Here is a 72089-nt window from a genome sequence, read left to right as displayed (position 1 = left end):
TTCCTATCCCTCGGATTCTTCAGGTGGTCTGGACCCACTCATCAGGGGCCTGGTGGGTCGTCCGGCCAAGCTGAACACACAGGATCACATGATGTCTGATGAGCTGAGAGACAGGCTTTTTAAATTCACCAGTGAGTTGGCTCTGGATCTGGCTGCCCTCAACATGCAGAGAGGAAGAGACCATGGACTTCCTGGTATAACTCTCATTAAGTCTTTCTACTTATTTTCTTGTACATCTAAGATTTTATATGCAACTTTGCAGGCATTACTGAACATACTTTATCATAAACATGGCTACATTTTCACTCTTTGTGTCTCATTTAGGCTACAACAAGTGGCGTAAGTTCTGTGGGCTGTCGCAGCCGAAAAACCAGAAACAGCTGGCGAGAGTGCTGAAGAGTAACAAACTGGCCAAGAAACTGCTGAATCTCTACAGAACACCTGACAACATTGATGTGTGGCTGGGAGGAGTGGCTGAGCCGTTTGTCCGTGGAGCAAGAGTGGGACCTTTGTTCGCCTGCCTGATTGCCACTCAGTTCCAGCGGATCCGCCAGGGAGACAGGTAAGCACTAACAAATGCATTGTTGACTGACATCTACTAAAGATGTGGAGATAGTTGTGTTAGCTGCACTTTTTAACATGAACTACCAATTTCAGACTTTGGTGGGAGAACAATGGAGTTTTCACTGAGGTCCAGAGGGACTCCCTGAAGGACACATCGCTCGCCCGTATCATCTGCGACAACACTGGTATCACTAAAGTACCAGCCCAGCCCTTCCAGTATCGATCCAGTACGTCCAGTTACACTGAATGCAGTGACATCCCTGCCTTTGACCTCAGTCCATGGAGGGAGAGTATTGACTAGAAGTCCCCCCTGCAGCGGTCTGACTAAAGACAGCTACACCTCAGGGTATCTGATTTTAATGTTTAAGATGAGAACGTTCTTCAGACTGCTGCTGATATACTATGGCCTACACAAGATTATAATACTTAAAACCTTGTGCATTGTTTGATTTAAAATCTTTTCCTGATTTGTCTTGTGGAATGAACTCCTTTTTCTTTACCTGCATTTTTAATTTAAATGTAAGGGCAATTCATACATCACATTATTGCTTGATATTTTTTTCTCTCTTTAAGATTTTTATTCTTGACAAATGAATGTTACCTGTCTGCTAATTTCTAAATAATGTACTTTACCATCTGTGTATTTCCCCAAAATAAATAAATGCAATTTAGTTTTGTTTGTCTGAAGAGTTAACAATTTACATCACCTTTAGTCTAACATGATGAATACGTTTTATTTAACCTATGACTATTTAGAAAATAATACTTTCAAGATCTCTGGTGCTTGTGCAATATTGGAACAGGAGACAATATATCTACTGCACAGCATAGGGGTCACGCTGGTATGGTATATACCATGTTTAAATAAATAACATATGATCAAGATAATATATAATATTCACATGTACAAGTCAAATCAAACTAAATTAATCCAGTGATCCCCATATTTGATCATGCTGCGTGCCACACCTTAAGTTCCTACATATATAATCTGTGGGACCTTAAAACTATAAATTAGTGTATGTTTAAGGTGTGTTTAGAAAGCATGATTTATTCTTAATATATACATAAAATAACATTTTGTTATTAACTCCAAATGTGTTAACAGTATTGGTTTCACCATGTATGAATGAAAATTAAAGTTAGTTGATAGAAACTTCAACCAACAAATATACATACCAACCCAAAGTATTGCATTTAAACAACATTTTATATATAAAAAGCAGCTTTCCCTTCATAGTTCCTTATGTGAGCTCTTATTTTCCTCTGGGAAACTAATGACACTAACGAAACAGTGGTCTGCACCTTTTAAAGCTCTTCGGAAACAACCAGCATCCAACAATGTGATCAAAATCAAGCATGTTTTTTATGAAATCTCTCTTCATGGTATTTTTCTTTCAAGAAAATATTCAGGATACTTTATGTTTTGCCAGACAGCAGTGCACTTAGTTTAGATGAGTATACCAACTGCTACAAGGACTTTTTTATTTTAATGCTTTGACAACATTGCTCTCAACGCTTTCATGCATGTAAAGTCCATTTTAATTGAATTGTCTGAGTTGTTATGTGGGAGTGATTCATTCTCCAGCAAATTATTGATCTTTGAAATCACACACACCCTTCCACACAACAATATATGATCTCTTCCTTTAAGTATGATAATTGCTATGAATTGTTGCCCAACCACACCATAATCACAGACAACATACTGAAGATGCTTTTCATTCTTTACTTTGTTTAACTAAATCTCTGTTGATTTTGTTATGGTGATACGGTTTGTTTTTTCGTACAATTTATAGGAGGTTCCTGACTTCATCGAACTTACTTGTGGAGAATAATTTAAAAGGCAACCCAGTAGCCCATATCCTGCATACTGCTTGGAAATGTTGGTCTTGTTGTGTTGCTGTGGGCAACCGAACATCACAGGAAAAAAAGGTACAAAAATATCTACACAACGACGAGACTAAAGTCTAAAATAGTTCTAGAGCATTTAGAATGGAACCAAAAAGGTTGCATGCCAAAGAGGCATGGACGTTTTGGAAAGGCCTAATAGGAAAAACAAGCCCGGACATCCCCGATGCTGTCACATTACATAATGACTATCAATCCTTTTTAAATGGTATCTCTTTCAGGGAAGCATTATGACTTACCGTCTACCACACCTTGGTCAAGGTATGTCTAGCTCACTAATACATCACGCAAATTGTCAATGCAAGATGTCGTACGCACTCCAAAAAAGTTCACTTTCAATGTGCTAAATTCCACACAGGTGGATGGATCGGCTGTGGCTGTCTTTAAGATAATAAAAAAATGACTTTTTCCCAGGAGATATTTTCATTTGTCATAGGAAAAGCACTGATGTCACTAATAACACTAAGTAACGATGGCCATAAAATATACCGCGCACTAAACTCGCACCTAATTGTAGCAAAAGGGGATCATTCTTATCTTTAAAATGTACACTGTTTTTGTAAATGCACATTTGGCATTAAACTTAAATCCCTATGGCTTTTGTTAAAAGGTAATTGTGTGTGTGTGTGTGTGTGTGTGTGTGTGTGTGTGTGTGTGTGTGTGTGTGTGTGTGTGTGTGTGTGTGTGTGTGTGTGTGTGTGTGTGAGTCATAATGTCGGGTTGGCATCACATTGAAAAGCATGCTCCAACAACACTTTGCCTAAATATTCAAAGAACACATGATGAACCGAAACCCAAGAAACTCGCGTGGAATATGCACATCAATGCTACAAATGTAATAACATTATTAACTTCTTGGCGCAGAAAAGAACAGGTTGTTTGGTAATTGCGGAACAAAAAACATAATCTGGCTACATATAAAACGTAAATAAATTTAGACAAATAAAAAAAAGTGCTTTTATGTTTCACTCTAGGTGTGAGGGATTTTTATATTCCATATTTGTTTGGAATCTGGAAAAAAAAGGACACTTTAGATTTCCTTATTTAAAAAGATGGAATCCTCTTAACTTTATCAGATTATCCATCGGCCCAGCGGAATTTTAAATTAGCCGATTACCTAAAGATCTTTATCGCGATTACCTAATGATCTTTATCGCGATTACCTAAAGATCTTTATCGCGATTACCTTATGATCTTTATCGCGATTACCTTATGATCTTTATCGCGATTACCTAAAGATCTTTATCGCCAAATACTCTACACTTTTTTTAGCAATGGTGTTGAAAGTTGTTTTTGTTTTGTCCTGAACGCACAATTAAGTTTCATGCTTGCTTGCCAAAAAAACCTTTGTTGTTTCCACTCCAGGAAGTTGTTTGAACTTTACATATCTGACATAACTGAGCTTACTGGAAAACGCTACCGTGGAGATCAGCCAATGATGGCTTTCATAATTATTCATAGTTTTTAGAAATACACACATTTTTACATAGTACTTTTCAAAAATGTGAAGAAAAATAATTCAAAATGAAGTTAAAGTACTCAGAAACAAGAACAGTTAACGAAAATCAAGTAACAATAAAGAAAACTGCAATTAAAGCTAAAATGAAATAAAAAGAAACAACAGTTTATTTGTATGTAACTTTATGTTATGCAAAAGCTATAAATGCATTTGAGAGAACAGGATAGCACTGCAGCAGTTTAGTCCTAAATAATTATATTTTGTTTTGTACAGATTTCAAGAATTTACAAAGAAAGACAAAAATGAATGACAAAAAGGATACGAAAATAAAAAAATAAATGCTTTATAAATTATAAAGCAAAATGTGTCACTATGTGAGAGATTATTTTCACACCCCCTTTAACCAATAATAACGTTGTAAGTGATTCCTGACGATGTCTTCCTCTGCCGGGCCTTAACTTTATCTTTACGAATAAACTAGATAAAACAAGATAAGCATATCGTCATATTAAACTTTGGCATTGTACAGCCATTGATCTTCACTAAGATGATCTTTTATTTATTTACCGTCAATGGCACACTTGAAGTTGCTCAACAGGTATTCTGCTGCGAATGCGGAACTGGGAGGGAAAAAAACTATTCTTTGTCTGAGAAACATTCCTGACAAATATGGGCGGTAAATGACGTATCCTTCTAAAGTATAAAAAGGAGTTTCGGCTACAGATCATCAGATACTTGATTTTCAAAGGTAGCTTTACTATCATTTTCAACTATCCTTATCCTATTTACTTTGACTTAATATTTATACAGTTAAGATATTCTCTGACCAATAACTAACCATTATTACTAAATAAATAATGTATACGATTGGATTATATTCATTCTCTACTTTCATGTATTTGGTTAAAAGAAACTTCGTAAATCTATTAGTTTAAGTGATTTGACCAGTGCTTTACTGACTGGAGAATATTTGGATTTTTTTCACAGATGATTCGCTTTCTGGGGCTACTGGCTGCAGTTCTTTGCCTGAGCTTGCAATGCCAGGTGAACGCTGGTGAGTAAGACCTCTATCATATAACTTAGAATAGCTACACATACCCTTTAAATGCATTCATTATTTGGTACATTTTGCTCTCTTATTTTTGTAATAAACTTATCAGATCTCAGTCAAAATGTTTAAGTTTATGGCTTGTTCGTTGTGAGACAATATATATTTTGTAAAATGTTGTAAATGTGATGGATGAAAAATGATTTATCTCAGAAATGCACTGGCCAAAAACAGCAGAATTAAATATGAACAAGAAAGTAAATGAAACAAAATGTATTTTATGCTTTCAGAATCCCATTTGAGCAGGAGTGACATTGAAAGGGCCGTGATTGAGGCCAAGGTCACCGTAGACTCAGCCTATGAGTACTCCAGGAGAGTGTGAGTGTGTGGCCTGCTGAACTGCTGTATACATTCCTCCCTACTTTGACTGAAAAAGTTGTTCATCAAATGTGCGTGAAATTGCTATTGAAGACATTCTCACTGAATTCATAAATCTGACCTCTCCATACAATACAGGAGTGTTGAACGCGTGAGGAGGAATGCAGTGAGTCCCTCAGACATCCTGCGGTTGGTGAAGCAGCCTGTTGGGTCAACCCGTAATGCCGTGCGTGCTGCTGACTATATGGATAATGCCGTTAAACTGATCAAGAGGTCGATTGAAAGACGTCAAAAACGCTCCATCAATGCCACTGGTGTGGATCCTTAACAGCTTCACAGAAATTTCTTACAAATATTTGTAGAACGGTTGCAGCTGAGTTACTCATTTCTTGTCTCCGGTAATTAGATCTGATCTCTGAGGAGGATCTGCAGGTCATTGCTGAACTGTCAGGCTGCTCTCCCCAACATCGTGAGCCTTCTTGCATAACCATGAGCAATTTAGACAAATTTCGCACTGCAAGCAGCTCCTGCAACAACAGGTGAGGCATCAATTCAATGGCAACCTTTTATTTTGCTTATTATTTAAAAAATTATAAAACTGAAAATGTGCAAATAACAGTAATGTTTATGATGTCCCTTATTTTGGGTTTGCCTTGGGACTTTTGTTGCATGTTGTCCTTTAACCTTTACTTTATTTTCCTTTTACTCAGTGAAATAAAAAAAATGCAAAGAGCCATGAAAGTAATCTTCAAAGAAAAGAGAAAATTAACACGGTATAATAATTGATTTATTTTTACTTGTGTAGGAAAAACACCCGCTGGGGATCCTCCAACACACCTTTCACCCGCTGGCTCCCTGCCGAGTATCAGGATTCAATCTCTCTGCCCAAAGGCTGGTCCCCTGGGATGACAGTCAACGGACATCTTCTTCCCTTGGTAACATATTTCAGAATATCATCTTCACTGACCATGGAAAAGAAAAACACTTGTTGTACGAGTCCTTTTTCACCAAGGTGCTCATTGTCCACATCCTGTTCTCAGGTCAGAGCAGTGTCCAACAATATTCTGCGGACAGCAAACTCTGATGTGGTGAGCGACCCATACTTCAGTAACCTTGTAACAATCTTCGGCCAGTGGACGGATCATGACCTGACCTTCACTCCTCACTCTCCTACTATCCGCTCATTCAGTAAAGGGATTGACTGTGACAAGAGCTGTGAACGCACAGAGCCCTGCTTCCCCATTGAGGTCAGTGTTTGCTGCATTACACAAAAAAAGACAGAAATACATCTAAAACACACACACACACACACACACACACACACACACACACACACACACACACACACACACACACACACACACACACACACACACACACACACACACACACACACACACACACACACACACACACACACACACACACACACACAAACACACAGACACACACATACAGGATGTTAACTGATTCTTGTCATCCAAACAGGTTCCAAGGCAAGACCCCCGCTTTGGGATAAACTCTTCGGAGTGCATCCCCTTCTTCCGCTCAGCAGCAGCTTGTGGTTCTGGCAACACCGGACACATTTTTGGTGGAAGCACCGTCCGTCAGCAGATGAACTCTCTCACAGCTTTCCTTGATGTAGGTCAGGTGTACGGTTCAGAGGACACCAAAGCTCGTTTCCTACGAGACCTCACCTCAGATAAGGGCCTGCTGAGAGTCAACACACAGTACACTGACAACGGCCGTGAGCTCCTGCCCTTCGCCACCATGGTTACCAACATGTGTGCCACCCGAGCCCGCATTACCAATGACAGCAATGCAGAGGAGGTGCCCTGCTTTATGGCTGGTGAGTGGGAGCAAAAACTATGATGTACAAATGTTAAAAGTGTTCAATCAATCACAAGCATCACACAGGGCTGACAGCACTTTTGTCCTCATTTCATCTGACTTTAAAGGTGACGAACGGTCCAATGAGAACATTGGGCTGACGACTTTACACACACTGTTCTTCCGTGAGCACAACCGTGTAGCCCGTGCTCTGGCGGATCTCAATCCTCACTGGGACGGAGAGAGAATCTATCAAGAAGCACGTAAAATCCTGGGAGGATATTCACAGGTTAGAGACAGGTTTAGCTGCATGGATTACAGAAATATTGGCATGTCTTCACATGGTTCAATCAACTCAGTGTATTGTCTGTCTTTTAGGTTCTAACTTTCAGAGACTACTTATTTCACATCGTTGGTCCAGACTTCATTGCCAGTCAGCTGTCCACCTACCCTGGTTATGATGAAGACGTGGACCCCTCGATCTCCAATGTGTTCGCCACAGCTGCCTACCGATTTGCTCACCTGATGGTTCAGCCATTCATGTTTCGACTAAATGAGCAGTACCAGGAGGACCCTGATAACCCCAGCCCATTGCTGCACAAAGCCTTCTTCACACCGTGGAGGATTGTCTTTGAAGGTAATGTCGAGGTCTTTAACTTGTTAGTCTTTCCCTAAACAGAGAATGAATATTCATTTATTCATTCATTAATTTTCCGTAACCTGCTTATTCAGTTATGGGTCGCAGGAGAGAATAAATATAATTGATCAAAATGAAAATATCTCTTGTGTTTCTCAGGTGGTCTGGACCCACTCATCAGGGGCCTGGTGGGTCGTCCGGCCAAGCTGAACACACAGGATCACATGATGTCTGATGAGCTGAGAGACAGGCTTTATAAATTCAGCAGTGAGTTGGCTCTGGATCTGGCTGCCCTCAACATGCAGAGAGGAAGAGACCATGGACTTCCTGGTAGTTATCTAGTTTTCATACCTATGTATTCTTTATATCTAGAGTCAATTTTACTTACATATTTAGGATTTTGCAGGCATTACAGATCACACTCTTAATACATGGCAACATATTTACCCTGTGAATCCTTTTTAGGCTACAACAAATGGCGCAGGTTCTGTGGGCTATCACAACCACAAAATCTGGCAGAGTTGGGTCAAGTGCTGAACAACACCGACCTGGCCGCCAAACTGCTGAATTTGTACGGAACACCTGACAACATTGATGTGTGGCTTGGAGGAGTGGCTGAACCGTTTGTCCCTGGAGGAAGAGTGGGACCTTTGTTTGCCTGCCTGATTGCCGCTCAGTTCAAGCGGATCCGCCAGGGAGACATGTAAGTTACATAACTGACATTGCTAAAGATGTTGATATATTTCTGTTACCTGCACCTTTACAATAATGAGAGATTTAGTATTCGAGACTTTAAATTATACCAAACTGTCCAATTTCAGAATTTGGTGGGAGAATAACGGAGTATTTACTGCGGCCCAGAGGAACTCCCTGAAGGACATCTCGCTATCTCGCATTATCTGTGACAACACTGGTATCACTGAAGTACCGGAAAAACCCTTTCTCTACCGGCCTCGAGGCACCGGGTACACCCAGTGCGCTAACATCAGTGCCTTTGACCTCAGTCCGTGGAGGGAGAATTGTGAGTTAAATCCCATCTGACACAGTTGACCAAAGTCAATCATTTCCGACATTCGAATATTTTGAAAATAATGATTTTTCCTTTTTTTTATTTTAACCAGCACAAGATCCACGTGGACCCCCGGGACCACCAGGTAAATCTACAAGTTATCCATAAAAACTTAAGTTGAATAGTATTTCTAGAAATTACTGTAATGGGAAGTTTCTGTTGGTGTAACTGTACTTGTCTCTTTTTCGTACAGGAGAAAGTGGTCCTCCTGGACCCCTGGACCCCTGGACCCCCTGGCCCTCCTGGCAACGTGGAGAATGTTGCTTTCTCTATGCGACTTGGCAACAACTTCCCCAAAGCCGGCGTGCCCATCATCTTCAATGAAGTCATCTACAATGGACAGAACAGCTATGACACAAAGACAGGGATGTTTACATGTCAGAATCAAGGTGTGTATGAATTCCAGTTCCACTGCACCATCCACCAAAGCGATGGTAGTGTGGATCTGATGCGTAACAACTATCTGGTTCTGCACTCATTCACCACACGGCAGAGCGGTTTCATCACAGCCAGTGGCAGCACGTACATTAAGCTTAACAGGGGAGACTATGTCTATCTGGTTGCCAACCACGGTGGCAACGGTTTGACCAGGGACTGTTTCTTCTCAGGGCATTTGCTGTTCACTGAGTAGGAGACTGCTCATGATACAGCTTTTGACCCACAGCATCTTTAAAACGCTGCAAAAGGAAATCTGTTTTCACCAGTTACCTCTTAATTGCTGCCAATAGGGAGAGATAATCCCACGTTCCAGTGCAGGTTACTGCATTGCACTAGAATTTGAGGCAACACAGATGCTAAAAATTATTCTGGTTTGACCTTTTCTTAGGAGCAGAGCTATGCCTATTTTTATCCCTATTTTTTACAGACAAAATTACATCTTAACATAGTAATTTGTTGTAGTGAACCTTGCTGAGAGAAAAGCAATATTTCTTGTTTAAAAGATTTTGTATTTGCTGAAGGAATATTTAAAACGCAGTGATATCTGCACTAGTATTGTCACATGAACAGCAAAGCTTATACAACTCTTTTTTTTGTAAAATGAACTACTGTCAAACTGAATGTTAGAATTACCTGACTTAACATATTTCCCCTAACTTTTCTTATGAATTATTCAGTTTATTGTCTTTCCCTCTTTTCTGAATATTGCTGAGTATTGTACAATGTACAACCATGTTATTCTCAAATAAGCTACGAATGTAAAAGGTGTCATTTGTAACAAATTTCTTTGGGAACATACTGTTGTTTTTCCAGACTCTATGTGTAAGTCACTTTAAGTTTGACTGTTTGATTAATAAAAGATTGTTATAAAAATCAACCACTGCCTCCAAATTAATTTTGATGATACACAAACAACTTCAGAGGATCACTACACCTTAGTTTGCAAACCCGGAAAACCAAAGTTGATGATGTTCTTAACCAGACCAGTAGATGGCACTGACATACAATATTTTAAGTCATGAAAGCGCTACCAACCTGTGGTTTTGGATAAACCAAAGTCCTGCTCTGTTCGTCTTGAGGACTTAATTGTTCTTAAAATTCACGGTCAATTTGTAGATGTAGTTTATCCTGGCATCATTCAAAAAATCTTGATAAATCATAAAGTTAAATCTGTGCTTTAAACACATGCACTTTAAACTTTGTAAAAGTTCAAGCAAAGAATCCAAATAAATTGATCGCTTGGGACTAAATTAAAAGAGAAATTGTTCAGAAGGGATATTTATTTATGTTGTAGCTACGATCTCTAAATGTAATAACTAACAACAAGTGTTTCCCCTTAACCTCTTCACACATTTTTTGGAAAAAACCCACTTGACATCAGTTCAGTGGTTGGTGGGTTGACAGGTATGCCAGGCAACGCCTCTCTCTAAAGCAAAGTTTCTATTAGAGTGGTAACACATCATGGAGATTATGAAAAACATGCTATCATTCAGTGATGTTCAGTAACAAAGGCTTATGTCGTATCTTTCATGCGACAGTGCTGTTGAAGTGATGAGGAAGGATGCTCTGCGGACACTGTTCTTGCTGGTACAATGAAGTTTATTACAAACAAGCAACACATGTCATGACGGACATCTAGAGCGCCCGGAGGTCTCGAGTCGAATGTGAGAGTCCTACTTTTCCGTGCTCTCACCCCACCTTATATAGAGTACATGTTATTCACATTTGGGCTGAAGTCCAGATCATGTATGGGGCCCCTCATTCTACACATTTTGCCCGTTGGACCCTGATGTCCTGCACATCTACTTCTTATCTAAAACAAAGAGACGCGGGGCCTTCGCTGTATTGTGCAAGACCTGAAAATATACCACACTTATCTACAAAATATTTACAAGTCTAGACATGAAGCACAATATAGTATGAGCTACTTGTTCCTCTGGAAGTTGAGCACATGTTGCTAAAATAAGATAAGATAATCCTTCATTAGTCCCGCAGCGGGGAAATTTGCAGGATTACAGCAGCATAGGGTAAAGTGCACACAAGATACATAGTAAAAGAAAAACAAGATAAAAGAAAAAATGTATATGTATATACTGTATGTATTTATATGTTTTAATGTAGGAAGGGAGGAAAGCAAATGGGGAGTATGGGAAATAGAAAAGGCACTCCTACACTTACGGTAGCCAACGGGGGTCCTCAGAGTGGTATAAGGGAAGAAAACCAAAACATGAACCTATGCCACAGCTGGGATGGCCGTGTAAACAAGGCTGGTTTCTCTGTACAACACCAGCCAAATGTTGCCATTCCATTGAGGATAGGTAAGAGCTAAAGAATTGCACCGGAGATTTCAAAACCGACCCACTTAAAAATGTGATCTGTAGTCCAAAAATAAAAATAGGTTGTAAAAGAGTCATTAATAGTAGCCAGTGACACTTTTGAGTTGAGGCGGCCCAGAGCTTTTCTGTACAACACTGGAGCCTCAAGCCAAACACTAAAAAGTGATCAAGTCAAAAGGAATTTCAAGATTCAATAGCCAGGTATGTTTAAAGCTGCCTTCTGAAACATCGGCTTCTCTGTATTCACGCCGAGTTTCAGAGAACAAATAAATAGTGTTGAGGTTTTGACTTCAAGCCAATAAGACTGGCAAAGAACACACTCCATTAAGGATAAAGACGGAGACCAGGTTTCTCTGTAGCTACACCTGCCATCAATATACTTAAGGAGTATAAGGGCTGTTAGTTACTTCAAACCATAAAAAGCTAGTGAAACTACATTTAAAAAACGGGACTCATTTAAAATTGAATTTCAATGCATAACAATCCAATTTTGCCATTATTTTCAAGTACAACAACAACTACTGCAGACCAGAGCAGTGACATAGCAGCTTCTGACTTTTCTGTATTACGTCAGAGGGGCATCTGAGGATTTATACTCATTTTATTTTTGAAAACAGCAACATCTGTTACATTTTAATTGTGCCATTCTAGCATCCTCCACAAAGACGAAGGAATAAAGCTAACAAATGGGATAAACAACACTGACTGGGTCTGGGAAATATTTTACCAGATTGACAAAAGGAGGAATGTTTAGAAATACACTAAATACACTTTTTTTTTAGCAATGGTGTGGAAAGTTGTTTTTGTTTCGTCCTGAACGCACAATTAAGTTTCATGCTTGCTTGCCATAATATCCCTTGTTTCCACTCCAGGAAGTTGTTTGAACTTTACATATCTGACATAACTGAGCTTACTGGAAAACGCTACCGTGGAGATCAGCAGATAATGGCTTTCATAATTATTCATATTTTTTAGAAATGCATACATTTTTACATAGTACTTTTCAAAAATGTGAAGAAAAAAAAAATCTAAATTATGTTAAAATACTGTTAAAAAAAACATGAGCAGTTAACTAAAATCAAGTAACAATAAAGAAAACTGCAATTAAAGCTCCTGACTTCATCGAATTTACTTGTGGAGAATAATTTAAAAGGCAACCCAGTAGCCCATATCCTGTATACTGCTTGGAAATGTTGGTCTTGTTGTGTTGCAGTGGGCGACCGAACATCACAGAAAAAAAAAAGGTACAAAAATATCTACACAACGACGAGACTAAAGTCTAAAATAGTTCTAGAGCATTTAGAATGGAACCAAAAAGGTTGCATGCCAAAGAGGCATGGACGTTTTGGAAAGGCCTAATAGGAAAAACAAGCCCGGACATCCCCGATGCTGTCACATTACATCATGACTATCAATTCTTTTTAAATGGTATCTCTTTCAGGGAAGCATTATGACTTACCGTCTACCACACCTTGGTCAAGGTATGTCTAGCTCACTAATACATCACGCAAATTGTCAATGCAAGATGTCGTACGCACTCCAAAAAAGTTCACTTTCAATGTGCTAAATTCCTATTGAAACTTGGAAAAGGAGACTAGTGCACACAGGTGGATGGATCGGCTGTGGCTGTCTTTAAGATAATAAAAAAATGACTTTTTCCCAGGAGATATTTTCATTTGTCATAGGAAAAGCACTGATGTCACTAATAACACTAAGTAACGATGGCCATAAAATATACCGCGCCCTAAACTCGCACCTAATTGTAGCAAAAGGGGATCATTCTTATCTTTAAAATGTACACTGTTTTTGTAAATGCACATTTGGCATTACACTTAAATCCCTATGGCTTTTGTTAAAAGGTAATGCACATCAATGCTACAAATGTAATAACAGTATTAACTTCTTGGCGCAGAAAAGAACAGGTTGTTTGGTAATTGCGGAACATAAAACATAATCTGGCTACATATAAAACGTGAATAAATTTAGACAAATAAAAAAAAGTGCTTTTATGTTTCACTCTAGGTGTAAGGGATTTTTATATTCCATATTTGTTTGGAATCTGGAAAAAAAAAGGACACTTTAGATTTCCTTATTTAAAAAGATGGAATCCTCTTAACTTTATCAGATTATCCATCGGCCCAGCGGAATTTTAAATTAGCCGATTACCTTATGATCTTTATCGCGATTACCTAATGATCTTTATCGCGATTACCTAATGATCTTTATCGCGATTACCTTATGATCTTTATCGCGATTACCTAAAGATCTTTATCGCCAAATACTCTACACTTTTTTTTAGCAATGGTGTTGAAAGTTGTTTTTGTTTCGTCCTGAACGCACAATTAAGTTTCATGCTTGCTTGCCATAATATCCCTTGTTTCCACTCCAGGAAGTTGTTTGAACTTTACATATCTGACATAACTGAGCTTACTGGAAAACGCTACCGTGGAGATCAGCAGATAATGGCTTTCATAATTATTCATATTTTTTAGAAATGCATACATTTTTACATAGTACTTTTCAAAAATGTGAAGAAAAAAAAATCTAAATTAAGTTAAAATACTGTTTAAAAAAAACATGAGCAGTTAACTAAAATCAAGTAACAATAAAGAAAACTGCAATTAAAGCTCCTGACTTCATCGAATTTACTTGTGGAGAATAATTTAAAAGGCAACCCAGTAGCCCATATCCTGCATACTGCTTGGAAATGTTGGTCTTGTTGTGTTGCTGTGGGCGACCGAACATCACAGAAAAAAAAAAGGTACAAAAATATCTACACAACGACGAGACTAAAGTCTAAAATAGTTCTAGAGCATTTAGAATGGAACCAAAAAGGTTGCATGCCAAAGAGGCATGGACGTTTTGGAAAGGCCTAATAGGAAAAACAAGCCCGGACATCCCCGATGCTGTCACATTACATAATGACTATCAATTCTTTTTAAATGGTATCTCTTTCAGGGAAGCATTATGACTTACCGTCTACCACACCTTGGTCAAGTATGTCTAGCTCACTAATACATCACGCAAATTGTCAATGCAAGATGTCGTACGCACTCCAAAAAAGTTGACTTTCAATGTGCTAAATTCCTATTGAAACTTGGAAAAGGAGACTAGTGCACACAGGTGGATGGATCGGCTGTGGCTGTCTTTAAGATAATAAAAAAATGACTTTTTACCAGGAGATATTTTCATTTGTCATAGGAAAAGCACTGATGTCACTAATAACACTAAGTAACGATGGCCATAAAATATACCGCGCCCTAAACTCGCACCTAATTGTAGCAAAAGGGGATCATTCTTATCTTTAAAATGTACACTGTTTTTGTAAATGCACATTTGGCATTAAACTTAAATCCCTATGGCTTTTGTTAAAAGGTAATGCACATCAATGCTACAAATGTAATAACAGTATTAACTTCTTGGCGCAGAAAAGAACAGGTTGTTTGGTAATTGCGGAACATAAAACATAATCTGGCTACATATAAAACGTGAATAAATTTAGACAAATAAAAAAAAGTGCTTTTATGTTTCACTCTAGGTGTGAGGGATTTTTATATTCCATATTTGTTTGGAATCTGGAAAAAAAAGGACACTTTAGATTTCCTTATTTAAAAAGATGGAATCCTCTTAACTTTATCAGATTATCCATCGGCCCAGCGGAATTTTAAATTAGCCGATTACCTAAAGATCTTTATCCTTATGATCTTTATCGCGATTACCTAATGATCTTTATCGCGATTTTATCACGATTACCTAATGATCTTTATGATCTTTATCGCCAAATACTCTACACTTTTTTTAGCAATGGTGTTGAAAGTTGTTTTTGTTTCGTCCTGAACGCACAAATAAGTTTCATGCTTGCTTGCCAAAAAACCCCTTGTTGTTTCCACTCAAGGAAGTTGTTTGAACTTTACATATCCGACATAACTGAGTTTACTGGAAAACTATACCGTGGAGATCAGCCGATGATGGCTTTCATAATTATTCATATTTTTGAGAAATACACACATTTTTACATAGTACTTTTCAAAAATGTGAAGAAAAATAATTCAAAATGAAGTTAAAGTACTCAGAAACAAGAACAGTTAAGGAAAATCAAGTAACAATAAAGAAAACTGCAATTAAAGCTAAAATGAAATAAAAAGAAACAACAGTTTATTTGTATGTAACTTTATGTTATGCAAAAGCTATAAATGCATTTGAGAGAACAGGATAGCACTGCAGCAGTTTAGTCCTAAATAATTATATTTTATTTTGTACAGATTTCAAGAATTTACAAAGAAAGACAAAAATGTGTCACTATGTGAGAGATTATTTTCACACTCCCTTTAACCAATAATAACGTTGTAAGTGATTCCTGACGATGTCTTCCTCTGCCGGGCCTTAACTTTATCTTTACGAATAAACTAGATAAAACAAGATAAGCATATCGTCATATCAAACTTTGGCATTGTACAGCCATTGATCTTCACTAAGATGATCTTTTATTTATTTACCGTCAATGGCACACTTGAAGTTGCTCAACAGGTATTCTGCTGCGAATGCGGAACTGGGAGGGAAAAAAACTATTCTTTGTCTGAGAAACATTCCTGACAAATATGGGCGGTAAATGACGTATCCTTCTAAAGTATAAAAAGGAGTTTCGGCTACAGATCATCAGATACTTGATTTTCAAAGGTAGCTTTACTATCATTTTCAACTATCCTTATCCTATTTACTTTGACTTAATATTTATCCAGTTAAGATATTCTCTGACCAATAACTAACCATTATTACTAAATAAATAATGTATACGATTGGATTATATTCATTCTCTACTTTCATGTATTTGGTTAAAAGAAACTTCGTAAATCTATTAGTTTAAGTGATTTGACCAGTGCTTTACTGACTGGAGAATATTTGGATTTTTTCACAGATGATTCGCTTTCTGGGGCTACTGGCTGCAGTTCTTTGCCTGAGCTTGCAATGCCAGGTGAACGCTGGTGAGTAAGACCTCTATCATATAACTTAGAATAGCTACACATACCCTTTAAATGCATTCATTATTTGGTACATTTTGCTCTCTTATTTTTGTAATAAACTTATCAGATCTCAGTCAAAATGTTTAAGTTTATGGCTTGTTCGTTGTGAGACAATATATATTTTGTAAAATGTTGAAATGTGGCATGGATGATTTATCTCAGAAATGCACTGGCCAAAAACAGCAGAATTAAATATGAACAAGAAAGTAAATGAAACAAAATGTATTTTATGCTTTCAGAATCCCATTTGAGCAGGAGTGACATTGAAAGGGCCGTGATTGAGGCCAAGGTCACCGTAGACTCAGCCTATGAGTACTCCAGGAGAGTGTGAGTGTGTGGCCTGCTGAACTGCTGTATACATTCCTCCCTACTTTGACTGAAAAAGTTGTTCATCAAATGTGCGTGAAATTGCTATTGAAGACATTCTCACTGAATTCATAAATCTGACCTCTCCATACAATACAGGAGTGTTGAACGCGTGAGGAGGAATGCAGTGAGTCCCTCAGACATCCTGCGGTTGGTGAAGCAGCCTGTTGGGTCAACCCGTAATGCCGTGCGTGCTGCTGACTATATGGATAATGCCGTTAAACTGATCAAGAGGTCTATTGAAAGACGTCAAAAACGCTCCATCAATGCCACTGGTGTGGATCCTTAACAGCTTCACAGAAATTTCTTACAAATATTTGTAGAACGGTTGCAGCTGAGTTACTCATTTCTTGTCTCCGGTAATTAGATCTGATCTCTGAGGAGGATCTGCAGGTCATTGCTGAACTGTCAGGCTGCTCTCCCCAACATCGTGAGCCTTCTTGCATAACCATGAGCAATTTAGACAAATTTCGCACTGCAAGCAGCTCCTGCAACAACAGGTGAGGCATCAATTCAATGGCAACCTTTTATTTTGCTTATTATTTAAAAAATTATAAAACTGAAAATGTGCAAATAACAGTAATGTTTATGATGTCCCTTATTTTGGGTTTGCCTTGGGACTTTTGTTGCATGTTGTCCTTTAACCTTTACTTTATTTTCCTTTTACTCAGTGAAATAAAAAAAATGCAAAGAGCCATGAAAGTAATCTTCAAAGAAAAGAGAAAATTAACACGGTATAATAATTGATTTATTTTTACTTGTGTAGGAAAAACACCCGCTGGGGATCCTCCAGCACACCTTTCACCCGCTGGCTCCCTGCCGAGTATCAGGATTCAATCTCTCTGCCCAAAGGCTGGTCCCCTGGGATGACAGTCAACGGACATCTTCTTCCCTTGGTAACATATTTCAGAATATCATCTTCACTGACCATGGAAAAGAAAAACACTTGTTGTACGAGTCCTTTTTCACCAAGGTGCTCATTGTCCACATCCTGTTCTCAGGTCAGAGCAGTGTCCAACAATATTCTGCGGACAGCAAACTCTGATGTGGTGAGCGACCCATACTTCAGTAACCTTGTAACAATCTTCGGCCAGTGGACGGATCATGACCTGACCTTCACTCCTCACTCTCCTACTATCCGCTCATTCAGTAAAGGGATTGACTGTGACAAGAGCTGTGAACGCACAGAGCCCTGCTTCCCCATTGAGGTCAGTGTTTGCTGCATTACACAAGAAAAGACATGAATACATCAAAAACACACACACAAACACACTCACACACACACACACACACACACACACACACACACACACACACACACACACACACACACACACACACACACACACACACACACACACACAAACACACAAACACACAGACACACACATACAGGATGTTAACTGATTCTTGTCATCCAAACAGGTTCCAAGGCAAGACCCCCGCTTTGGGATAAACTCTTCGGAGTGCATCCCCTTCTTCCGCTCAGCAGCAGCTTGTGGTTCTGGCAACACCGGACACATTTTTGGTGGAAGCACCGTCCGTCAGCAGATGAACTCTCTCACAGCTTTCCTTGATGTAGGTCAGGTGTACGGTTCAGAGGACACCAAAGCTCGTTTCCTACGAGACCTCACCTCAGATAAGGGCCTGCTGAGAGTCAACACACAGTACACTGACAACGGCCGTGAGCTCCTGCCCTTCGCCACCATGGTTACCAACATGTGTGCCACCCGAGCCCGCATTACCAATGACAGCAATGCAGAGGAGGTGCCCTGCTTTTTGGCTGGTGAGTGGCAGCAAAAACTATGATGTACAAATGTTAAAAGTGTTCAATCAATCACAAGCATCACACAGGGCTGACAGCACTTTTGTCCTCATTTCATCTGACTTTAAAGGTGACGAACGGTCCAATGAGCACAATGGGCTGACGGCTTTACACACACTGTTCTTCCGTGAGCACAACCGTGTAGCCCGTGCTCTGGCGGATCTCAATCCTCACTGGGACGGAGAGAGAATCTATCAAGAAGCACGTAAAATCCTGGGAGGATATTCACAGGTTAGAGACAGGTTTAGCTGCATGGATTACAGAAATATTGGCATGTCTTCACATGGTTCAATCAACTCAGTGTATTGTCTGTCTTTTAGGTTCTAACTTTCAGAGACTACTTATTTCACATTGTTGGTCCAGACTTCATTGCCAGTCAGCTGTCCACCTACCCTGGTTATGATGAAGACGTGGACCCCTCGATCTCCAATGTGTTCGCCACAGCTGCCTACCGATTTGCTCACCTGATGGTTCAGCCATTCATGTTTCGACTAAATGAGCAGTACCAGGAGGACCCTGATAACCCCAGCCCATTGCTGCACAAAGCCTTCTTCGCGCCGTGGAGGATTGTCTTTGAAGGTAATGTCGAGGTCTTTAACTTGTTAGTCTTTCCCTAAACAGAGAATGAATATTCATTCATTCATTTTCCGTAACCTGCATATCCAGTTAAGGGTTGCAGGAGAGAATAAATAGAATTGATCAAAATGAAAATATCTCTTGTGTTTCTCAGGTGGTCTGGACCCAGTCATCAGGGGCCTGGTGGGTCGTCCGGCCAAGCTGAACACACAGGATCACATGATGTCTGATGAGCTGAGAGACAGGCTTTTAAATTCACCAATGAGTTGGCTCTGGATCTGGCTGCCCTCAACATGCAGAGAGGAAGAGACCATGGACTTCCTGGTAGTTATCTAGTCTTCATACCTATGTATTTTTTATATCTAGAGTCAATTTTACTTACATATTTAGGATTTTGCAGGCATTACAGATCACACTCTTAATACATGGCAACATATTTACCCTGTGAATCCTTTTTAGGCTACAACAAATGGCGCAGGTTCTGTGGGCTATCACAACCACAAAATCTGGCAGAGTTGGGTCAAGTGCTGAACAACACCGACCTGGCCGCCAAACTGCTGAATTTGTACGGAACACCTGACAACATTGATGTGTGGCTTGGAGGAGTGGCTGAACCGTTTGTCCCTGGAGGAAGAGTGGGACCTTTGTTTGCCTGCCTGATTGCCGCTCAGTTCAAGCGGATCCGCCAGGGAGACAGGTAAGTTACATAACTGACATTGCTAAAGATGTTGATATATTTCTGTTACCTGCACCTTTACAATAATGAGAGATTTAGAATATTCGAGACTTTAAATTATACCAAACTGTCCAATTTCAGAATTTGGTGGGAGAATAACGGAGTATTTACTGCGGCCCAGAGGAACTCCCTGAAGGACATCTCGCTATCTCGCATTATCTGTGACAACACTGGTATCACTGAAGTACCGGAAAAACCCTTTCTCTACCGGCCTCGAGGCACCGGGTACACCCAGTGCGCTAACATCAGTGCCTTTGACCTCAGTCCGTGGAGGGAGAATTGTGAGTTAAATCCCATCTGACACAGTTGACCAAAGTCAATCATTTCCGACATTCGAATATTTTGAAAATAATGATTTTTCCTTTTTTTATTTTAACCAGCACAAGATCCACGTGGACCCCGGGACCACCAGGTAAATCTACAAGTTATCCATAAAAACTTAAGTTGAATAGTATTTCTAGAAATTACTGTAATGGGAAGTTTCTGTTGGTGTAACTGTACTTGTCTCTTTTTCGTACAGGAGAAAGTGGTCCTCCTGGACCCCCTGGACCCCCTGGACCCCCTGGCCCTCCTGGCAACGTGGAGAATGTTGCTTTCTCTATGCGACTTGGCAACAACTTCCCCAAAGCCGGCGTGCCCATCATCTTCAATGAAGTCATCTACAATGGACAGAACAGCTATGACACAAAGACAGGGATGTTTACATGTCAGAATCAAGGTGTGTATGAATTCCAGTTCCACTGCACCATCCACCAAAGCGATGGTAGTGTGGATCTGATGCGTAACAACTATCTGGTTCTGCACTCATTCACCACACGGCAGAGCGGTTTCATCACAGCCAGTGGCAGCACGTACATTAAGCTTAACAGGGGAGACTATGTCTATCTGGTTGCCAACCACGGTGGCAACGGTTTGACCAGGGACTGTTTCTTCTCAGGGCATTTGCTGTTCACTGAGTAGGAGACTGCTCATGATACAGCTTTTGACCCACAGCATCTTTAAAACGCTGCAAAAGGAAATCTGTTTTCACCAGTTACCTCTTAATTGCTGCCAATAGGGAGAGATAATCCCACGTTCCAGTGCAGGTTACTGCATTGGTTTGAGGCAACACAGATGCTAAAAATTATTCTGGTTTGACCTTTTCTTAGCAGAGCTATGCCTATTTTTATCCCTATTTTTTACAGACAAAATTACATCTTAACAAAGTAATTTGTTGTAGTGAACCTTGCTGAGAGAAAAGCAATATTTCTTGTTTAAAAGATTTTGTATTTGCTGAAGGAATATTTAAAACGCAGTGATATCTGCACTAGTATTGTTACATGAACGGCAAAGCTTATACAACTCTTTTTTTGTAAAATGAACTACTGTCAAACTGAATGTTAGAATTACCTGACTTAACATATTTCCCCTAACTTTTCTTATGAATTATTCAGTTTATTGTCTTTCCCTCTTTTCTGAATATTGCTAAGTATTGTACAATGTACAACCATGTTATTCTCAAATAAGCTACGAATGCAAAAGGTGTAATTTGTAACAAATTTCTTTGGGAACATACTGTTGTTTTTCCAGACTCTATGTGTAAGTCACTTTAAGTTTGACTGTTTGATTAATAAATGATTGTTATAAAAATCAACCACTGCCTCCAAATTAATTTTGATGATACACAAACAACTTCAGAGGATCACAACACCTTAGTTTGCAAACCCGGAAAACCAAAGTTGATGATGTTCTTAACCAGACCAGTAGATGGCACTGACATACAATATTTTAAGTCATGAAAGCGCTACCAACCTGTGGTTTTGGATAAACCAAAGTCCTGCTCTGTTCGTCTTGAGGACTTAATTGTTCTTAGAATTCACGGTCAATTTGTAGATGTAGTTTATCCTGGCATCATTCAAAAAATCTTGATAAATCATAAAGTTACATCTGTGCTTTAAACACATGCACTTTAAACTTTGTAAAAGTTCAAGCAAAGAATCCAAATAAATTGATCGCTTGGGACTAAATTAAAAGAGAAATTGTTCAGAAGGGATATTTATTTATGTTGTAGCTACGATCTCTAAATTTAATAACTAACAACAAGTGTTTCCCCTTAACCTCTAAACACATTTTTTGGAAAAAACCCACTTGACATCAGTTCAGTGGTTGGTGGTTTGGCAGGTATGCCAGGCAACGCCTCTCTCTAAAGCAAAGTTTCTATTAGAGTGGTAACACATCATGGAGATTATGAAAAACATGCTATCATTCCGTGATGTTCAGTAACAAAGGCTTATCTACAAAATATTTACAAGTCTAGACATGAAGCACAATACAGTATGAGCTACTTGTTCCTCTGGAAGTTGAGCACATGTTGGTAAGATAAGATTACATTACATTACATTACAGTCATTTAGCAGATCCAAAGCGACTTACAGGAAGTGTATTCAACATAGGTATTCAAGAGAACTACTAGTCACCAGAAGTCATAAGTGCATCTCCTTTCTTAAACAAGCATCTAAAAGCATAAACCAGAGCAAAAGTATAGTGCAGAAGCAAATTACTACGAAAACAATAATTGCAACAGACTAATACAAATACAATAAGTGCTACAAACTAATACGAATAGGATAAATGCAGCGAACTGATACGAATACAATAAGTGCAACAACTAATACGAATGCAATAAGTGCTACGAGGAAGGCTCAGGGTAGTACTTCTTGAAGAGGTGAGTTTTCAGCCTGCGCCGAAAGATGGGCAGTGACTCTGCTGTCCTGACGTCAGTGGGGAGTTCATTCCACCACTGAGGGGCCAGGACAGAGAAAAGCTGTGACCGGGTGGAACGGCCGCAGGGACCTCTGAGCGACGGGGCAACCAATCGCCCCGAGGCAGCAGAGCGAAGTGGTCGGGCGGGGGTGTAGGGCTTGACCAAGGCCTGGAGATAGGAAGGAGCTGTTCCTTTCACTGCCCTGTAGGCTAGCACCAGAGTCTTAAACTGGATGCGAGCTCTTACAGGGAGCCAGTGTAGAGAACGGAGAAGGGAAGTTGTGTGGGAGAACTTGGGGCGATTGAACACCAGACGTGCTGCAGCTTTCTGGACAAGCTCCAGAGGTCTGATGGCCGACGCCGGGTCTCCGGCAAGTAGTGAGTTGCAGTAGTCCAGGCGGGAGATGACCAGAGCTGGATGAGCACCTGCGCCTCCTCCTGATGTTGTAGAGGAGGAATCTGCAGGAGCCAGTGACCGATGCAATGTTTACTGAGAGCGACAGTTGGTCGTCCAGGGTCACACCCAGATTCCTCACAGTCCGAGTTGGCGTCACCACGGCATCATCAATGGTGATGGACAGGTCTCCGTGCGTGCAACCCTTCCCCGGGAGGAACAGTAGCTCGGTTTTGTCCAGGTTGAGCTTCAGGTGGTGTGTCTCCATCCACTTCGAGCTGTCAGCCAAGCACGCAGCAATGCGTGCCTCCACTTGGGTGTCACCGGGAGGAAATGACAAGACCAGCTGGGTGTCATCGGCATAACAATGGTTAGGGAAGCCATGCGAGCGAATAACAGAACCCAGAGATGTTGTGTAGGATAAGATAAGATAAGATAAAATAAGATAATCCTTTATTAGTCCCGCAGCAGGGAAATTTACAGGATTACAGCAGCATAGGGTAAAGTGCACACAAGATACATAGTAAAAGAAAAACAAGATAAAATAAAAAATGTATATGTATATATATGTTTTTATATATGTATTTATATGTTTTAATGTAGGAAGGGAGGAAAGCAAATGGGGATGTTTTAATGTAGGAAGGGAGGAAAGCAAATGGGGAGTATGTGAAATAGAAAAGGCACTCCTACACTTACGGTAGCCAACGGTAACCTCAGTGTTAGTAACCCTGCTGTTTGAGTTCTTGTTTTTCCAGCAACATGTGCTTTTTGTTTACATTTTGATCATGTGGTGTTGTCATGTGTTTTCTGTTTTTGTTTTGAAAAGCCATGTGGCTCTGACTCCACCGTGTCTTTGTTTGTTTTCCAGCTATTTTGTGTGCACACCTGATTTCTGTTTGTGGTGATTGGTTTGTGGGTATTTAAGCCCGGTGTGCCTTGTAGTCTCTGCCAGATCGTGCCAGTTAATACCTGGGCCTTTCCAGCATTTCGTAAATCTTGGCCGTTTCTCAATATGTGAACTTCTCTGTACTTGTGTCCTCGTGAACTTGTGAAACGTCATCTAGCGCGGCCCAAGTACTGTTCCAATACACAAGTTCGCATCCAGCCAAGTATGGTCCAGATACCCGGATGTGTCCTCGCTCCGCCCATTATATCGAGGATGCATCGGAGTAGACTTGTGTGGACTTTGGACAGCCAAGTATCCCAGAATGCATTTCACCAGCAAACAAGAGCCGACAGTAGCGGAGACGGCTCACATCTGTCAGTTATAACTGTCTAAATACTGCTGCTGTTGTGTAACGGAATTTAGTTTTAACATTTTCTTAAGCGAGAATGTAGTTGTTAAGACTTAAAATATGCGGTCAATTTATCAAGATAGAGCCTGTTTGAAAAAAGCGCCGACGTTTGTCGGAGATGAGAGGACCAGAGAGGAGACCGGGCGGTGGTGCTCATGTAGCCCGCTGACAGCAGCCTGATCTCGGCTAGGCCTCTCCAGATGAGCCGCTGGCTCCGGTGTCTCTGTGGTTGTGGTTGCAGATGTAACACAAAACATATACATATTAATATTTTAATATTTTCTAAATGAAAATGAAAAAAGGCAGGGTTGTGTTTTATATCATATTTCGTTTTATTGTCAATATATATGACTGAAGATAACCGGAGTAGGCGGGACCGACGAGCTGAGTTGGTGACATCGTGACGTTGGTGACGTCATCAAGTTCGCTGCTGTTCCAATTGCAAAATGACCGTACTGCGTCCTCCCATCCTCGGGAGTTTGTACTCCCGAGTCGAACTATCCAAGTATGAACTTGCAAGTTTGCAAGTCCATACTTGACCATACTTGGTATTGAGAAACGGCCCTTGTTTCTCTGTCTGCCTGTGATTTTTGACCTTTGCCTGATTTTTGACCTGCCCTGTTTGGATTCTGACTTTTGGATTTTTGACCTCTGCCTGCCTATTTGACTACGAGACTGTTTTTGCCCTTTGGATTGTTGCTTGAGAACTTTATTAAATCTACTCTGAACCAAGAGCTGTGTGGCTGCTAGTGGGTCCTTTTCTACTGAATCCCTAACACTCAGAGTGGTATAAGGGAACAAAACCAAAACATGAACCTATGCCACAGCTGGGATGGCCGTGTAAACAAGGCTGGTTTCTCTGTACAACACCAGCCAAATGTTGCCATTCCATTGAGGATAGGTAAGAGCTAAAGAATTGCACCAGAGATTTCAAAACCGACCCACTTAAAAATGTGATCTGTAGTCCAAAAATAAAAAAAGTTTGTAAAAGAGTCATTAATAGTAGCCAGTGACACTTATGAGTTGAGGCGGCCCAGAGCTTTTCTGTACAACACTCTGGAGCCTCAAGCCAAACACTAAAAAGTGATCAAGTCAAAAGGAATTTCAAGATACAATAGCCAGGTATGTTTAAAGCTGCCTTCTGAAACATCGGCTTCTCTGTATCCACGCAGAGTTTCAGAGAACAAATAAATAGTGTTGAGGTTTTGACTTCAAGCCAATAAGACTGGCAAAGAACACACTCCATTAAGGATAAAGACGGAGACCAGGTTTCTCTGTAGCTACACCTGCCATCAATATACTTAAGGAGTACAAGGGCTGTTAGTTACTTCAAACCATAAAAAGCTAGTGAAACTACATTTAAAAAACGGGACTCATTTAAAATTGAATTTCAATGCATAACAATCCAATTTTGCCATTATTTTCAAGTACAACAACAACTACTGCAGACCAGAGCAGTGACATAGCAGCTTCTGACTTTTCTGTATTACGTCAGAGGGGCATCTGAGGATTTATACTCATTTTAGAGCTTGAATAATTAGGATTTGGTTCTCCCATTAGCCTGCAATGCATAGCATTTTTTTTTTTTTGAAAACAGCAACAACTGTTACATTTTAATTGTGCCATTCTAGCATCCTCCACAAAGAAGCAGGAATAAAGCTAACAAATGGGATAAACAACACTGACTGGGTCTGGGAAATATTTTACCAGATTGACAAAAGGAGGAATGTTTAGAAATACACTAAATACACTTTTTTTTAGCAATGGTGTGGAAAGTTGTTTTTGTTTCGTCCTGAATGCACAATTGAGTCTCATGCTTGCTTTCCAAAAACTCCCTTGTTTCCACTCCAGGAAGTACATAACAAAGCTTTCTGGAAAACTCTACCGTGGAGATCAGCAGATAATGGCTTTCATAATTTTTACATAGTACTTTTCAAAAATGTGAAGAAAAAAAAATCAAAATTAAGTTAAAATACTGTTAAAAAAACATGAACAGTTAACTAAAATCAAGTAACAATAAAGAAAACTGCAATTAAAGCTAAAATGCAATAAAAAGAAACAACAGTTTATTTGTATGTAACTTTATGTTATGCAAAAGCTATAAATGCATTTGAGAGAACAGGATAGCACTGCAGCAGTTTAGTCCTAAATAATTATATTTTATTTTGTACAGATTTCAAGAATTTACAAAGAAAGACAAAAATGAATGACAAAAAGGATACAATAAATTATAAAGCAAAATGTGAGAGATTATTTTCACACTCCCTTTTACCAATAATAATGTCGTAAATGATTCCTGACGATGTCTTCCTCTGCCGGGCCTTAACTTTATCTTTACGAATAAACTAGATAAAACAAAATAAGCATATCGTCATATTAAACTTTGGCATTGTACAGCCAATGATCTTCACTAAGATGAACTTTTATTTATTTACCGTCAATGGCACACTTGAAGTTGCTCAACAGGTATTCTGCTGCGAATGCGGAACTGGTATGAAAAAAGATTATTCTTTGTCTGAGAAACATTCCTGACAAATATGGGCGGTAAATGACGTATCCTTCTAAAGTATAAAAAGGAGTTTCGGCTACAGATCATCAGATACTTTGTGATTTTCAAAGGTAGCTTTACTATTATTTTCAACTATCCTTATCCTATTTACTTTGACTTAATATTCATCCAGTTAAGATATTCTCTGACCAATAACTAACCATTATTACTAAATAAATAATGTATACGATTGGATTATATTCATTCTCTACTTTCATGTATTTGGTTAAAAGAAACTTCGTAAATCTATTAGTTTAACTGATTTGACCAGTGCTTTACTGACTGGAGAATATTTGGATTTTTTTCACAGATGATTCGCTTTCTGGGGCTACTGGCTGCAGTTCTTTGCCTGAGCTTGCAATGCCAGGTGAACGCTGGTGAGTAAGACCTCTATCATATTACTTAGAATAGCTACACATACCCTTTAAATGCATTCATTATTTGGTACATTTTGCTCTCTTATTTTTGTAATAAACTTATCAGATCTCAGTCAAAATGTTTAAGTTTATGGCTTGTTCATTGTGAGACAATATATATTTTGTAAAATGTTGTAACCATGTGGCATGGATGAAAAATGATTTATCTCAGAAATGCACTGGCCAAAAACAGCAGAATTAAATATGAACAAGAAAGTAAATGAAACAAAATGTATTTTATGCTTTCAGAATCCCATTTGAGCAGGAGTGACATTGAAAGGGCCGTGATTGAGGCCAAGGTCACCGTAGACTCAGCCTATGAGTACTCCAGGAGAGTGTGAGTGTGTGGCCTGCTGAACTGCTGTATACATTCCTCCCTACTTTGACTGAAAAAGTTGTTCATCAAATGTGCGTGAAATTGCTATTGAAGACATTCTCACTGAATTCATAAATCTGACCTCTCCATACAATACAGGAGTGTTGAACGCGTGAGGAGGAATGCAGTGAGTCCCTCAGACATCCTGCGGTTGGTGAAGCAGCCTGTTGGGTCAACCCGTAATGCCGTGCGTGCTGCTGACTATATGGATAATGCCGTTAAACTGATCAAGAGGTCTATTGAAAGACGTCAAAAACGCTCCATCAATGCCACTGGTGTGGATCCTTAACAGCTTCACAGAAATTTCTTACAAATATTTGTAAGAAATTTCTGAGTTACTCATTTCTTGTCTCCGGTAATTAGATCTGATCTCTGAGGAGGATCTGCAGGTCATTGCTGAACTGTCAGGCTGCTCTCCCCAACATCGTGAGCCTTCTTGCATAACCATGAGCAATTTAGACAAATTTCGCACTGCAAGCAGCTCCTGCAACAACAGGTGAGGCATCAATTCAATGGCAATATTTTATTTTGCTTATTATTTAAAGAATAATAAAACTGAAAATGTGCAAACAACAAATTTTATTTTCAGTAATGTTTATGATGTCCCTTATTTTGGATTTGACTTGGGACTTTTGTTGCATGTTGTCCTTTAACCTTTACTTTATTTTAGTAAAATAAAAAAAATGCAAAGAGCCATGAAAGTAATCTTCAAAGAAAAGAGAAAATTAACACGGTATAATAATTGATTTATTTTTACTTGTGTAGGAAAAACACCCGCTGGGGATCCTCCAACACACCTTTCACCCGCTGGCTCCCTGCCGAGTATCAGGATTCAATCTCTCTGCCCAAAGGCTGGTCCCCTGGGATGACAGTCAACGGACATCTTCTTCCCTTGGTAACATATTTCAGAATATCATCTTCACTGACCATGGAAAAGAAAAACACTTGTTGTACGAGTCCTTTTTCACCAAGGTGCTCATTGTCCACATCCTGTTCTCAGGTCAGAGCAGTGTCCAACAATATTCTGCGGACAGCAAACTCTGATGTGGAGAGCGACCCATACTACAGTAACCTTGTAACAATCTTCGGCCAGTGGACGGATCATGACCTGTCCTTCACTCCTCACTCTCCTACTATCCGCTCGTTCAGTAAAGGGATTGACTGTGACAAGAGCTGTGAACGCACAGAGCCCTGCTTCCCCATTGAGGTCAGTGTTTGCTGCATTACACAAGAAAAGACATGAATACATCAAAAAAAACACACACACACACACACACACACACACACACACACACACACACACACACACACACACACACACACACACACAACACACACACACACACACACACACACACACACACACACACACACAAACACACACACACACACACACACACACATACAGGATGTTAACTGATTCTTGTCATCCAAACAGGTTCCAAGGCAAGACCCCCGCTTTGGCATAAACTCTTCGGAGTGCATCCCCTTCTTCCGCTCAGCAGCAGCTTGTGGTTCTGGCAACATCGGCCACATTTTTGGTGGAAGCACCGTCCGTCAGCAGATGAACTCTCTCACAGCTTTCCTTGATGTAGGTCAGGTGTACGGTTCAGAGGACACCAAAGCTCGTTTCCTACGAGACCTCACCTCAGATAAGGGCCTGCTGAGAGTCAACACACAGTACACTGACAACGGCCGTGAGCTCCTGCCCTTCGCCACCATGGTTACCAACATGTGTGCCACCCGAGCCCGCATTACCAATGACAGCAATGCAGAGGAGGTGCCCTGCTTTTTGGCTGGTGAGTGGCAGCAAAAACTATGATGTACAAATGTTAAAAGTGTTCAATCAATCACAAGCATCACACAGGGCTGACAGCACTTTTGTCCTCATTTCATCTGACTTTAAAGGTGACGAACGGTCCAATGAGCACATTGGGCTGACGACTTTACACACACTGTTCCTCCGTGAGCACAACCGTGTAGCCCGTGCTCTGGCGGATCTCAATCCTCACTGGGACGGAGAGAGAATCTATCAAGAAGCACGTAAAATCCTGGGAGGATATTCACAGGTTAGAGACAGGTTTAGCTGCATGGATTACAGAAATATTGGCATGTCTTCACATGGTTCAATCAACTCAGTGTATTGTCTGTCTTTTAGGTTCTAACTTTCAGAGACTACTTATTTCACATTGTTGGTCCAGACTTCATTGCCAGTCAGCTGTCCACCTACCCTGGTTATGATGAAGACGTGGACCCCTCGATCTCCAATGTGTTCGCCACAGCTGCCTACCGATTTGCTCACCTGATGGTTCAGCCATTCATGTTTCGACTAAATGAGCAGTACCAGGAGGACCCTGATAACCCCAGCCCATTGCTGCACAAAGCCTTCTTCACACCGTGGAGGATTGTCTTTGAAGGTAATGTCGAGGTCTTTAACTTGTTAGTCTTTCCCTAAACAGAGAATGAATATTCATTTATTCATTCATTCATTTTCCGTAACCTGCGTATCCAGTTAAGGGTTGCAGGAGAGAATAAATATAATTGATCAAAATGAAAATATCTCTTGTGTTTCTCAGGTGGTCTGGACCCAGTCATCAGGGGCCTGGTGGGTCGTCCGGCCAAGCTGAACACACAGGATCACATGATGTCTGATGAGCTGAGAGACAGGCTTTTTAAATTCACCAATGAGTTGGCTCTGGATCTGGCTGCCCTCAACATGCAGAGAGGAAGAGACCATGGACTTCCTGGTAGTTATCTAGTCTTCATACCTATGTATTTTTTATATCTAGAGTCAATTTTACTTACATATTTAGGATTTTGCAGGCATTACAGATCACACTCTTAATACATGGCAACATATTTACCCTGTGAATCCTTTTTAGGCTACAACAAATGGCGCAGGTTCTGTGGGCTATCACAACCACAAAATCTGGCAGAGTTGGGTCAAGTGCTGAACAACACCGACCTGGCCGCCAAACTGCTGAATTTGTACGGAACACCTGACAACATTGATGTGTGGCTTGGAGGAGTGGCTGAACCGTTTGTCCCTGGAGGAAGAGTGGGACCTTTGTTTGCCTGCCTGATTGCCGCTCAGTTCAAGCGGATCCGCCAGGGAGACATGTAAGTTACATAACTGACATTGCTAAAGATGTTGATATATTTCTGTTACCTGCACCTTTACAATAATGAGAGATTTAGAATATTCGAGACTTTAAATTATACCAAACTGTCCAATTTCAGAATTTGGTGGGAGAATAACGGAGTATTTACTGCGGCCCAGAGGAACTCCCTGAAGGACATCTCGCTATCTCGCATTATCTGTGACAACACTGGTATCACTGAAGTACCGGAAAAACCCTTTCTCTACCGGCCTCGAGGCACCGGGTACACCCAGTGCGCTAACATCAGTGCCTTTGACCTCAGTCCGTGGAGGGAGAATTGTGAGTTAAATCCCATCTGACACAGTTGACCAAAGTCAATCATTTCCGACATTCGAATATTTTGAAAATAATGATTTTTCCTTTTTTTTATTTTAACCAGCACAAGATCCACGTGGACCCCCGGGACCACCAGGTAAATCTACAACTTATCCATAAAAACTTAAGTTGAATAGTATTTCTAGAAATTACTGTAATGGGAAGTTTCTGTTGGTGTAACTGTACTTGTCTCTTTTTCGTACAGGAGAAAGTGGTCCTCCTGGACCCCCTGGACCCCTGGACCCCCTGGCCCTCCTGGCAACGTGGAGAATGTTGCTTTCTCTATGCGACTTGGCAACAACTTCCCCAAAGCCGGCGTGCCCATCATCTTCAATGAAGTCATCTACAATGGACAGAACAGCTATGACACAAAGACAGGGATGTTTACATGTCAGAATCAAGGTGTGTATGAATTCCAGTTCCACTGCACCATCCACCAAAGCGATGGTAGTGTGGATCTGATGCGTAACAACTATCTGGTTCTGCACTCATTCACCACACGGCAGAGCGGTTTCATCACAGCCAGTGGCAGCACGTACATTAAGCTTAACAGGGGAGACTATGTCTATCTGGTTGCCAACCACGGTGGCAACGGTTTGACCAGGGACTGTTTCTTCTCAGGGCATTTGCTGTTCACTGAGTAGGAGACTGCTCATGATACAGCTTTTGACCCACAGCATCTTTAAAACGCTGCAAAAGGAAATCTGTTTTCACCAGTTACCTCTTAATTGCTGCCAATAGGGAGAGATAATCCCACGTTCCAGTGCAGGTTTCTTAGGAGCAGAGCTATGCCTATTTTTATCCCTATTTTTTACAGACAAAATTACATCTTAACAAAGTAATTTGTTGTAGTGAACCTTGCTGAGAGAAAAGCAATATTTCTTGTTTAATAGATTTTGTATTTGCTGAAGGAATATTTAAAACGCAGTGATATCTGCACTAGTATTGTTACATGAACGGCAAAGCTTATACAACTCTTTTTTTTGTAAAATGAACTACTGTCAAACTGAATGTTAGAATTACCTGACTTAACATATTTCCCCTAACTTTTCTTATGAATTATTCAGTTTATTATCTTTTCCTCTTTTCTGAATATTGTTAAGTATTGTACAATGTACAACCATGTTATTCTCAAATAAGTTATGAATGCAAAAGGTGTAATTTGTAACAAATTTCTTTGGGAACATACTGTTGTTTTTCCAGACTCTATGTGTAAGTCACTTTAAGTTTGACTGTTTGATTAATAAATGATTGTTATAAAAATCAACCACTGCCTCCAAATTAATTTTGATGATACACAAACAACTTCAGAGGATCACAACACCTTAGTTTGCAAACCCGGAAAACCAAAGTTGATGATGTTCTTAACCAGACCAGTAGATGGCACTGACATACAATATTTTAAGTCATGAAAGCGCTACCAACCTGTGGTTTTGGATAAACCAAAGTCCTGCTCTGTTCGTCTTGAGGACTTAATTGTTCTTAGAATTCACGGTCAATTTGTAGATGTAGTTTATCCTGGCATCATTCAAAAAATCTTGATAAATCATAAAATTAAATCTGTGCTTTAAACACATGCACTTTAAACTTTGTAAAAGTTCAAGCAAAGAATCCAAATAAATTGATCGCTTGGGACTAAATTAAAAGAGAAATTGTTCAGAAGGGATATTTATTCATGTTGTAGCTACGATCTCTAAATTTAACAACTAACAACAAGTGTTTCCCCTTAACCTCTTCACACATTTTTTGGAAAAAACCCACTTGACATCAGTTCAGTGGTTGGTGGTTTGGCAGGTATGCCAGGCAACGCCTCTCTCTAAAGCAAAGTTTCTATTAGAGTGGTAACACATCATGGAGATTATGAAAAACATGCTATCATTCAGTGATGTTCAGTAACAAAGGCTTATCTACAAAATATTTACAGTGACATCATTCTTAAAACAGATAAAGAGTTCAGAAAACAGATGATGAAGTGAGTTAAGGTGTGTTTCACATACAGTGCATCTCTGCTGCTGCAAGCCAGTGTGAAATATAAGTTATTGAGTGGAGTGAATTCATGCTCAGCTCTTCATCAATGAGGTGAGACATCCTCTTTGAAGAACCAATGACTTGTTTTGTTCACCCTACCAGTTAATTATACATTTCATTGTGGAATGCAAACTATTGATTGGAAAATCTTTCTGAGAATTATTTTAGCCCAGCTTCTGATGTGCACTGGCATTGGTGTATCGATAATTGTTTATTGTTTAAAGGAACACTTCGAATTCTCACTTGGATTTGGGCCAGTTTCAATACCTTGGTAAAGTGCAAGCTGGCTCACTGGCATGACCTTTACTGAGAGAGAAGACAAAGTTCTTTGTTTGTAATGTAAGAAGCTCGGTTTAGTCAGAATCCTGCTTAATCACTTCCTAAAGTGTTGGCATCTTGTCAATGTGGGCTAGGCACAATGAAAAATATAAATAACTGTTAAATTAAAGAGTTGAAATGACTGTGGGGAAGGTGAACGGTTGAGTGTTATTCAAAAGGTAAATTGTATTGCTAATGTACATCCAATTCCCCAGAAAAAAACTAAAATATGTAATTTGAACAAACAGATAATAGTGATGTTCAGGCTACAGAAATATTGTGATATTCAGATCAACCTCTGAACTTTCCATATTTTTTTTCACCATGATATACCAATCCTCTTTTGTTGCATTGACTACTTCTACAATAAATCACATTTGATTTTCTTTGATTAAAAGCTAAATCACAAAAAGCCTAATATAGGGATGCAAATGTTTGATGGGGTTTGATATTAAGAAATGAGGCTAAAGGTGGTCACTCAACCTTAATTGCGGAATGCCGACAGATCCCTGGGGGGGGGGGGGGGGGGGTCTGCATCCAATCCTAAATAAGTAAACAAACAAACAAAAAACGTGTGCAATATATGGCGATCGATGGGAGACCTGGTGGGTCGCATTAGCTGGCGTTGTTTTCTGCACAGTGGAGAAGAGGGACGAGAACCAGCTGCTGCGTCTCCACACACACACACACACACACACACACACACACACACACACACACACACACACACACACACACACACACACACACACACCACGCCCCCCCTCCTGACCTCCGTGGACACAGTGCCGTCCACACAGAGGGGCTCTGGGTGTCCCATGGGAGAGGGGGAATGCTGTGGAGGACGAGCGGCACACGATACCCCATTGTTTAGTTTAGCAGTCACTGATTCCCCCTCCACCTCCTCCTCCTCCACCCTCTCCCTAAAACACACCGTCTCAGCGGGTTAAATTGATTAGAAAGACGTTTGTGGTTTGACTAATCCCCCATTTTCGGCCCGACTCTCTGCTTCACCAATTGAGAAAAGCCACATTTAGACAGTGGTCCTGCTGGTTGTGATGATAATCCTGTCGCACCTGTGGGGCTGAAGAGGAGAGACGACTCGGTCTGCTTATAATTTAATAGATATCATGATGATGATGATGATGAGGAGGAGGATGTGCCATTGACTTAATCTGCTCCTCTGATAAATGTACAGTTTCTCAGCAAATAAATACATAAATGATAGATTTATGTGTGAGATGTATTAACTTTAAGGAAATGTTAACGATGCACTCTCCATTCAAGGCGTGATTATTATGTATTTTCTTCTGAAATAAATGAACACAGTAAATTAATACATAGCCTATTCTATGTGAGTGAATAATGGTTATGTTAGGTGAAAACATGACCTGATTAAACAAAACATTCCCATGCGATGCCATCAGAAACCTGTTTGATATTGACTTATGAGAAATAAAAATGTGTTGGATGTTTTCTGATGACAACATTATGGTCTAACTAGCCTAAAGCTCAGATTAAATGCTTGAGTGTTTACCATCACACACCACTGAGCAATTAAGGTGCAGTAAGTCTAAAACTCCATAAACTCCCAGAGGATTTAAGACTTGCCCCAACTCTGAGCACCTTTAAAACAAGACTGAAGACTTTTATGTTTGCTATAGCTTTCTGCTAAATCTTAAATACATTGCACTTTCTAAAAAGCTTTTTTAACTTTGCCTTTATTTTCTATTTTAATACTAAAATGCCTTTTTCTATTTTACCTATTTCTTTGCATATGTTTTTCTTTTACTTATCTATTATTTTATTTTATTGTATGACAATGTTTATATGTGAAGCACTTTGAGTCTGCCTTGTGTATGAAAAGTGCTATATAAATAAAGTTGCCTTGCCTTGCCTTGCCTTGCCTTGCCTAAGTCAAGTCAAACGTTGTTAAATGAAGAATTCTCTTTGGAGTAGGCCTATGCTTTAAGTTTGCACATGAACCACCAAAAGCTTTGATTTCCTGCACATATCCAAATCATTCTGAGTCGATTACCTGAGCTTTTGATCATGGCCCTAAAACAAAATCCTGTGCATTTTAGTATAGGAATTTTATTAAAGTGTGTCAGCATATACTGATTTTTCATGCTTAAGTAGAGCTGTCAATCATGTCAGAGGGAAGTGTGTGAGGGACACGGTGACATGCAGGGTGGAGACTCTGCAGCAGGATTCCCCAAGACTGCTCTCCTCATAATTGGGGGAACATCTGACTTTGTCCCGCGGTGGCAGATGGTGGGCTGAGTTGGGATCCAAGGGGGGAGATTTACTTCCATTGTCCAGGAGCACCAAATCCACACAGAGACAATATCGGTAAGGGGCAGTGAAGCAGGGCTTGGAAAAAAAACAACCTTTTCTTTTCAATGCCAATTGATGAGGAACGGATTTAGGCCTATTTTATATTTTTGTGCAAAAAAAAAAAAAAAAAAAAAAAAAAAGGTCCAGAATATGATATATTCGTTTTGTTGGGTCTAAACTAAAAACCCATTTTGGAACTGATAATTATTTAAACAATAATATGATTCATGTAAAATGCAGCACTTTTGAATACAAATGTGCTTGAGCATTACACTTTATTAGTATATTACATCTTATTGGGCCTTCTTAAACTTAAAATCATACAAATAAGCAGCCTAAGAAACTTTGTCACATCCAAAATGTACCACTCTTATATCCATTTATTCTCTACATAACTTGCCAAATCACGATTGGAGCAACTTCTTTTTTTTTTTATATCAGTGTTAATTCTAAACTGACTTCATGACCACTTTGACAAAACATTCTGTTGTATTGATTAAGAACTCATTTCGGTCCAAACGCCAATCAGAGCTCAGCCCTGTCTGCTGCTGGAGGAGATTGATGGAGCAACCAGACGGCCATTGTTGCTGCTGACACTGATGCGATGCCTCCTCCTCAGCATCACTGCGTTCAAAGGAGCAGACGGTCGAGCTGCTGAATGCACAGGTCGAGAGCTCACTTGTGTTAGATTTTGACTTGAATGAATAGAACAAACAGGATTTGCTGTACAGACTATACATATATAGTCCTCAATATTGTATGTTACTGTGTCTGTATGCAAGCTGCTCAAACAAATTGCCCCTAGTGGGATAAATAAAGTTGTATTGTATTGTATTGTATTCAGGGCAGCATGTGATGGAGAATAGAAACCCACATGTCAATACATATAAAACAGTGGGAGATAAACGAATATAAAACATGTGAGCTTTTATTTACAATATTGAATGTAAAGCCCCCCCATGCACACACAAAGAGGAGCATTAATCTCAATCACACCACAATTCAAATCCTACATAAACTATTAACCGAGTAGCTTCTGCTATAAAAAAAAATGTGTAAAAGTGTGTGTTTTTTCCATCTTCATCATCCTGCTCGGACTTGATGTGTCAAAAGTTTGCTGCACGACTCACTGGTTGGATGCTGAGTCTGGCAGAAGTCCAAACAACGGATGCACTTTACACCAATGAGAGCATCCATTTCAACAATCGGTCCCCCATATGGCACCAAGGCCCCTCCTCCACGGTCTGTCCCGGCAGAGGGTCTCATTCATGCTTCCAGACAGTTCACTGCGAGCTTCCTGGCCCTCGGATCAACTCTTTTGATCCAAAGGAAGACTTTCTGCACACACATCTTTGACAGAATATTTGGAAACGGACTGTGTGTGTGGAGTTAAGCACAACGAGCAGGTGATCATTTGCCTCTCGGACTGTGTGTGGAGATTTGCGTTTGGACAATGCTTGCAATTAGTGTGGGGATATATCTGTTATCATCGTTTCAGCCTTGAAAGAAAAGTGTGCGTGGATTTTTTTCACCGCAGGCTTCATCACACATCATCCGGAGGAGCAGAGACTCAGGTGGATCTGCTGCTGTTGTTAAAGTGTTTTTAGCTCTCCAGCTCAGTTTATATTTTTTTTTTTCTTAAGTTTAAAAAAAAGTGCACCGAAACGCGCAGGACGTGGCTTAAATGTTCGGGATCCAGGAGCATCTGATGCGAGAAGTGAGCGGATTAAAAGAGAGAAGTCTTGGAGAGGAGATGGATCCGATCCGGTCGTGGGTGCGTAATGTCGGGGTTGTGGATGCGAACGTAGCGGCGCAAAGGTAAAGTACAAAGACACCAAATCTACTGACATCAACCTCTCACCTGTCCGTATTTATTTTCAGAATCAGCATCAGCAGAACATAGTTTATAATGAGTGGATATCTATCATACGAGCATCCTTACAAACTACTTGTTGCAAAAGATGACATGTGCCCTCAACTCATAAAAGGTCTTTAGATATGATGTTAAAGCTACACTTTATATTGTACATGTGTTTTTTTTTTTAAGTTATAAGATGTTATGTGCACACAAGGGAGAAGGCCCCATATTGCCAAAACGTAAAACTAATAATGCATAATGCCACACACAAGGAGCAACTGATCAGATAATGTACTTTTGTGTAAAAAGTTAATTTACATACTTAGTTCACACAATTCAATTTGAGATAAATTCTGAGTAAAGCAGAATATGTTGTTCCCAAACCAGCTATTTTAGTTGATGCAGCTGGAACACACTCGGCCAAACACTTTATATATATATTTTTTTCTTTTAGTAGAAGTAAACATTTATTTTTTTATTGTTGGATGATTTTTGTTTTCTAAATTCCCAAAGATGTATAATCATCATCTTCATATTTCTGTAATATTTTTACCAGCACACACACACACACACACACACACACACACACACACACACACACACACACACACACACACACACACACACACACACACACACACACACACATCAGTGCTCTCCGAATGTGTCCAAAGTTTAAAAAACTGTATGAAGTCAGAAAAGCGGCTTCGGCGATTCCAAGAAAATAAAACAAATGAATATAGTATAACACACACATCTTTACAGCTATAGAATATGCATGTACATAGTAATTAGTAATTGATAAAACAATGAGGCTAACCGAACTGTATTTTTTTTTTTTTATATCATGCAGTTTTTATTGGAAGTTAAAATGTATCGTAATTATAAATAACTCGATTGTAATATTTTCTCCCCCCCAAAAAAGAAACAAACGAAAAAAAAAAACTTAGAATGGGCATTTTTTCCCCTCGGGCCTTTTTTTGTTCTAAATCGAAATGTTTGAGAACAAAAAAAAAAATCACGAAAGAACTACTAAAGTTTTGAGTTATCTGAATAGATTAAATCGCCAATTTTTTAGACATAGATTATGTAGAGAAAATCCCACCTGCACACGGCATATGCCTAAATATTAAAGTTATTTAAACTTCACCAGTCAGAAGTCTATTTACACTTATTGTCGGTATATTTTAAACCAATATGCTCCACTATCAGTCCTAAAGTCTAAAGTGTGGATTTTATCGTCTACTTTTCAGTTTTCAAGCTAAAACATAGTTTCAACAAGTTTTCCTTTCCTGTTCGTTTTCTTTGCCTTATTTTTGTAAAACCTAAGCAAAATGTCCTTCAAGTTTTGGGGAAAAAAATAATTATAAATTATCTGTATGTTTATTTTTATTTTTTTTACAAACTATTACTTTATATTGTATGGATAAACTGAAGGCCTTAACAATTGAAAAAAAATTAAGTGATTTTAAAAACAATTTCTCACAATTTATGGCATGCAGAGAAAAGTCTTTATTTTTTATTTATCTTTATTTAGATTAAAAACAAAATATTTTAAATGAATAATATGTTAGATGGTAATTTAATTAGAAATAACTTTATATGGATCAGTATTAGTTTATTATAACACACTGTGAATGTCTGTGGAGCTAACTGTCTCTTCCTCTTGTGTCCTCAGTGGAGTAGCCTTGTCAAGAGCTCATTTTGAGAAGCAGCCGCCCTCAAATCTCCGCAAGTCCAACTTCTTCCACTTTGTCCTGGCGCTCTATGACAGACACGGCCAACCTGTGGAGGTGGAGAGGACTGCCTTTGTGGACTTTGTTGAACATGACAAGGTGTGTTTGTGTTTCTGACACCTGTCTGTCTTAATGATTATTTGAATATGTCATCAATTCACAATCTTAACAGTTATTTCAGGGACATTTTTAACAACTAAAATCATTCATCTGGCGCAGTATCGTCTGAAAAACTTTGAATAACATATGTGTACTAGAATGTATTAGTACAATGCCGTATTTTAGCTTTAACCAGGTGCTAAACTTGATCCTCCACATCCCCAGTATATCGAACAGCTGATGGCTACATGTTTACACAAGCTCTACCCTCAATGAGCTGATGATGTGGGATTGAAAAAGAATATATAATGACTAATTAGCAGCTTGCCTCATTAGGAGGACATCACTACTTTTTAAAATGCAAATTATGCTTGCTCCTGTTAAGTTATACAGTGAACTAATCATCAAAGTCTCTTCTCCTTCATGCCCCCCCTCCATTACGCTATTGGGGGGGGCTGGATTCCTCAGGTTGAACAAGATCAAAATAAGGAAGGGTGCAGTGTTGAGACAGAGTTAGAAAGAGAATGCCTGGAGTGGGAGCCTTATGCCCAGTGTTGATGGATGTTTCTTCCTTGTGGTGAGGGGAGCCAGAGTCTCCTAAACAGGCAACAGATCTCCCCTGTGAGAGAGACAAGAGGACACCGTCCTGTCAGCTGATGTTCAGACATAGTTTTACTATGAATTTCATCGGCAGGGAGGGAGGGAGAGGGCGGGCGGCCGCCAGGACTGAAAGCTGCCAGTGTGCTCCCCTTTGTGCCACACAGGCCAACGTAGAGCAATATGACGGCAGTGGAGGAGTTCATTTTCTGCATGGTTAACCTGGCATCTGTTTTTTGCTTTGTAATTATGCAGAGGTAGACTGATGGCAAGGCAAACATAAATGTTACTCAGTGTATATTCACAAAACTCTCAATCTCGCTTTTGATATTTTGTTTGGAGCTTCTTCACAACTTATCTTCATGCATCCTAATTTCCCTCACTTCTTCTTACCTCCTCACAACTGTCTCCTCTTCCCAGTTTCTCTTCTCCTCCAACCTCCTCGTTCTCTCTCCTCCTCTCTGGCGCTCGTCTCTGTGATGCCAGCCTCCTGGGTTATTGGACCAGAGAGCATTCCTTTGAGACCACTTAGAAAGACCAGTAGAGGTAGAAGAAGAGAAAGAAAGAGGGGGAACAAGAGACAGAGAGGGGGGAGCGAAGGAAGAAGTGAGAAGCTAGTGGAGAGCCTGGGGGAGGGCGGGATAGTGGAAAGGAAGTTTTTCTGTCAAGGTCGACTGCTGCTCAGTCTCACATACAGTACTTTCCACACTTTGCACACACACATGCGCATATAACCATGCCTGTGCTACCTCAATGTGAGGAGGACCAATGCATTTGATCTTGAGGTTTTAGGAGTTTGCATCAGACATGATAGTTCAACCTCTACAAAGAACATCCGACTCAAGGTTAAGAGCTCAGCTCTTGAACACAGCGAAAGGTCCCACATGGGCTCTGAGCCTACAACCCTCTGATCTCGATGCTGCTGTCAGGGAAGGGCAAGCTGCAGGATTAGGAATGACTCGCTGTGCTCAACACGGCGTGGGGATGCTCAGCTGTACTTATCTGTGCCTCAACAGTGCTTAACTGCATGCCTTGCGTTTGCTCTGTGTGCCTTGTTTCTTTCCAAGGAGCAGACGGGAGAAAAGACAAACAACGGCACTCACTACAAGCTTCAGCTCCTCTACAGCAACGGTGAGTAGAGTCAGACACCAGTTCTCAGATTATGGGCTGATTCTTTGCCCTTTGAGGTGATTTGATCATCTAGACGTTGGCGTGGAGCCCTGCATGTAACAGGAGTTGAAAGAGGTCAGCGGTGACCACGGCGTGCTAACATGCCACACACCTTTCCACTTATAATCTTCCTCCACATCGTCTTCGTCTCCCCTCTCCGCTCTGAGCTCATAAATTACCTTCTTCTCATCGTCTAATCACTGAGGTTGTACAATTCAACGCTTCGTCTCTGCGAGGAGCCACTTATGGGCAAATGAACGGAGAAATGAGGTACATGTTGCCACCCCCTCTCCACCCCCTACCCCCTCTCACTCCCCAACTCCTCCAACCCCCCATGGTGCTTTCACATCAGATCGGGGATACACAGAGAAATTTGGTTCCCATGAGCCACTGCTGCCCCTACTCTGCCATCGCAGTGGCACCCATGGGAGAGAAGATAAAAGAAATGTTCCAGAGCAACCCCCTTATATACCCACCATACACACACGCACACACACACGTACATACAAGCACACCAAAAGCACTTCCTCTGCATCCCCTCCTCTCATCCCCTTCCCCCAAGCGATATCAAAGGCATCTCAATCGAGACTTTGATGAGAGGAACACATTTTGAAAGCGATACTCTCCAAAGTCCTTTTTAAAACAAAATCCTTGGGTAATGTGCTCTTTTCTCGAGAAGCAATTCATTACATGTCGTTTCCCTATTTTGTGTGATTTACAGCAGAGGTTTTGAAGCATCCAGAGGTTCAGCAGTTTCTGGAAATCTCACTCAGAGACATACATGAATATATATTAGCGAGAAGCGACATTCACTCTTCAATTAAACCCCTGAACTAGCTGGTCAGGTGCTATTTTACCTGTCACTCATGTAAACTTGGGAATAAATCAGAAGTTAACTGAGAACCAGCAAAAAAAAAGAACAGCTTGACAACTCATGAGAACGTGGCCGTAAATTTTGGCCTCAAAGCCGAACATGACTGATAATCATCAAACATCAAATAACTCTCAATCCCCTCAGAAACCATCAGAGAGAAAATAAGAACTGCACGCCAGTTGTATTCCTCCATGTTGCCTGGACAGAGTTCAATACTTTTTCTAAGAGCTTGTCCAGAGTTTGATATTAAAAAAAAGATTGATGCCATAAATCTTTCCATTTTATTTTGAGAATCCTCAGCACCATGTATGTTTTAGGGTTTTAAGAGTTTAAGAGCAGTTGCTTGATTTAAGGTCATGTAGTATTTTGTAATCAGGGTCGAGCCTTCAGCGTGATCTCTTTTCCCAGTTTCCATTTATCTAGAGGGCAAGAGATCATACATTCAGTTTCTTTCTTCAGTAAAATGTCCCTCATGCATCAAATGGCTTGTGTAAGTTATTTATAACAATCAATTTTTGCTTTCTTTTTGCAGGAGTTCGCACGGAGCAGGATCTTTATGCACGACTTATTGACTCTGTCACTAAACAGGTTGGTAAACTGTCAGTATTATAAGTTAGAGTTTAACTGGTTATACATGAGACTGAATCCTCCCTTTTTTTCCCTCCTCAAAGCCCATATCATATGAAGGACAAAACAAGAATCCAGAAATGTGCAGAGTTCTGCTCACACACGAGGTTATGTGCAGGTGAGTCTTACACACACAGACACACACACGCCCAGTCATTCAAACCTTCACCCACAGGGATGAAATCCAAATATCCATTACCCTCCGTCCTCCTTCCTTGTCTCAGTCAGTTTGAAATGTGGTTTTGGGATGACGCTCGGGGCTCCACTTTGTTTTTCTTCGCTGTGGTTAAACTATAAGTCTAGCCTGTCTGTCATCATCCTTGTTACGGTGGTAACCCCCTGCTGCTTTCTGCTGTAACACAGCATGTCCCCTTGCCAGCTCCTGTTTCTTTCCTGGAGCTCCTCACTCTCGGGCCTGGAGTTCTGCAGCTAGACCACAGCTGACAGCAGCTGACACACTTTTGGGGAACAATCTGTTTTTACCTCATCGAAATGTAACTCCAGCACTTCTGTTTAGCCAAGACATCACGTTTGAACTTTGTCAACATGTGATGACAAGAGAGCTGTTATAAAAGCGAGTTTTAAGAGTCCAATCATGACTTAGGGACCAGAAGGTTTTGGTAAAATAGGTGAACATGGGGTTATGGATGGAGAAGAAGCCGAAGAGAGCGGTCTGGAAGTGGGGCAGTGACCCAGGATTGGAGGGCAGCAGGGGGAAGGATGGGGGGCTGGGACATGGGGAGAGGGGCTAAGACAGAGTGGGCTTTGCCATTGTGTAGCCAGCAGATGCCCGAATGTGACTCACAGCTGGCTAATAACAGAGCCGAAGAGGCAGAGGGCAAGCGTCACAGCTGGGGAGTGAGGCCGTCTGACAGGGGGCGGAGGGGGCAGGGCAGGGCCAAGCTGGGACACGAGAGGGGTGAGGCGAGGTGTAGGGGTGGCAGATGGTTAGGGGTGGGGGCACTTTTGTTATGCAGTGAAGGGGACTTTGGGGAGGGGGGCTGGGTGGCCAGCAGGCTCCTCGGACAGGACTGCTGACGAATGGTAGAATGTTGTGGGACTGTGTGTGTGTGTGTGTGTGTGTGTGTGTGTGTGTGTGTGTGTGTGTGTGTGTGTGTGTGTGTGTGTGTGTGTGTGTGTGTGTGTGTGTGTGTGTGTGTGTGTGCGCAAGGAGGCCGTGTGGGGGTTGAGTTTGATTTCGAAATCAATGTGACAGATTGCCGGGCTGGCTTTTCACTTTTGAATGGTCTCTCACTGTTTGTAGGGTGTGTTGTTGTACCTTTTCTTCCTCTTTCATTCTTTTGTCTTCTCCTCCCCTCCCCTCTCATGCCTCCTTTGTGTGCTCCTGGATCTTGGCCCCGACTGCGGGGCAGAGCAGTCTGGCCCCGTGGATGTGGATGGGCCAGACAAATAATGGCTCCTCCTGTTTAATTTGTTTTTTTTCCTCCACTGACTTTTTCCTCTTTTCTGTCCACTCAGCCGCTGTTGTGAGAAGAAAAGTTGTGGCAACCGAAACGAGACGCCCTCTGACCCAGTCATCATTGACAGGTAATGAGATCAAACCACGTCCCACACAGTGTTCGCCACCTTCCACAAGCACCTCTTCATATTAAATGTTCAGGGTGCCCTTTCTTTGTATATATGCACCTACACACTCACAAAGACAGAGAGAGAGAGAGAGATTGCGGGTTAATGTGAAGTTTGTTGTGGTGAGATCTCACCAAGCAGCTGTTGCATTTACACAAACCAAGTGAGAGGAGTAGCTACATAGCAGAGTAAAAGCCCCAATTACAACACATTCATGTAGGGATATGTGGGCTGGATGTATGTAGACAGTGTTGTTAATGTTTGTGTGGGTATTTCAGGTATAAATATTAATATGTGCATGCCTGCATCACATATAAATACTAATATTTGCAACATAAAAAATAAGTGTTTCTGCCACATCAGTTTACACTGCATCAGTGCAAGGAGGTTGCAATATTCAGGATAAAATATGTGTCCATGTCTGCCCCCCATGTGTTTCTCTCTCTTCAGCTTCTGTTCTCTGTTGATCTATCTTCAGCCTGCTGGGATTTGTTTCAGTTTGGTCACTCATTACGTTTAACGGCCGACGTTGCACCTGAAACCTGCCAGAAGCGTAGATTTCTTTTTATTAGAAGCATGTGGATCTTCCACAGCGCCAGACAGCTTCCCATATGTGGTAAATGTTCACCCTGACAGCCAGTTATCAGGCTTAAAGGCGAGTGACCCCCTCAGTAATCAGCGTGTGCGAGGGCCTTCACGTCCGAGGGATTTTGGAGGTCTCTCGCTGTCTGCCTGGCATTAACCGGTGTGATGAATGCTCGTAAGCAGACCGCATGTGAAATACTTTCTCTGTGATGTCATCACAACCTTCATCTCCTCTCCCTCCTCTTCCCTCTCCTTTCCTCTCTCCTTCCCTGCAATCGTCTGTCTAGAAAACACTCACTTCATATACGTCAAGGACCCTTTTCTCTCCCCTCCTCAGTTCAAGCTGGCTGGCTGTTGACAGTGTGTCTCGAAGGATCTCTCTGCCGAAGATAGTTTTCATATAACGGAAAAAATCAGGCTGTTGTCTGTTGAATTTACCCAGAATACTTCTGGAACAGCTGCTTTTCCTATTTACTGTTGCACATTATCCTCCCAATAACCTCCTCCGCACCCCCTTTATACTTCCTCCTAACATTGATAAAACTCCTCAAAAATGTGTTTGTAAGCAGCTTGGCGGGGGCTGATGAAGCTAGTGTGTTACATATCTCTTTGTAACTTCTTGTGTGTGTGAAGGCTGGTGTGAGGCTGTAAGGGTTGATTTAAATGGAATCATTGACCTACTGTACTCTCTAATCACACTGGGCATATCCCGTCCTGATGGGGGCTTCTCTCTCTTGATTGGCCTTCAAAATCCTCTCCTCAGGGAGCAGCCTATTAGCAGCCAGTTAATTTCTGATAAGCCAATGGGATTTGTTTTCGTGGCCCTGTGCCCTTATATCCTACTTTATGTGCACTCTCTCTTTTAACTGCATGCATGTACACCACACACTGTATAAGTCAGAGGATTGACAGCTGTGCGTGTGTGTTCAGAGCATGTATAGGCTGTTTGTGTGCACACAGACGGATGTATATTTTCCTGTGTTTGGGTTTCCTTGCACGTTTATTTATGTATGTATATGGATGTATGTGCGATTGTCTATGTGTCTATGTGACCCCTACTTTGACCTTTATCCCCAGTCACTGCTTGGGTCTTAAATTATTCATGTGTGTGTGCAGCCTTTGTGCATTTGTGCATGTGTGTTCCTGAAGTTGTGTGTGTGTGTGTGTGTGTGTGTGTGTGTGTGTGTGTGTGTGTGTGTGTGTGTGTGTGTGTGTGTGTGTGTGTGTGTGTGTGTGTGTGTGTGTGTGTGTGTGTGGAGGAGACGGTCTGTTTCTGTGGCTCCAGTAATCAGCCTCCTGCTCCCAGCCCCAACACCTGTTCTCCAATTAACATGCAGCGTGCTGGGGCCCACTCGCTGCTATCGCCCAGCCACTGCTTTCTACTCTTTTTCTTCCTCCTTTTCTCTTTTTTTTTTTTTCACTTTCAGCCCCACGCTCCCTTCCTCGCCTCATATCTGTACTCCTGCACACCCCGCCCGCTCTTCTCCATTTGCACTCACATGCTCCTACTGTGCGCTTACTTCTTCACTCCCAATGCTTAGTTCCCCCGCTCCTCTTCTTTTCCCTTCACGTAGCCATCTCCTCCTCTCCCCCCCCTCCCTTTAGCCTGTCTAATTTTGCCATAATTAGGCGGTGTCATTAGGACACCTAGCCAAGCACAAGGGAGTTTGCAATTCCCCAAACAGCCCAAACCCCCTCTTTTCTAATCTCCTTTCCATATTGTTTCAGTTTTCTCTCCCCCTTCTCCTTCTGCTGCACCCCCCACCGCCTCCTCTTCCCCCTAATCCTGATTTGAGTGAAAAGAGAAAGAGGAGATCACAGCTGATCCGTAGGGAGGGGTGAAGGGATAGGGGTGGCGGGACCGAGGGATGAAGAGGGCAAGGGCAGTCTTTCACAAAGAGATGACTCTTAAGTTGCTGATGGGAGAGAATTATCTAATGCCCCGCTGCCTGCTGTGTCTAATAGTTTTACAATTGTCTAATCTTAACACCGGTGAACTGCAACACTCACAGGCCTGATGTGACTTTTCTGTTTGGAGAGTGTCTTATCTTTGACTGATGGACTGGCGTGTTCACTGATTTGTTTGATAATCAATCAATAGACGGATAGATCGATCGATTCCTCTCGGCTCATCACCATAAATCTTCACTAATTCAACAAACTCATGCAGTCGATGTTTTTGTTACTTTTTCTATTTGAGAACTTTATCGTATTTGGGCATGATATTTTGTAATTTGTGGCAGGTTGTATATTTTAACACTAGTGCTGAAACAATTAGTGGATCAATTGGTTAATTGTCAGACAATTCACTGACAACTATTTTAATAATCAATTTAATGTTAAGGTAATTTATCAAGCAAATAAAAGTTCCAGTTCAGACACAAAGTGAAAATATGCTGCATTTTCTCTGTGGTTTAACCCTTTCAATAATCAACTGGTAAATAATCAAATTAAAGTATGATATATAATCAGCCTAATATTTCCCCCCAAATCCTTTCATTACTTAGAGCTTCTCTCTTCTTAGAAGTATTAACCCAGCAGATCTGTTAATGGTGGCATTATTGCCTTACTGACCTCTGACCTCAGAGGAACTATATTGGTTCTGGGCCAAAGCTGGCCTCTGTATTTATGAGTGAACCATGGGTTTACAATGGAGACAAGCAGATGTCAGTATTAGTATGAGACTGTGCGGTTTTGATGAGAGGGGTCAGCGCTCAGTGTGAGTGTGTGCTTTTATATTTGGCTAGGAAGCTGAGATCAATAGTTGGTCATAAGTAGTGTGTGGAGGGATCCATCGAAAGGCAAGAGCCTTGTGAGTTGGGGGGGTTGGAGAGGGGCTGATCAATGGCAAGCACTATCTCACTAATTGATCGTGTTTCCAAGAGGTTTTTTTTTTAACAAGCCGGCGCTCAGAGAAAAGAAGAATAATCAATAGGAATTTCCCAATGTTGTCAATATGGCTCTTCCCTCCCCGAGACTCAAAATGAGCTCACAAAGACTAAACATACTTTTGCATATCAGCCTTCGATTTTTTGGTACTGAACTAAAAAACAAACCCTCCATCTGGAATGCACAAGCACCAAGGATTTTGTCCTCTTTTTTCAAACAGTTAATTTTGCTCTCTGAGGTGATCATTTTTAAACAATTATTAGTTGTCCTGGGCGATGGCTTGACTTCAGACGCTCGGCTGCAAGAGGAATCCATTATTCTTAATCTTAGGTTGTGGGTTTTATTGATCTGTTTGTAGTCTTGGTTCTAGTTATGTGCATGTACCAAAGCTTTGTTTTCAACTAGTCAGTGGAGAGTTTGGTTTTCAGTCCTTATCGCTGTGTAGAAGATAGCTTTAGTTTCCATTGCTGAATGTTTATCATTTATTATCTGTTAATTCATTTTGCTGATGTTAATTTTCAGAGCTATTTTTCCTGCAAGAAGACGTCCTCCAGTATGATAACGTACAGACACATGCTTATATATTCTCCGTAGATTCATTCATTCTTCTTTCATAGATTCTCTGTTCTGCAGTGCAGTAAAACAGTATGTCTTTTTTTATAGTTCTTTACGGATTAACACTGTCTGGACAGTTTGACAATAAACTATTCAGATATCATTTGTTGGTGTATGTAAATGTCTCTGGTGTCTCAGGGAGGCACCATCTGTTTCCATGGTAGTCCGTCCACCTGCTTGCGTCTGCATGTCTACAAACTAATTAAAAAAATAAGAGTATATGATGACGCGGACCACGTCCCTCTGAATGGTCTTTTTTCACTGCCTGTTCTTACAGCTGCTAACGGAGGGAAACGCCGGCCTCCTCATTCTTCAGCTCCAACCAAAAAGAAAATAGAGGCTTCAAGTCTTTGGGAAAAGAACATTAAACTATCAGCCAAAGAATAAATGCAGTAACATTTGTTGGACTGTGTCAGGGGTCAAATTCTTCCCCTTTCCCAGATGCATACTCATGCACTGCCGCCAAGTCGCCCTGTTAGGTCATCATATATGCACTTGAGAGTTTTATGTGTGAGACAACAATGTCATTTTAGGAGATTGTTTCTCATACTCCCAGTATAAGATTTTTTTTTAGCTTTAAAGTGAAACTCCTGCTGTAGCTTTTTCTGTTGATACTGGCACCCTATACCTGTACTCCCATTACCCTTTCTACCACATTTTCTTAAAGATGGCTTTTCCAAACTTCTTTCATCAGGTCCAAGTTCTGGGGGGCAGTGAACCATCCCTTCTTGTAGCCAAGAAATAAAGAAAATCCAGTTAAATGGATTTAAGTTTCTAATTTACCTTCTGTTTTTTTTATATGTATATTTTACTCTGAAACAGGATGTTTGATGATGATGATGTTGAGGGGCAAAAAATCAGCAAAGAAGACTTTATGTGAGAAGTAGTTGAGAAAGAGACGACTGTGGAGGTGGTGCTTTTTTATTTGAGTTTCTGGCCTTAGACAGAGCTGCAGATATTGTTGGCAAAGTTGCTGCAAACTGACACCTAATTAACCCCTTTCGTTGAACTGGATACAGCATTTTCTATGGAGAAACTACTGTATTCTCATTTACCGCAGTATCAAAAAACATTACATTAAAACCTATCCTATATTGAAGGATACTACATCTAGTGTCTTGGTTTACTCAGGGCAAGCCGGCAATCCATTTTTAACATTTGTGAGCAGTCACTTTACTTCATGATATACAAGTATTATTGTATAGCATTAACTGTGTTGCTAACCTGGAGCTTACTATACCTTTGACATTATGTTATATAGATTTAATGAATATATCCCAACAAAAAAGAAACAAATGTCTTATACTGAGGGTATTATACTGGATATTATACTGACTTAGGAGTTGTAGGTGACCTCAGGTGGTTTGAATTCCCTCCACAGACTGATCAGATTGTATTGTAGCTGGATTGCACTCACAGTCTGACACATCTCACTGATGCAGGTATTAATATGTGTATAAATTACCTGTGTGCCACACATACATACATGCACAGAGACAAAGTCAGACACACTGGGCCCTTCAGTCCGCTGTCACAGGTTTCTCCCTGGTGGGGTAGTACTGTCCAGTCCCTCCAGACCCCCTGTCAGCGAGCCCCTCAGGCAGGGGGCCAGGCAGCGTGGCGACAGGGCCCTGAGGCTCCAGTGCACACCGCCTCACACAGCGGAGCGGCACACAGGCTGGACCAGTGAGCAGCTGGCACAGGACCGCGGGGATGGCTCTTCCCTTGGGGCAATGCAAGAGGGGAGAATGACACAAAGACAGACAGGAAGAGACGATGCAATGTCTAGAATATCAAATTTACTGACAGGTACCGCTTCAAACAGAGAGATTCTCACTCAGAGTTAGACTGGTGGAAACGAGTTCATCGACCTTTTGTGGCGCTCGAGCTCTCTGCGAAGTGGTCTCATGTGAACTGGGAAGATCCGGGACTCAAATGTGCACAGGAAGTGTATAATGAGTAGTGGGTTATGAGCTGAGTTTGTGTTTGGTCACCTTTGCTCCGCTTCGGCCAGTGTTAGCTGTTGTGGCTTGAACCCTGACATGAGGAGTAGGCCTGGTTTGTTTTCTTTGAGAGAGCCTACAGAGGGGGCAGTCGGAAACAGAGAGCGGTGGAGAAATGTTTTGACAGGAAATGGGAATGGACTACCAATGGGCTAATGTGGAGGAACAGCAGGGGGACTTTTAGAGTGGGTGGGATGCAGTGGGGATGGGAGGGGGGCAAATTAGAAGTTTTGAGTTGCAGCTCAATGGCACTCTGAAAGGCCTCGCACTCTCAGAGTAGCTGGGGCAAACCCTCTCATTTGTCTGGCCACTAATAGGGTTCACCTTTGGTTGAGCGGTGTAGAGATTAAGTAGGAGCACTCAGAGGATCAGAAGGGGGCAGATTAGTGTGATTTAGAGGCACTTCAGATCGCAGGCAAGTGAGCGCTGTGTGGTTATGTGTGCGACATTTGTATTTGTGGGTTTATTTTTTATGTGAAATTCCTGCATTTGCCATTTATTTTGTAAGGGGATCTTGTAATCAGGATCTCATCTGTGTGTGTGTGTGTGTGTGTGTGTGTGTGTGTGTGTGTGTGTGTGTGTGTGTGTGTGTGTGTGTGTGTGTGTGTGTGTGTGTGTGTGTGTGTGTGTGTGTGTGTGTGTGTGGGTGGGGAGTCAGAGGCCAGTTAGCAGTGGTATTTAGGAACAAGGGCTGTTTTCTTTGGCTGGATGCTGCTGCTGTGGGTGGAGCTGTTAGGGTTTGTGTGTGTGATGGGGATCGGTCTGTAAAGTCTTAAATTTCACTAATGACTTAACAATGCCCCCTGGTGCTAGGCCGGCCCGCTAGCCACCTTGTTTGTTTGTTTGTCTATTTATCTGGATTCTGGACATGCTTTTTATCTCCCAGGAGTCAGATTTCTCTACAAATTCTCCACCCTTTCACTTTTTGAAAACATTTCCCAACACAAATATTTACACATCTGCAGTATATCTTAAATAAAATGTGATTAAGTATCCTTATTATGCTTGAGGCAATACTTATCCCTCCTGTGGGACACGAAAAAAAAGGCAAGGGTATTGTGTACATACAGTTTTCATACAATAGATCCACATTTTTAGCTTCTACATGCACTTTAAAAGCACCAGGCTAATAGAAGAAATATGGTACGGATGTCAGGATTGACTTATGCACTGAATTGCAGTCTATAAAGTTAAAGCAAAGCAGAAATCTTTGCTGGCTCTTTTGTGTTTTGCTGGCTAAATCATTAATGCAGCAGATGTTGTGTTCCCTCATCATAGAGGAAAAGTTAAAGGAAAACAGGAACAGCAATTGCATTGCCACTTTACTCTTTTGGATGCACGTATAAGCCTCTATGTGTGTGTGTGTGTGTGTGTAATGGTCCTGATGAATCTGTCAGGGCTGAGGGCAGGGGGTGATGTGACTGCTGACAGGCTCCCAGCAGGCATGCTGAGAGCCCCAACAGTCAGTGTGCCCTCCCTTCAGCCTCCCCACAACCCGGCTCCCTCTCCTCGGCTCCACACATTTGCTGTGTATTAGCCACGGACAGTAAATTACAGCACCCTGGACCTCTGAGTGATTCCATACCCATCTCTTCACACGTTCTTCCTCTCCTCCTGCAGCACCATTATCCAGCTCACCTTCTCTTGCGTCTGTCTATCTCCCTCCCTTTCTCTCATTTTGATCTGTTTTCCTCCCTCTGTCTGTCATATTCGTCCTGGCTCTTCTACTCCCTCAACCCTGTCAGATTTCTCTCCCCTTTCTGTCTTTCTCTCACTTCTGTTATACTTCTCATCCTCCGTTCTTCTATTGTGTCACGCTACACAGCGTTCCCTCCCTTACACATCCCCTCCGCTCCCCCTTTACTTTCTTACAAGCGAGTCCCTGTTGTCTAGGCTTCACAGGTTTCTCCACTGCTTCTCTTTCTCTCTCTTTCTCTCTCTCTCGTTCGTCCTCCTTCCTCCTATCCCTCTCTCCCGCGCTCTCCTTCCCTCCCTCTCTTTGCCCCCCCTCTCTTTCTGGAAACAGATGTTGTTTGTCAGATCTTATCATTACTGGCTAATTAAGAAGACATCTCTTCTCCTTCTGTTGTTGCTTCTCTCTCCTCTCCTCTCCCTCTTGGTGGCATCAATCCCAGATTCATTGTTCTTCTCCGAGAGAGGTTCAGGTCGAGCTTTGATGCTTTGATATACACATGTTATTGGTAAATCTGCTTAGTGGCTGATTGATTGAAAGCAAGATTAGTGTTGGTGTATTGTAGATGACCTTCTGGTATGTTTGAGAACTCTTCAGCTGTAGAGGGTTCTCCGTGTCTCCATGTGACAGTTGAGAGTATATTTTTGAATGCTTGTCCCTCAGGACACACCAAGCATGCTGGGAGAGGTGAAGCCACTGATGGGACTTCTATTCCCTGTCCTGGTTGTGAATTCATGTTCTCAAGACTCTGAATATCTATCCATATCCATCTATTTGGCAGGCTGACCGCAGTCCCGTGTGGCCAAGCTTTGTATGCAATCTTTGCTTGTGGCTGAGCTTGAGAGACGGAAACAGTAATTCATTTTAAATTGTTGAGATGCACATTTAGCAGCTTGCGAGAGGTTATGCAGTAAAACACTTTAACACCCAGGAGAAACCTCGTTGAAACACTCGAGTGCCTCTTGTGTACCCTTCCCATCATTCTGCTTTCCTCCCATCAGCCCTCTTTTCCACGCAGCTATGCCGTGCCTCAGTCACTTTTGCGGCGGCAAGCCTGAAGGTTTTACAGTGCTACCAAGCTCTATAAATCAGCACTAGTGGTTTAAATGTTTGCCTTTGTCACAGTTCTCAAGTTTAGAGGCGGGGTGGGCTGGGGCTGAGGTTGCAGGGGTGAAGCCAGCCTGGGAGGCAAAGGAGAGGAGGCCAGGAGGGGCACAGCCGACCCACCAGTCAAATTTATAAAGAGCTTCCTCCATGTGCTCTCTATCTGCGTGAAACTACCTGGAGTCGATTTACCAACCGATTCTCTTACCACTGATCAATAAGTTAGGGTTTTCGAATTAATTTTATATAGTGTAACTATTTTAGCTGAGTTTACTGATATGAAAACAATACTTCTTTACTTAAAAGAATGTAAGGTTTTCTACAAAATCTTTTTCTAATTTGTAAACTTCTGAACTTCTCAAATGGGGAATTTTGTCTACACACAAGCAGCCAGACAATGACTTTGCCTTAATAAAATACAAATTATTATCTAAATTAGTATTAATTTGAATGAGCAAACAAGACTATGATTGTGATATGGCTTTTGCTTCCAACCTTTCAAGTTTTCGATACGAAGTGCTGCAGTCGGTACCAAAGAGATGTGATGCTCAACCCTTCTGATCAGTTCAGTGGTATTTCTCCAGTGGGGGAAAGTAACTAAGTATATTTGGGGGTATTTTGTCTGTGGGGACTTGGCTTGGGAACCCATTCCCAGTTGGGACCAAGTAGTGTGGACTGGCAGCCGGAGAGGTGCCAGTTTGCCTCCTGGACACCCTCAGGAATCAATAAAGTATGTCCTACTCAACTACTAAATCATATACTTTCCACTCATTAAGGATGAGTACCTTTACTTGAGTAAAATATCTGTATAGTCTTCTCACCTGTGCATTGTACTTGGCTGTTTAGTGGTGCATGTCAGCATGTAATGGTGTTTAAATATATACAGGATAAGTATACTGATGTCACTGAGAGGCTATTAGACATCAGGGTAACGTGGCGACCAGTCATTTGCTAATGGGTAGACACTGAATAAAGGTTTCAACTGGAACAATCTTGTTAAAATCAGGAAAGCTACAGCTGTTTTATTGATGACTGTATGTTTGTATTACAAGCTGTCACAAAAAGGGAGAGGATACTAGCATGGAGTCTGTTTGGCTGTGAGATGTTTGCTGGTGAAAGGCGAGTGAAGCTGATGCCACAGATATCCCTGTATGTTTTAGGAGGAGGATGAGAGGAAAGAGGGGGGGTTGGACTGGGAGGCTGGTGTGAAAGGTCCTGTGGTGGTATGCGACAGAGGGGGTATCAGTTCGTGCAGGGTTCTCTGTGCCCCATTAGCAGTGTCAAAGGTCATGTGCCCCGGGTGTTAACCCTGGTGACCAGTCTAGCTTCCAGTCTGCCAGGGGACCGGGGTCCAGGGGTATTTATTACTATCCCTCCCCCACCCCCCGCTCAATCCCCCAAACACAGCTCTCCCAATAGAGGAAAACAAAACACCTCCATTCCTCCCCCCCAGCCTTTCCTTGGCCTGGGTATATGTACTAATTGGATGCATATCCATACACTGATGTGTGATGACCCTGGTCTGGTTTATCCAAATCCTAGCACATAGCCTGGAGCTGCAGCTAGTTTTTGCCCCTTTACTTTACAATTAAATATCAGCTTGCATGTGCAAAAATATGACATTTAGACATTTGATTTTAAGGCATCCTTTTTGCTAATGTGTACAATTTTGCACGATCAGTTGTGCACACACAGTTTCTTGCAAGTCGTTTTTTGTTTTTGTGTACATTCCTGTAAAAAAACGCATGAATGTGTGTGTGGTTTGTACAGCCAGCGTGTGACAAATGCATGCATACGCGCACGTATCTCGGCCTGCTGTATGAGTTAGTGCTCTCTGTGTGTGAGTGTGGCAGAGGAAGGCCCTCAGCATGTCAGTATGTTTTAATGCTTCACATCTGGTTTCCTAATTTTCCTCCCAGCCTCCCTGCCCTCCCCTTAGCTCCCCTCCGCCGCGATGTCAGGACACTGTTTTGTTTTTTCAGTGTTGAGGGGGTGTGGGGAGGTGGGGATGTCTGATGAGTGATGGCCCTGAATACAGGACATCAACATTCTCCATCTCTTCGTCTGTCTTTGCCTACCCTCTTCTCCACATTTCTGTTCCTTTATTGCTCCGCTCTCTCTGCTTATTTCTTACAATCAATAAGTATTGAAGCTTTAAAGAGGGGGTCAGATTTACATGGATGAAGATCATGAAGAAGAGCAGCACTTTTCTGCTGTCTCCACATCTTATCTTTGCCTATATGTCTGAGCAGCAGGGCGTCCATGTGTGCTGAGCAAAAATCATGACGATCTCCTCCTCCTCATTCTATTTACTTAAAGTTTATCCTCCAATATTTTTGTATTAAAGCATAAACGTGTCCTTTTTTTGTGCAGTAACCCAGGAAATGGGAAGCATTAGCCAAATCCCAGAAGAGAAGACAAGTAGAGAATGTTTTCTAGCTGTGCTGCTAACTAACTTGAACTTTGTGTTAAAGCCTTTTGCATCACATGCTTCAAGAGCCACTGCTACCCGTAAACCTTCGTTTACAATGAGCACTGAGGGCGATGTGTTTTATGTCTATGTGAAAAGGCAGTTTATGTCAACAGTGATTAGTGCTGATGAACGCCTATGAAAATTTGTGTTAGGGGTCCTGTGCGGCCTAGGTGCTCGTTGCATGATTAAGGCCATATGTAAAGCCCAATGTGTAGCGCTTATGTGTAACAGATGCCCAGATGGACGGAGAAATGTGAAACTGAGAGTCCACACTGAGGGGTGAGATATTTGCAAAAACTGCATCTCTGCTATTGTTTTTAGTGTTGTGACTTGCTGGTTGGTTGTTGAACTAGTTTTAGTAAAGCCTGTTGTCAACATTAGGATGGACGCCTCACGCTGGGAGGCCTGTGTTTAGTCTTGGGAACTGTAGCAGATGCAGACAAAAGGGATTTGAGGCCTTGACAGAGATGCAGAAGTGAAGACAGAATAGAAAAAGCAAATCCTTGTGGTGCCACAGTGGAAAATGATCCCAAGGTTTAAGACTTAGGTCTATGTTTTGTTTGTGTTTCGTGTCTTAAGTGTGTCTGTGGAGGGTAGACGTTGTGGAAGATAAAACTTGTTCTCCATTGCTTACCACAGTAAAGTCTGTTGAATTCAATTACCTCTTAAATTTGTCATTGAACAAAAATAATGGGGATTTGCTTATCAAACTTCGATATTTTGTCATATTTGTATGTAATCTAATGTCACAAGAAGATATACTTTTTCTGTAATAAGAGAAAATGTTTTAGCTTACAGTCTGTTCAGCTTTATTATTATCAGGGGTTGAAAACAACATAAGTACAGATTTATATGACAGTTTAAAAGTTATACATGTTTCCCATTAGCTTTATTTGCACTATATTACTCACTTAACAGTGTTTTAAACAAACAGAATCACCATTTGAATCCTGCTTTATGAAACAGAATATTCTGTGTATGTAAAGAACAAGGCACACATTAAATATAAACACACTTAAGCTAGTGGAGTTCTTTGAAAACAGCCTTTCTCTGCAATTTTCCTGTGACATGAAGATCACCTCCAATTCTTTGCATGTTCTCCTTATCTCTTCCCTCTGGACGGGGAGGTGTGTGGGTGTATTACATTACCAAAACAAAAACAAACAACAGCAATATTAAACTTTTGCAACCACAATAGAGGAGGGGATAAAAAACAGAGGGTCCTCGACTTCTTATTAATTATGCAAGATTAGTCTAATTATAATTCAGCAAATGAATGTGTGGCAGAAGGTGCGAGGCGACGGGGCTGGGAGATTTGCATGTTAAGTGGGCAGGGGGAAGCGGCTAATGCATGCTAATATATGCGTCAATGTCTCGCTTTAATTTCAGCATTTGCAGCTGTGTGCGTCCGAACTGAGGGGGGTGAAAAGTTGACTCAATGGGTTTTTTAGGAGGGGGGCAAAGGTGGGGGTGTCGGTGTATTAGGTTGTGCATGCATGCATGTGAATGTGTAGTTCTGTGTGTGTGTGAGGCATCTGGTGTCATACAAACAGGGAATGATGAGAAGAAGTCAACAAACAAGGTCAAGAACCCTCAAAAAGTGCACAAAGCCTGAGATGGATGTCGACAACCTCTCAATTAGGGTTTGTGATATCGCTATCTGAGGCGTCCCTGCAAGTTTTATCATGTCAGTCAGTCAAATGAATGATGACTGCTGGTTAGATGATCATTAAGTAGCTGACACGCAAGTGGCAGGAAAACGATTGTGGCTAAAACCTCAGCCTGATCATGGACATGGGTATTAAAACCAAAAATGGGGCCCCAGTGCTGACTTACCTCCTTATACATGACAGCTATAGCCTTTAAAAATGAGCCATAATGTAGGAATCACTGGCCAGGCTAAAACATACATAGAGCATAACCCTCAAAGAGGCAGTAAAATGAAACAGAGCACTTTTGATCATGGTCTCTTTTCAGAGGCAGGAAACGAACTGTATAACTTTCCTTGTGTAATGTACTCTACATATTGTGATATTAAATCAAGTTAAACTGATACTGTCATGATGTCCAGCAAGCACATGTAAAAAAGGGACTGATGAGGGGAGAAATGGAAGAAGGAAATGGGAGAGGCACAACAGTTCACTTTTACATGTTTCCAACTAAAAGGGAGGTCCAGCCCAGCTTTGAGGTTGGAGGTCCGAGCTCTCTGATAAATTCTAACCACCCTCTGCCAACAACAATATTGATTGTCCTCCGACGAAATAGCTCAAATCAAGAAATATTGGACACACTGTTGGAACTGAGAGCCAGTTTCAAGCCAGATCCTGTTCGCAAGGGAGAAAGCTGGAGCGAGTGATGGAAGAATAGCGAGTTAAAGCTGACAGAAATAGAGAGAGAGATTAGTATTCGATGGGAGGGTTCAGGGCTGTGGGGCCAATATGAAGTTCCTCTCCAAACAACCGCTCTCTATTAAGATGACTTATTTTTGCAGAGAGCACAGTGTGGGTGGCATTGGGGCGATCCAATGTAGCCCCAAAACCTCTGCCTCCCTCGGCAGCATTTTTCTTCAGCACTGTTGTTGTTTGTTTAATTGGAACACTAATGGATGTGTTTTATATTGGCAAGACAGAGTGGTGTTCTCTGCAAAGTGAAGTGGACATCTGGTTTGAGGGCAATATATTTGCCAATTGCCATAATTCTATCACGATGCTGTATCACTTCCAGGCTCATTTTTCTTTTCTTTTGCTTCAACACACATCTTCTGCCGAAAGAGATTTGTGTGGATCTTCTCAGCCTCGTCTGCACCTGCCTTCTTTATATATACTTTCCTGCATCTCACCTTGCCAAGTCTCCCTTCTCGCTGTATTTCAGTGATGGAATGTGTTCTTGTTGTTGCCTTCTCTTTCCCATCGCTGTCTTTGCCTCTCAGCATGGGGACTTTGGGATTGCGGCAGAGCTGCGTTGCTATGGCAGCGGGCTGTGTTTCCGAACTGTGTACACCTGGGATTTGGAGTCTCTCTCTCCGAAGTCTCCCTCTCTCCTATTTATTCCACCTTCTCTCTCAGGTTTTCTTTGGTGTAGCAGAGGCTATCAGCATCCTGCTCTCTCTCAGCTTCTCTCAGTCTCCACAGCCTATCACCCTCAAAAGTACACTCACATACATAATGAGACACATATACTTGAAAACAAAATTCATGTCCATACCAGTGACTGTGCCTCCATCACTACCTCCCTCTTTCCACCTCCTCATTTCACTGCCTCTGTAGTTGTCTCTACATCGTTCCCTCTCCATTCCCATGTGGGGGTTCAAATACGGCATTGCGGGATACCACAGTCCCCGGGTCCCCCGGCATACATCACTGTCTCCGGTTTACTTTGAAACACAGCAGCACGTTTCACTGGACTGTGCTTCAGATTCTCATCACTTGATTTAAAGTGTAATAACATTGACTTTAATACTGAGCTAAACAGCTGGGATTGATGTCAGAGCTGTAATCATATAGACACGCACACACCATACATAAGACCTGTCTCTGAAAAATAATTAATGTCTTCTTTGACTGCCAGTGTGGCACGCAATCACAATGCTTTCATGTGATTTCTTTGTTACTGATGTACAAACATGTGTCCTCTTATTTACCTTTGCAGGTTTTTCTTGAAGTTTTTCCTAAAATGTAACCAGAATTGTCTGAAGACAGCGGGAAACCCGAGGGACATGAGGAGATTTCAGGTACGAAAAGACGGGGGGGAAATGCATGCGTGTGCTTGTGTGTGAGTGAGAAGTTGGAGTGTGGTGACGAGTTGGACTGAATATAGGAATTAAATTATGTTAAAAAATATATTTTACAGTCTGCAAAACATACCCCCTTCATGCCCCTCCATCTTAGTAGATGGAGACTTAATAATCAATTTCTTGCCTCTTCTAAGTGAAGTTTATGTCACAAACTCTGGCATAGTAAAGCTGTTGAAAATGGAAGACATAGAGGAGGGAGTAAGAGGTGAAAGTCAAAAATCAATAAGAAGTCAGAGAGATGGAAAGACAAACAAAAGGAGTTAGATATGTGGGAGACTCGGTCGTTGGGGTGCAGGAAATAGGTTGAGGTGTTTCAGGAAGTTGTCAAGAATTGAGTGATTGGCTCCAGATGGAGGAGGTCATGCTCCATGACCCAGGAAGTGGTCACAGGGGACACTCCCGCCCCACTTCCTCTGCCGTCTTTCAGCACCAGCGGCCCCTGTCTGGCATTCTCCTTCTCCCTGCAAACCCTACGTCCCTTCCCCTTGTTCGTGCTCCCTCTGTCTTCCACCATGTTTGCTTTAACTCCTGCGATGTGACACATGCTGAGAAGTTATGAGCACACAGGCGCACCAAGACTCTCATCTCTGGGTTAAAAGGTGATCAGAGCTGGACAGGAGTCTGCTGCTTGATCGATAATTTACAGTTATTTTCCTTTAGGTTCCGCTCCCTTTCCACCGCCTATAGCACATATGCTTTTTCTCCCTTTCTTTCTCATGTTCCTTCACCTGCAAAATTATTGCCATGTGTTTATTTCGAAAGGATTGCAAGGTTTTTTCTTTGCTGTCAGATTTTCTTAAAATGCACATAGTTTTCTATTAAATTGAAACTGACTTTTCTCACAGACCCATTCACTTTAACTCTCAAAAACATGTCCTTAAAAACACACCCAAACTCATAATCACTTTCAGAAATAGTATCACATCATCAACACTCATAAATATCCAGAAAGAAAAACCTCCAGTATCCTCTCATTAATTATAAGTGTGTCATCCATGGGAGGCAGATGTGGAAAGGGACACACACATGCTGCGGCCAGAAAATCAAATTAGGCCCACTATATATCATCCACTGTTTTAACGGCCAGCAAAAATGGAAGATCTGGTCCATATGTTTGGTGTCATTGAAGAATCAGGAGGAGACAGCGATGAGCCTGCTGCATGCTGTATGAATCAAAAAGTTAGACTAGAGGCAGTGGGGAGGCCATATGGAGACCTGATGGAGGAGTGGAGAGGTGTATGAGCAGTGTCATCACCAGAGTGCAGACATATCATGAAGATCCCAGGGATGTCACATTACCTATTGAGAAATATTACTATCACCTGTATGCTCAAACAGATTGTCGCTCAGGGACTTTGCTGCTGTAACCGGAGATTGTGACTTGCAGCGTGCTGTCTGAGTTGCGCACACACACTCATGTATCTTCCTCCTCTTTTTCTCTCAGGTGGTCTTGTCCAGCACTGTGAGTGTAGACGGCCACGTCCTAGCAGTGTCTGACAACATGTTCGTCCACAACAACTCAAAACACGGCCGGAGGGCCCGCAGACTGGAGCCAGGCGAGTCCGTCGAGAATTCTATGGAATATGGTGAGACGCTGACACTGATCACACTACAATGTTACACCCCATTTATCATTTTTTATATATTTTTATTACATGTCTACTTCATCATTCACACTCAAAAACATACTGTAACAGCAGGTACTTGAGTTTCTTAATGTCCATTTATAATCACCGTGATACATCAAACATAACCAGTGGTGCTACTGAGGTTATTAACTGAGCTAATTAGAGCATTAATTAAGGCACTTGGCTCACATAAAGCAGAGACAATAAAAATATTTTCTTAAATTTAAACATGAAGTAGTGAATGTAATATAGGTTTCCAGTCAACAAATCACATTTATCTCTAAACTCAAGTAAGCCTATCTGCATTATTTGTACTTCATTTTATAATGAGATGTTATTTTTTAAGTAGTCTCAACATTAAACTACCCGTAACACATTTATGTATCAATATCATAATCTAATAATAATTCAACCCTAACAGGGTCTATTTCCTGCATGTTAGTTCTTTAACTTTAAGTACATTTTGCTTATAGTACTTCCATATCTTTACTTAAATAAGCTTTAAGTGCAGGACCAAGTTTCTTTACACTGTTGTATCGCTACTTTTACTTAATTAAAGGAACTGAATACTTTTTCCACCACTGTGCCTGTGTACTCTGTACACTATGTTTCACTGGACCTTTTTTTAATTCTAAATGATCGCGGGTCATGTGATTTTTTTAACTACATCTGACATGGATCTAAAACTCTGTTCTTCATGCAGTTTGTGGTGTTATTCAAGGATAACAGGCACATATAGAGAATTAAATAGCCATGAATTTTTTTTAAGTAAGCTTTTTAGCTCTGGCCTAAACAAAAACTGTAGAGCACTTTCAACACATTCCCCCTGAAACAGATTTGAATAATGCTCTATCCACTCTTCTTTAAACTGGTGTACATCTTGAACTTAATTCCTCAGTGTAACTCATGCTTTTCCCTTCTGTCCAGCCACCCCGTGTATCAAAGCCATCAGTCCCAGTGAGGGCTGGACCACCGGCGGGGCGATGGTCATCGTCATCGGGGAGAACTTCTTTGACGGCCTGCAGGTGGTGTTTGGTAGCATGCTGGTGTGGAGTGAGGTAGGAATTGTCTCCAAAACATCTCACTAATGATGGTACAGTCTGAAGCATATTTTGAAATGATATATATAGCATATGGCTTGTCTCATTATTTAGAAGATTTATGGGCAGTCTACACAAATTAATCTTTCCACAGTATTGTGTTAGCCTAAATATTTACAAGGCATGTGTGGGGGGGGGTAATATGTTGCTGCCTTTTGACACGATTTCCGTCTTGTTCCTCAGCTGATCACGCCACACGCTATCCGTGTCCAGACGCCTCCTCGACACATCCCCGGTGTGGTGGAGGTCACACTGTCTTATAAATCGAAACAATTCTGCAAGGGAGCGCCTGGGCGCTTCATCTACACAGGTATTTATACAAAACACTGTGTGCTTTGTTTAGACTTCACTATGGTTTAAGGGTTTTTAAGCATCAGATTTGATTTTCAATACATGTTTCTCTTTTATTATATTTCAGCCCTAAATGAGCCAACTATAGACTACGGTTTCCAGCGCCTTCAAAAGGTTGTTCCTCGACATCCTGGTGACCCAGAGAAACTAGCCAAGGTTAGAGACTCCTAAATTAAAAGACTGCATCATGATGTATTTTCAAGGAACTGTGCATGCTACACTCTCAAGATATTAATAAATTCTGTTCTTTGCAGGAGATCCTTCTAAAGAGAGCAGCAGATCTTGTGGAGGCCCTCTATGGAAATCCACACAGTAATCAGGTAAACAGCAGCAGCTTTGGTCCAATATCCCAAATATTTTAAATGACAAATTGGTTTACTATATAAAACATACAGATATTTAAAAGACTACACCAGTGATTTGCACCGTTGCTTATTTCTGTGTCATTGTATCTCCTGTAGGACATGCTGCTGAAACGTGCGGCGGACATCGCAGAGGCGCTCTACAGTGTTCCCCGTCCTCACAGTCAGCTGCAGGCTCTGCCTAGCTCACCAGCCCACGGCAGTGTCATGGGCCTGGGCTCATATCCTTCTCAGTTGGGCGTCAGCATCGGGGAGCATGGACAGAGCAGCCAAGGTGAGCAGAATAAGACATAAACCATTTATTACTTTAGTTTCTTTTTCCCAATAATGAAGCTAAGAACTGACCCAACCTTTTCATTGTTACTTCAGGTTACATTAGAAATTCCAGCAGTTTGTCTCCAAGGGGATACCCATCAGCCTCTACTCCCCAGCAGTCAAGCTACGGCGGCGGCGGAGGGATGACTGGAGGCTATGGGACAGTTCCCATGACCAGTCTAGGAGTACCTGGCTCTCCTGGTTTCAGCAGTGCCTCCCCAACAGGCTCTCCCTACAGTAAGACCTTATAATGACCTATATATCTTGAGTCCGCTATGATATTCAGACTTGAGACTCATTGTTGCTCTCTCTATTCCACAGTTATGCCCTCCAGCCCCACTATACCAGGGAGCTCCAGCTCTTCATCGTCTCTCTTGCCTTTCTCCTCCTTCCCGTCTGCTGCTAAACAGAAGAGTGCTTTTGCTCCCGTCCTCAGGCCCCAGGGCTCTCCCTCCCCTGCCTGCCCCGCCTCAGGGGGAACAGCTTCAGAGGTAGCCATCCAAGTCACTATCTGACCCCCCTGTCTGAGCTCACGAATGCAGTCTAACCCCCCTGTACTAACCGCTCGAAAGCTTTGACTGAACAAGACAGAAAGAAAAGTTGCTGGATGTACAATAATGCAAGACCTGATTGATTAGAATCATAGATTTTGTATATTTTTTTCTCTCCAGCGATGACGGGCCTGGTTGTTCCCCCGATGTAGCAAAGCACCCGTCCCAATCTACCCCAGACCTCTGCTTCACTTAGCCCATCTTTTGGCATTAAGAGGGAAGGGAGAACGGAAAATGTATCACTAGCGACCATGTTGTTTAACTTTGCCTCCAGAGCCCCCCGCCCCGCCATTTCTTAGTCCTTTTTTCATCCAGGTGGATGAAAAGGATTGGGTACCATAACGTCCAAAGAACAGCCATCTACTTAAGAGGCAAAGCACATTACTTCACCCACAACTACAGACAGACAAAGCTCCTTAGCTAACTGCAGCAGACTGGACCAGGTATCGCTGTGTGTGTTTCATGAAGCGTCTGCATTTTTAAAGGAAACAAAAGGAAAACTCCAGCTTCAAAAGCATCTGTTTTTACCTCTGGCCTGCTATCACATGCAGTATCTGATTCTTCCAACAACCTGCCTAAACCTCGGCCAAGATGGACAACTCTGATATACCATTGCAGCTCTAGAGCAGGGTGCTATTTGTCCGTGTATGGACACCTTGAATGGCATGAGTATACACTGTCTGTGAGTTAGCTAGAGTTTTTTTTTGTAGAAGATTTTTTGAAGACAATTTACATTCCAGAAAAATAGACCCTTTATTTTTTTTTTCTGATCTCTACGGTTTTACAAGGGAGTACTCTTTGTCTCAAGGGTTATTACTAAAGGAATTCATATATTGATTTATTTAAGAACAAGCAATTTAACTTATTATAGGTAGTTTAGGGTATAATATAAACGTGTTTTTATAAAGTGGTCCTTTTCCAACTGTTAATGAAATGAAGTTATCTCAACAATTGCTAATTAATTTGCTAAGTGATCATAGGGAATACATTTTTTTGAGTTGAGAAGATAAACTCCGGCATACTTTGGAATAAAACGTCCCCAGTTTTCAGGTTCTTGCATAACGAAACCGTAATGTTATGCCTGCCTCTAAAGAAGGTTAATTGTCCTTGTGTAAAGGAAAAATGTTAGTTAGCCTTATCCTTTTTAATTTCACTTATAATGCATGCTTTGTCACACCAACGCCCTGATATTATGTATGACTATAAGATTTTACAGTTTCATTTTAAATGTCTCAACCCAATACAGGTCTCTAGTCACTATGCAGTACAGTAAATGAAAGCATAAAACTGCTCAATTGAAAAGAACGGGGCGTATTAGGTGTCCATGAACCCATATCATGCTGTTCTTGCTCATTGATTTGTGTCATCACAACACAAACTTCATTCTCAGGACGTGAAAACAGAGGACACAAAGAGTAGATGACATTTGCAAATTTGTTTGAGTTTGGTTAATTTTATTTATTTAAAAAAAATATTAGCAATTAAATATTATGTTTTTTTGAAGCCATCGTCCATTGAAACGGTACAAAAAATGGTGCAAATGTGATTTGTATATCTCAAGGTGTAATTATATTTTGTGCTCCAAATAAAACAAATAAGAAAAAATGTCACTGGTGTTGATTTAAGTTATTTTAGTTTGCATTGCATTGTGAATTATCTCGATGGTTACTTTTTACATGTGTGCAGAAACAGTATTACACAGGTATGGTCAAACTCACACACACACACACACACACACACACACAACACACACACACACACACACACACACACACACACACACACACACACACACACACACACACACACACACACATAGGCACACACAGAGGCACACACACTGTATCATTAGACGATTTCCGAGACATTGCGTTTCTCCTACAAGGCTCAACATCTCAGGGTTGGATCTATTTTTGACTATGCCCATCACCTGTGTGCTCGTGCAGCTTGCTACAATGTTTTGTATACATAGCTGATGAGCCGCAGCATCTTAATTGTGATGCGAGCGTTAAAGACTGAGTAGAGCATGTCAGGATAAACAACAACACCCCCATCTCTCTCCTCTTCAATAAGCCTGCTTTTCTCTGAGGACCGAGCCTCTGGGGGCCCAAGTGAGAACCACATGAGTCTCCCTCCAACGTGGCCTCCTCCTCTCTGTCTCTTTCTCCCTCTTAAATCAAACACACACGTACACACGTACACACACACACACACACACACACACACACACACGCCTAGACATGTGCCTCACCACAGCCTTGTTTTTCGGTCTTTGTTTGGTACTGCTTCATCCCGTCTTTCTTTCTCTCGTCTCTTGTGCTCTCCTGAAATGGCCCTTCTCTCCTAATGTAATTAGCACTGGTAAAGAAGGGCAGTTAATTACCCACTCTATTTTGATCGGGTAATTAATGTTATGCCAGGAAACAGCAACTGTTTCATTAACATAGCGCTCAAAGCAGTGAGGGGGCAGGGTAGCACCCGGTGGATGCCCGTCTGTGTGTGTGTGTGTTAGTGTGTGTTTGTATGATAGATGTATGGACAAACAGAGCATCAACAACTCAGCTCAGAAACAGTGAGAGACAGATGGACTTCAAACCGCTGCCGCCCCAGTCTGTGATCTGACCTCGACAGCGAGTCACTGTTTCTCTCTGTGCTGTCTTTGTCACCATCAAGTGGCACATATCGAAAGAGCTCAGGCGGTTGTCTCTTCCTCCTCCTCCTCCGCCTCCTCATCTCTCTCTCTTTCCTTTGATATGCTGTTAATTTGACAAGTTAAAGTCAGCTTTGTTCCCACCACCTCAGCATTCAAGTTGCAGAGTGCTCCTTCTGCCCAGTGGTGCAAGAGCCATATGTTTTCTTCCATGTGACTGTTTTGTTGTTGCTGTTGTTGAGGCTGCGGTGGCGCCATTTATCGTCATCTGATCACAGTTTGGATTAAAGACAGGATGAGATGCCACCTGCCAACAAGTCGTTCCACATCACACTGCGTGCACAGCATCAAAGGAGCGTCTAGCTGCTGGGCACATGAGAGCAAACACCATGTCATCTTTCATTATCGATACTGCTTAGGTACTGATGAGCTTCCATGTTTAAGTAACGGTATTGTTTTTCAAACAATAGAGGGAGCATATAGCACAAAATACACCCTTCCCCTCTTGCCTCTCAAGGGATGTGTTTGTGTTTATATACCCAATTAGCCCTCCGGCCACAGCATGGCCATGCATTAGGCCGACATTAGCCCCGGGTGTATGCAACGTCTGTGTGTGTGTTAAAATACAGTGTACCCCTTTCTCATTTGAGGCACAATTTCAGGGGTGTGCGTGCCTTATTAGGCAGACTGAAGCAGAGCTTGACAGGGGTGGCCCACTGCTTTGTCAAATAGATTGGTAGATTGGCTTCCACACCCAGCCGGTGTCCTTTGCCTCTGGCCCGTCAGTAAATCCGGCATTGTTGCCCATTAGACCACTGGACCCCGATTCCTTTTTCCAAAATGAATCCCCCACCCTTTCTGTCATTCCCTTGGGTGTCAGTAGAGTGGGGTGGCAGATGGGACAGACACAGAGCTGCCCCATGAGACCCCCAGCCCCCAACAAAATACACACACGTATATACACACATGTAAACACACGCTCAAGCACATACACATATAGGTGAACGCTCGCTAAGACATGCATGCATAAACAAATGCATGAGTGCGCACACTCAGCACAGCCAGCAACACATAGCCCCCCCCCCCCAACACAAACCTCATCTGTCAGCCTGCTGCTTTTGTCCAGACCACAGGAGGATGTTCTGTGAACACAGAGTGACGTCTCTGTCGCTGCCTCTCAATCTGTGATCTGTGTACCTGTGTGTTTGTGAGGGGGGGAGACTCAGAGCTGCACAGAAACAGCTGCATGGGGTGAAAGAGAGAGAAGTGAGAGATTAAGTTTGTTCCTATTTTTTCTAATCTCTCATCGACAACTTTATCATACCTAACAAGTTTTTACTCATTCTACGTTGCCTACATTGCAGTAAAGACACAGATAGAAATTGTATATGTTGTATACTTTTGGTTATAATTTTACATGTAGATTAGTTGCCCTCCTGTATGCATGTACAACTCATTAACAGAAATGGTCACGTTGTTTATTTTGCCAATATACTGAAAATAAAAGCAGTCTGGGGCACCCGATTTATGTTTATGTACTGTACTACACTAATGGTCCTTACATGGTTTCACTTTTTATTCCCTTCTTAGGCCTGTGGTGTTAGTAAATTTGCCAAACATCAGGATTCTACAAATAAAATATGCAGTATGCAGACTATAATGTAGGATAGTTGTTTTTGTTGGTAGGGAAAGGTTTTTTATGTCTCGATCTCTCTCCTTCTCTGGGTAAAATATTGACAATTAGCCAGATTAGAGGAGTAGGGATGTAATTTGGGCCAAACGCACGTATTGGCTGTTTGGTGTGAGGTGAGAAGGCCCCACACTGGTGATTAATTACAGCAAGGCCGCATGACAGAGGTGGGAGCTCCCGGTGCAGTCTGCAGCCGACATGGAGGGAAACCCAGCCTGGCTAATTGACCCGGCTTCTGTAAGGCCATCCATCAAGCGTGGCCCGAGTGGCCCCGTAAGAAACACATTATTCAGAGGTAAGTTAGTTAACCAACTAGCGCTCCACCATTCATTAATGGAGTTAGCTCCCCTGCTGTCTGTTTCTGCGAGGCAGCGCGTCCTGAAAAGTGCGCTTCACCAAATCACATTATCAGGCTCCAAAAACCAAAAGCGTGGAAAGTTTTGTTTTGTGCTTCATAGTGCTTTTGATTGATGTTTTTATAAGTTGAACCCCTTTTGGCCGCAAAGTAGGTGACTACATCAAGGCCCATAGTAAACGATAAACATGCCATTTTGAGTCTTTTGGATCAGCGACTTCAGTTTATAAAATCATCTTTCCCCACACGTTTTAAACAAGTGACATAGCCTTGGTGCCGGTGCAGCATTATTTATTTTAAATAGGAATATTTGAGGAAATCATTTAAGTCTTAAACATAACTTCAGTGGCAGATTTTCAACTGACATAAATACTCAGCATTTATTAAACTATCTTTTTTTTGTATCAAATAATCAGCTGGGAAGTCCTTATTTCCTTCTCAAAGAGGAGAAACCTGATGTGTTTTAGCCATCCACTCTAGAAAGAAACCTACTACATCTTCTGTCATTAGATGTAGATGAGTGACATTTTAGTCAAATCCCAATCAAAAACAACCCCAGTAATAAAACCAGATCAATCTAATGTGGTAAATAAACACTTTTTCCGATGCACTATAAATTCGGTAGACATAACCATAAAAATTGCTGAAACCATTACAGCACATCAGCCCGTATAGTAACTGACAGTCTTGTCTAGTATTGGATTTATTTTCTCTCTTTTGCAAACCTATAGACTGAACAGGAGAGACGGGTACAGCAGTGTCTGGGTGGTGCGGTTACGTCTGAGTGAAAGGTGGAGAAGTCCCGAGGTCTCTGCTGTAAACGCCTGGTCAGGGTCCACATGTGCTTTCACTTGACTTCCTCACCAAACATCCCTCCAGATATCTCACACGAGAAGACGTATGGAGACACGTATTAGAGGACGTTTTGGGGCGAGCAGGGAGAAATGATTTCTCATCCCCAGAAGGTGACTGATCATGCTGGAGTCTCTCTCCACAAATATCTGCCCTCCTCCCTCCCTATGAGTGTTGCAGAGGCAGAGAGTAATTGCAGCTGGGTCACATCTAGTTGTCACCGTTGACCCTTTGCCAATGAAGTTATAGCTCTGTGTGTGTGGAGGGGTTCCCACTTTTTTTATTGCTGCTCTTAACAGATGTGGTTTCTCTTCAAACCCAATTGTATCTACAGACTTGTAATGGCAGCTTATTTCAGTGATTTTCAAATTTCAGAGGGTGCATCAGTGCTGTTTAAGCATCATCTTCGTTCATGCAAAGCTTGGATCCTGTGTGTCTGAGGCAGCCCCATAGCGCCACCTACTTGTGAAAGAGCAAGTTTTTCTGTTTGTGTTCTTAAGTAGAATCATTTTCTCTGTAAGAGGCAGCAAAAGCACAGCAATCTTGTAGTTAGTGTTTTTCTCAGAGTGATGTGTTGTGATCCCCTTCATTTGTGTATCCGTGTGTATAATTCTGTCACATCCAGTGGGCCAGTGGTTGCAACACTGACAACAACCACAAACAACCGTTTTATATGTCTCACTGTCCTCTGTATACCAACATGCATAAATATGCAGGAGGATATCTAATCAAATAAAATCCATTCATTAGGAGAGCTGCTGGTATTTCTGCTTTTGCATTAATTACATAGTCATTACCATATCAATTAGAGAAATCAGAGATCATGTAATTAAGGTTTAACCAAAAGCACCTGCTGCCTCTGAGCTGTGTGGTGGTTTGTGTGTGTGTGCGTGCGTCAGTCCTAATCTAATCTCTGGCCTTTGACAGGACTCCCCCTCATCAATCCTGAGCTGTCGGAATTCAGCTTCTCTTCTGTGTGTTGTTTTTGTTTATAGGGGTGGTGGCAGCGTTTGGAGGGGGCGTCATGCGAAATGTTGTCATGGCAATCAAATTGATTGGCAGTGACGCCTGATTTGAATGGAAGAATAGGAGACAGGTGGAAGGAGGCGGGCTGTACATCTAAAGGAACAGATTGGGACAAAGTGAAGACTCGCTGCGTGTCAGGAGGGGAGTCCTTGTCTGTTTTGGCTCTAGTTGTACCTTGTAAAAGATAACCAGTAATTACTATAACGGTCCACACAGAGAGTATTCTAGTTCTCTGGGGTTTTAGGGTCTGAAACAATACTGCCAGATGTTCTTGTATTTCGCTCTAATGTAGTGAAACTGAATCGAATATTTCACAAACTTGCTAAAGTGATGGATTAATACCAAAAGGTTTCAGAGGCTCTGACCCCAGAAAGTCAAAGATGTGCAGGGGGTGTTTTGTAATGTTGGTTGGCCACCTGTGAGAAAAAGATGGATGGAGCAGAGAGGAGGATGGATAATTCTTAATGAAGGGGTCAGAGGAAGCCATGTGTAAGGAATCATGGGAAGAAAAATACACAGAGGAAAAAGGGACAGGGAATGAGAGGAGGTGAGGAATGAGAGGAGGGAGGAGCGAGGGGAAGGGAATAGGACTCAGGGGGACTGACACAAGCCTCCGGCCTCCTCCCCTGCACTTCCTGTTCCATTTCCTTTCTTCTCTTTATTCTCCCTCTTTGCCCCTTTCACTCTCATCAGTCTTACCTGTTTTCTTCATTGAGGTCATCTCTACACCTACATGCACACTGTGCCTGGTCAGTTAGGTTGTATTGATTCATAGGGCTAAAGAGGATAAAAAGCCAGTTCAAGAAACGTATACAAGATAATTATGATCAAAGAATATATGATGATGATTTTGCATGTTTCAGCGCATACACTATTGTTCTTGTTTGTAGCTTTATAAATGAGATTTCACATTACTGCTGACCATTTCCTGAATCTTTAAGGTTTTTGGTCCAGGGAGCCATCACTTTACGAAAATCAGATTGCTGGGACATGAAACTGAACATTTAGACACAATCTATTTATCCATTGCCAAAGTTATTATTGTCATTAAGCAATGTAGTTACAAACAGACACTTTCAAAAATGCGTACCTTGTTGGTGCATCTGTAGTGATTTACTGTAGGTTGTGTCCAACATCCCACTCTTGAAAGTTTAGATATTTTAAATGCAAGTGAAACAAGTTCTCTATCTCAAGCTGGTGCCAAGTGTGTGTACGTTGATTTCCCCACTATACTAGTATGAAAGCACTGGCTGTCTGGATGACAAGTAACTAAAACATGGTGTGCTTTTGGGTAAACTTTCACATTTAAATGTAATGTAATTGTTACTAAATGGATTTAAAACACTCACCAGTATGGTTCATTCAAGAAAGCAAAAGCTGTT

At 41.5% G+C, this 72089-nt stretch overlaps 3 protein-coding genes and 2 pseudogenes across 4 annotated transcripts in view; all 5 read left to right on the top strand.

Annotated features, from left to right (window-relative positions):
* Positions 1 to 865, top strand: part of LOC129101203 (eosinophil peroxidase-like) — a 5394-nt gene extending 4529 nt beyond the window's left edge. Inside the window, exons 10-12 of the mRNA XM_054610889.1 lie at positions 24 to 194; positions 325 to 562; positions 658 to 865. Of these exons, the coding sequence (XP_054466864.1) occupies positions 24 to 194; positions 325 to 562; positions 658 to 865 (617 nt within the window). The remainder of the gene's footprint in view (positions 1 to 23; positions 195 to 324; positions 563 to 657) is intronic.
* A 4056-nt stretch (positions 866 to 4921) lies between these two features.
* LOC129101206 (eosinophil peroxidase-like) lies at positions 4922 to 9527 on the top strand (annotated as a pseudogene).
* Positions 9528 to 16585: 7058 nt separating this feature from the next.
* On the top strand, positions 16586 to 21154 carry LOC129101200 (eosinophil peroxidase-like). The gene is given in 15 exon segments (XM_054610884.1): positions 16586 to 16652; positions 16931 to 17018; positions 17157 to 17332; positions 17425 to 17557; positions 17824 to 17953; positions 18059 to 18265; positions 18483 to 18843; positions 18953 to 19113; positions 19203 to 19461; positions 19613 to 19702; positions 19705 to 19782; positions 19918 to 20155; positions 20276 to 20475; positions 20575 to 20595; positions 20712 to 21154. Coding segments are annotated over 15 exon segments (2652 nt in total).
* Positions 21155 to 27483: 6329 nt separating this feature from the next.
* LOC129101172 (eosinophil peroxidase-like) lies at positions 27484 to 32085 on the top strand (annotated as a pseudogene).
* A 5723-nt stretch (positions 32086 to 37808) lies between these two features.
* ebf2 (EBF transcription factor 2) lies at positions 37809 to 64260 on the top strand. Of its 2 annotated transcripts, XM_054610701.1 has the most exons (16): positions 37809 to 37942; positions 39661 to 39817; positions 41482 to 41545; positions 42991 to 43046; positions 43130 to 43203; positions 44565 to 44633; positions 59683 to 59764; positions 61272 to 61413; positions 62383 to 62513; positions 62739 to 62865; positions 62974 to 63062; positions 63161 to 63226; positions 63368 to 63542; positions 63638 to 63820; positions 63905 to 64074; positions 64255 to 64260. In XM_054610701.1, the coding sequence occupies exons 1-16, from the start codon at positions 37809 to 37811 to the stop codon at positions 64258 to 64260; spliced, it is 1725 nt and encodes a 574-aa protein (XP_054466676.1). The 2 variants fall into 2 exon arrangements, with proteins under 2 accessions (XP_054466676.1, XP_054466675.1); XM_054610700.1 differs by lacking the exon at positions 64255 to 64260 and having other exon boundaries at positions 63905 to 64098.
* The last annotated feature ends 7829 nt before the right edge of the window (positions 64261 to 72089 follow it).

Source organism: Anoplopoma fimbria, chromosome 13 (genome assembly GCF_027596085.1).
Source record: "Anoplopoma fimbria isolate UVic2021 breed Golden Eagle Sablefish chromosome 13, Afim_UVic_2022, whole genome shotgun sequence".
NCBI lineage: Eukaryota > Metazoa > Chordata > Actinopteri > Perciformes > Anoplopomatidae > Anoplopoma > Anoplopoma fimbria.
Note: the sequence above shows the minus strand (reverse complement) of the source record. Positions and strands in the feature narration are given on the sequence as shown.

Bases quoted from the DNA above. Each gene is read 5' to 3' on its own strand.
- ebf2 (XM_054610700.1), top strand. From the start codon at position 37,809: ATGTTCGGGATCCAGGAGCATCTGATGCGAGAAGTGAGCGGATTAAAA. The intron at 43,204-44,564 runs GTGAGTCTTACA...CTGTCCACTCAG, and splicing joins ACACACGAGGTTATGTGCAG to CCGCTGTTGTGAGAAGAAAA. The intron at 61,414-62,382 runs GTGAGACGCTGA...CCTTCTGTCCAG, and splicing joins CGAGAATTCTATGGAATATG to CCACCCCGTGTATCAAAGCC.